Below are 72,089 nucleotides of genomic sequence, written 5' to 3' on the forward strand. Positions count from 1 at the left end.
ATGACCACTGTGTTCCAATAATGCTTGACATTCATATCGTCGAATGTAATTGGATTAGCTTATTTACGTCATACTTTATAGATGATTGCCAAGTTTAATTAAGTGTGTTTTGCTTTGATTTTGTATAATTATCTATTAGAAAAAAAATAGAAAATGTTGCCTAATCATATTTGTGCCGATTGTAGTTTTTTTAAGGTGCCCAATTCCCCACAACAACATGGCTTCCTACTTTTGACAGATATTTGTTAATGCTTGCACACGGCCTGTCTTCAAACCTAATTATAAACTTCCATTAAAAAGTTGGAATAATGCCACAAAAAATAATTTATAATAATGACCTATAAAGACAAAAAGGTGGTCTTCCTAAATCCCCCAGAATGCTTGCCTAGCCAGCCCTGTAGCTTTCTGCCAGTGAGTATATTACAGGAGATATGTTTGGCTTCTGCATACCAAATAACTGGCTGGAGGGGCAAATACATATGGGGGATTCTTAGAGGGACCCTGTGACAGGGCCAGTATGAGCCAGCTAGCCTGGCCCTGTCACAGACCCCTATGTAATTGTATGCATTGAAGTGCATATGATGGCTGGAGTACTCCTTTAAAATATTTGATCCCTCCTTTACCAAAGATATATTGTTCCCTAAAGCATGGATCCTTTTTGGCATCTACAGGTTTCTCACCTCAACATAAAATATTTTGGTGCAAATAATATTAAATAACATTTATCTACTATTTACCCGTATATGCCATACCAAATAAAAATGGAAGGTGTTTTTCCTGCATGCTACCTGGCTGGCTTACTATATAGATCAGCTGCCAATATCAAGGCACGCTAATTTTTAATACTGGTTTCATGATGGCGGTCCGCCGTATTAGGCTCCCTGCTCCACACACTGTCCATCATTTAGGAAGGGATCAGAACTTTTTTTACGCTGTCAGATTTTAAAAGTTCTCCACCCTTGACTTGTGGAAATGCGAGCCTTGTGTACTTAAAGGAAGTCGTGTGATTAAGTGTGCATGCAAAACTTTCTGTAACAACAAGGGGATCTGATGGTTCTTGCCTTCCTGCACACTATGTACCATGCTGTTGTAAAGGCATGAACGGGGTTAAATACCTAAGAAATTGAAAACTTAATCCGTACGCCAGCTCTTGCTTCCAAGGGACAAACCTTTCCAACCCGAATCAGCTGCTCTGTAAATGTAATATATGAACAGTATTGGGCCAAGAGAGAACGGTGATATTTATTGAGCCGATGTAGACAAAAAGATGCCATAATGCAAACTTGAGGACCTCAGAGGTCTCTTCTTCAGATCAAACCGCAATGTAACAGAATGTGTTGTATATTATACATGGGTGATCATTCCCATTTTTAGAAAAAAAATATACAATACAAAGAAAAAAGCGGTGGCCCGCACACAAAGCAATTTAGAGTTAATTTTAAGCCCTGGAATATGATTGCCATGTCCTACACAAGCTTGTAAACATGACTTCAGAGCTGGGTGGGGTTTTATTTCCACTGTATAGTCCCATGTCTAGCGTTTCAATGTTCCTCAAAAGGATCGCACTGAACTATTCTACTCTCTTTCTGCTTCGGAGGCCGCAAACACAAACTAAAAAGAATTAACAAGATACCCGACCCGCTAACTCGTTGCCATTACTATCGTGGCTCAGGGTGGCAGCGGCATGGATCATGGCTGTCAAACTGAACATAAAAAGGCAATGAAGGTCTGTTCTTCAGGCACATAAATAGTAACTCGAAATTGTCTCAAAAGCTTGCAATCTATTGTACTTCAGTTTGCCAATAAAAGTTATCACCTTTGGCAAATTGGCTTTTTTCTATCCAGGCTAACCTTACCAAACTGAACAGATTCTGCACAGGTTAAGCCGAGAATCCCCAAAAGTACCCACAACCAACACTGACAATCAAGACGGTAAGAGGCCAAACGTTTTATGCGTCACCATCTAGATGAACAACAACATGTCCCTAACTTAACAGCTTTAACCCCTTAATGACAAGACTGTTTCTTACTCGTAGTACACTTTGGGACAATGGCTCTTAACATTTTTCAGTGTCGCTGTTTAGCTGTAATTTTCTTCTTTCTCATTTTGTGTACCCACATATATTATATATTGGTTTTTTTCAGGACAAACAGGGCTTTCTTTAGATAGCGTTATTTTTATCATATCATTTAATTTACTATTAAAAAAAGGATAAAATATGGTGATTGTTAAAAAAAATTACTTTTTATCACTAATGAAAAAACCTGCTAAATAGATTCTACTATTTGTCCTGAGTTTAGAAATATCCAATGTTTTTATGTTTTTTTGGCTTTTTTTCTGCACGTTATGGGGCAATAAGTACCAGTAGCGTTTTGCTATTTCAAAACCATCTTTTCCCCCAACGCTGGTCATTCTGCCCCATGTGCTATTTCAGGTATCTTTGAAGCCGGCCAATGAAAAAACTAGACACCCCAAGGTATTTCAAATGCTGGTATTTTAACCATTTCTATGCACTAGTTCCAGGGGCGGGCTGGGCCGGGGGGGCCACCCTGAATCCGGGCCGGCAGGCTGGCCGGGTGGCCAGCAGACGACCATTCATGGCAGCCGCAAAGTTAAAAACTAAGCGGCTGCCACCGGGACTGGCCGGCGAAAACGATGCAATACTGAAGCCACGCCCACCATCTTCCGCACACCGGAAGGACAGGACACAGAAGAGGAAGAAGAAGAGGAAGAATGAAGAGGAGGAGGAAAAGTGACAGTGCCAGAGGAAAGGTAGGAAAATATTAGTAAGTGTGTGAGAGTGATGGGTGTTATGCTGTAGTTTATGATGAATGTTTGTGAATGAGGGTTTCAGATTGCATGGAAAGGTGGGGGGATAGCATGGCATAGGGAGGCTGTCTAGGCATGATAACAGTATTAATAGATATATATGGTTGCAAACAGCAATCACACGCCTATCATGCTAAGTCAGCCAGTACATGCTAGAACCTGGGCATGATAGGATTGTGATTGCTGTTCATTATATGTATATATATGTATATATTAATATTGTTATTGATTTTTTTTTGTCTAATTTTGGTGTGTTACTTTTAATAAAGTATTTTAAACGTTTTTTTTTTCGGTTTTGGCCAAATGAATTTTCAGTTTAGGTCCAGAATTTTCATTTCGGTGCATCCCTACTATATACTAAGCCAGTCACTGAAGTGGTAGGCCTACACCACATCAATGTTTGGCTTAGTATATAGTGATAGGGGTTGTACTGCAGTATTGTCAGTGTCTGGCTCAATGTATAGGCACACATTGACAGTGGTACAGCGTAATCCCTAAGTATATAATGATAACAGTTATGCTGTACCACTGTCAATGTGTGCCTCAGTATATAATGATAACAATTTTGCTGTACCCCTGTCAATGTTTGCCTAACCATAGAAACTATGCAGTTTTAAAGTGTGTGTGTGTGTGTGGGGGGGGTGCCACATACAGGATCTGCCACAGGTGCCAAATACTCTAGGTACGCCCCTGCATCATGCAGCAGTCAGACCCAATGGCCATTCCTCAGCTCTTCGTCCCACGTCTTAAAAGGGGTGGAATAAAGAGCTGAGGCACGGCGCGTGCACGCCGGCCGCTTTAATTTCATTAGGCGCCGGTGGAGTGACTGCTATCAATGTCGCTCGCAGCCGCTTTGGTGGCGCAATGGGCCACTTGACTAGACTTGCCCCCCAGGTCTTAGGCTGCCAGCCCTCCCCTGACTAGGTCTACCATCAGCTTTTGTCAAACTTTATGGTAGTAATTTTTTTTACACACGTTGTATTCCAGGTATGTATTTACCGCTCCTGGTATGTCACTGCCAAACAACACCCCAATATGGGATGCAATATGCAGCGATGCAGCTGTTTAATATCTCCTGAGCGCAGTGATACCCCACTGGGTTTGTTGGGTTATTTGGGAGGTAAAAGGTCACGTTTGTTAGGTGTGTATTTTTTTTTTTGCCATTTAGACATCTGGTCACTCTGTGCCCACGTCCCATATTTGGGACATCTTTGAAGCCGGCCAATTACCCCAACAAATTATACATTTTTTAAAACTAGGCACCCTGTGGGCATTTAAAATGTCAATACTTTAACTCTTTCCATGCAGGAATGTTTGTGAAGATATTAGCTTGAATTGTAGGACTCACTCATAAAATGCACTTTTTTCTTTTTTTTAGTGACAGTGGGTTATTATTTTTACATGTTACTATTTTTTTTTTTTACTAATCACACTGATTAGTGAGCTGGGCTCCATTGACCTTGCCTGGTTGAATGCAGTACCTGAATTCAACCTGCAAGAGGAGCTCGAGAGTTCTCAAGAGGGTCTGGATAGAACCTCTGTGAACTCATGAATTTTTCTTTTGTTGACGCCATCCTGTGAGTGGCGGTAACGTCATTTACATGATGGCACTTGTGGTTGCTCTTCGGAGCAATCACAAGGCTGTCGGGGGGGGTGTCTTGCTACATGCCTGCATGTTGCATGTCAGCAACACCGTTTATGCTTAGGAAGCGATTCCGATCGCTTCCTAAGCTGTTTTAGCCCGCCGCCCCGATCTTTGATGATCGGTGCGGCGGCGGCCATTTTTTTTGTGGGATAGGGCTTTCCTCCCCGGATCCACGGTCAGCCTCACTCGTGAGGCTTCCGTGGTTGCCGCAAAGCCGCCGATCGCGGCGAAAACGCCGCAATCGCGGCGATGCAGCTGTTTAACATTGCACTTGCACTGCAAGCCCGTACATGTACGGGCTTTGCCGCTAAGGGGTTAAAAAAAAAAAAGTATTGTTCAAACCTTTGAAAGAGCTGTTCTTGTTATCAGGCATACAAGGAGTTAAGCCGAAAGATAACATGTGACAGGGTGAGTTTTGCCCTCACCGCTGGGTAATCTGCCCCCTCCCCCTTCCATTTATAACCCTGCAAGCCCAGCCAGATGCAGCTCCCCTGTTATTACTGCATTACACGCACTGCAGGCCTTGTTTATATTTGTTACCCGATACCTGCCCACGAGGGAGTCACATCCTCCAATACGAGACGGGCACCGAACGGTCACACGGGGACGGCGGGGGGCATTTAAACGGTGGATGTGAAATTGCATCCGTTATTATTGGCCTTCCAGCACCAGCTCGTTTCTCATGATAGAGCCCCAATAAGCTAAACGTACTTAACCGCTAATACTGACGCGAACAAAGATTCGCGCAGCCGGGTCAGGAACGTTCTTAATTGTTTCCGGGGTAGCGGAGGCCTTTATAACGGCAGAACAATACGGTATTTACACATAGGAATCCGTTTCATGAGTCAACACAATTCCCCTTCAACCGCAGCACCCTCTCTCCTCGAGTGCCTTCTGACGACTGAGGAATAAAGGTGACGACGCCCGTTACAGAAGGGAAGCTCACGAGGGACTCTTCACGCATGCGCGCAATCAAGCACCTCCCCTCTCAACTCAGACGGGCTCGCAACCGCAAACCAGTCAAGCGCGCACTCTCATGAATATGCTAAAGCAGGAAAGGTTGCTTGCCAATGGGATGGGGGATTGCCGTCACATGGACTGGTTATGTTACGGACTGGGAGTCCTCAGGCCCCTCCTACCCTCCTTAAAAGCTGCGAAGGCGAAAGGATGCGCTCAGTAGAGGGAGACAGAGCTTGCTGTAGGGAGAAGTAGTGCTGAACTCATTCAAACTTCTGTCACATCCACGGGGGATATGAACAACCCGGTATAGTCAGTCCAGCGTCCCCTTTTAACCCAGAAACAGTATATTCAACGTAGAGGGGACGGATAGGGTCAAAACAGATAAAACGTTGTAACTCTTCATATAAATCAACACATCTCTAAGCAGATTCCTACTTAACGTGCAGCAGCTCATTGCCTGCGCCAAGCAGCAGCACTATGCCCATTTTACTTTTCCTGCTAGATACGTCCGCGTCAATGAATCAGCGCACCCACCTGGGCACTACCTACCTGGATATAGCTAAAGGCGCTGTAGAGACTTTCATGAAGGTATAGTACCCAGCCAGTGCCCCCTCCCTCACCCGCTGGGGTGTAAGTGGCTGAGCACCCGTTGCATGTGCGGGACTCCCACCTGCACCCCGAGGATGTGTGCACTGCCTGCTTGTGTCTGTGTGTGTGCTGATCCCAGTCTACCCCTCTCTGTTTCCCCAGCTCAGATCCCGGGATCCTGCCAGCAGAGGAGACAGGTACATGCTGGTCACACTGGAGGAGCCTCCTTATGGGATCAAGGTAAAAAAACAAACAAACCCCCAAACTGCTGCTGCCACCCGCCCCCTGTACGGTTATCGCGATGGCTGAGAGTGGCTGCCGTACCGCGACTGTGCCAGCTCCGGCACGCAGCCCCTCTCATGGCTACACACAACAAGGAGCTGACAGAAACATGGCCGACTTCCCCGCTCCCCCCTCCTAACCCAGATCAGCAGCAATGAACTGTGGGAGATGTGGATTCAAGTTAAAAGTGACATCCCCGTGGGGAGTATACACGGCGCGGTACACGGGCCCTGGAGTATGAGGGCTGCACTAGTGTGACACTTTGACTCCCCCGGTGACACCTTCAGATATTATTGCAGGCATTACTCTCACGGACACTTCTTAACCTCACCCAATTTTTATTTTTTTTAAACCCCTTAATGACTCGTAGTATATTGTGGGACAATGGCTTTTTTAACATTTTTCAGTGTTGCTGTTTAGCTGTATTTTTCTTCTTTATTATTCTTTAATTTTCGTCATTATTTTTATCATATCTAATTTACTTCCCAAAAAATTTTTTTGTTAAATTACTTTTTCTCACTTTTTAAAAAAAAAAAATCTTTTAATCTGTAAAAACTAATGAAAAAAACCTGCTAAATAGATTCTACTATTTGTCCTGAGTTTAGAAATACCCAATGTTTTTATGTTTTTTTGCTTTTTTTCTGCACGTTATGGGGCAATAAGTACAAGTAGCGTTTTGCTATTTCGAAACCATTTTTCCCGAAATCTGGTCATTCTGCCCCATGTGCTATTTCGGGTATCTTTGAAGCCGGCCAATGCAATTTACCTCATCAAACAATATATTTTTAAAAACTAGACATCCCAAGGTATTTGAAATGCTGGTATTTTAAACATTTCCATGCACTAATTCTACCATCAGCGTTTGTCAAACTTTATGGTAGTAAAAGACATTTTGTATTTTTTTCCACACACGTTGTATATATTTACCGCTCCTGGTACATGTCACTGCCAAAAACCACCCTAATATGGGATGCAATATGCGGCGATGCAGCTGTTTAACAGCAGCCCGTACATGTACGGGCTTTGTCGTTATTACATTGCACTGCAAGCCTGTACATGTACGGCTTTGTCGTTAAGAGGTTAATATATATGTATTTTTTTTTTTTAAATCGTAACTTTTAGTGTTCTTTAAATGTATGCATTTTAGTTTTATTTAGCCAGGTACAGGTTATGGATCATATTTGAATGCTTTAATGGTTTTTATACCAAAGTACTGCCAATATTCCCAAATATGCATTTCTTACTTAGAAGTTACATTATTATTTATAGATTTATATAGCGCCATCATATTATGCAGAGCTGTACATTTTTTTGCTACATTATTGAAAATAACCAAAGTTTTAGTGACATCCCATAAAATGTTCTATACTTTTTTTTTTTTTTTCTTTGGGGGGGTTAATCCCCACTTTACCTTATTAGGGCTAAATTAGGTTTTAAAGAACTGGTAATCAAGGTTTAGCATCACCATTTCTTTCGGTGTAAATAAAGCTTTGTTACGGCTGTGTTTCTGTAACCGAGTGACATTGGAATTTATCATCACCTTACGCGATATATCTGTTATCTTATGGGCCTTTAGTAACATGATGTCCACGTGTAGAGATCCGAATGACACATGCTCTTATCTTTATACTTTGCAGGCTGGATGGAAAGAAAATCACGCAACCTTTATGAATGAGCTGAAACATCTTCAGGCAGTAGGACTCACCACCCTCGGTCAATCCCTAAGGACAGCCTTTGATTTGTTAAATTTAAATAGATTAGTAACCGGCATAGACAACTATGGGCAGGTAGGTTGTACGGTGTTGAACATAAACATATTACACTTACACAATATACTGTATTTGCTCGATTATAAGACGACCCTGATTATAAGACGACCCCCCAAAATCTAAATATTAATTTAGGAAAAAACAAAAAGCCTGAATATAAGACTACCCTATAGGAAAAAAAGTTTTACTAGTAAATATTTATTCATGTAAACATTTTTTTCCTATTTAATTAAAGCTATGATTGAGAAAAATATATATTTTTTATTTCCTTTTATTTGCCAACCTGCCCCCCCAGTTATGCACATCTGCCCCCAGAAATGCCTTATACCCCCTATTTGCCAGTCTGTCCCATGATGTGCCTTTTAACCCCCTATATGCCAGACTGGCATATAGGGGGTTAAAAGGCATATCATGGGGCAGAGTGGCATATAGGGGGTTAAAATGCATTTCTGGAGATATATATATATATATATATATATATAACTGCTAACAGCAATCACACTCCTATCAAGCCAAGGTAGCCAGTACATGCTGGAACCTGGGGATGATAGTAGTGGGATTACAGCCTCCCTATGCCATGCTACCACCACCACCCCCCTTACACATCCATGCTATCACACACACACTCATTCACAAACATTTAAATACTCATTCATTCCATTAATCACACATACTTGCTCAAAAACCCTCCCCCCCACCCCCTTACCTGAACTGCAGATCTCCCACTCGGAGACTTCTGCAGGGGCCCGGCTGTGCGAGCAACTTCTCTGGCCCCGCCCCCAGAGGAAGGAGGGGGAGGTAGAGTTATGTGACACTCTTCTAGCTTCCTGTTCTCCTGCCGCTGATAGAAGAGAAGCTGCTCGCGACCAAAGCACCGGTAAGCAGCCTGGCCCCAGCGGAGGTCTGATAAGAAGACGACCTCGATTATAAGACGAGGGGTATTTTTCAGAAAAAACCTCGTCTTATAATCGAGCAAATACGGTATATCTATTTTGCTTTACGGTCTCAAGGTGAAAAGGGCTGCTTGAACTGTCTGTATTCGGATCCTGTATCTGCAAAAACACCAACCTTCCGTAATGTGTGAATGAGTTAAATACACGTGCCTTGTCTCGAACATGCTAGCATGCCCTAAAATGGGCAACATATTAAGCACGGTTAAATAAAATAAATATGACTTATCTTATGACACCAAGTGTAGACTTATACATGATGAATCCGAGCAGTGACGGGCATGTATGTCACTTGCTAACCTTATTGTGTTGAGTGGTTATAGTAGAAAAAAACCTAATTATAGTAACTTTGCGTTTACATATTTTACTGCCGGTTCACTTTAAATTCAGGATGGCAAGTGTCATCAGGCCTGGTCTGGCACATCGGGCAAATAGCCCGCTTGACTGCTGGGCAACAGATCAAGTGCTGCAGTGTGCCACTGGCCGCCAAGTCATCCCAAGTCTGTCTATGACCGTCATGGAAGAAGCTAAGTCAAGTAGCCTGTTAGTATTGGGTTGTTGGAATTAAAACACACTGCAAATCAGTGACGTGCCCAACATACCTACGGGGAGGTGACTTAGTAGTGAGATGTCAAGAGGTCTCTATCGTGACCAGGGAGTCTAACTCATAGGGGTTAAATTAGCGCCTCATTTGATTTTTAGATAAAAACTGCTTGTGGCTACCCTTCGTCCAAGCGGGTTACCCCAGGTGACACTCTACTTAACCCCTTAAAGACCAATTATGTGCTTGGCACATCATGTGGTTAAATGAGCTTAGAAAGCAGTCAACAAAGGCTTTTATTGTTTAGGTGGTGGTGTTACAATGCCTTGATATTGAGGCATTCAGCCAACACCAACATATATGTAGGGCTGGTGTGTGATTGTCTTCTCCTGGCAAAAGCTTCAGAAACAATCAATGATTGCTTCTGGCGCTCCGAGGGTGTTCCTGCATCAGCAACATGCAATCATCCTTAGCATGTTCATTGGCAAGGAATTAGTGCATGGAAAGTGTTAAAGTACCACCACTTGAACTACGCTGGGCTCTCTAGTTTTCAAATATATATGGTTTGATGGGGGTAAATTGAATTGGCCAGCTTCAAAGATGTCCCAAATAGGACATTGGCACCAGATGACCAGATTTGAGGGAAACCTTTTTGAAATAACAAAACTCTACTTGTACTTATTGCCCTATAACCTATTTGGGTGTTTAAGCCTATTCAGTAAGTCCATGTGCAAAAAAAACAAAACTCTTTTATACATTCAGTATTTCTAAACTCAGGACAAGTATTTGAATCTAACATTAGCTTTTGTAGATAAGTCGGAAAAAGGTTTTACATTTTTCACCATTTTTTCTTTTATAGTCAATTAGATGATATGATCAAAATAAGGGCATCTAAAGAAAGCTCTTCTTGTCCTAAAAAAAAAAATAAAAAAATAGCCAAACAATATAATATATTTGTGTGGAGACACTAAATGAGAAAAGAAAATTACGGCTTAACACAAACACCTCAAAAGTGTTAAATCTGCCTCGGTCACCAAGGGTGCAACCCCCCCGGCTCCTTTATTTTAAGTGCTTTTAGAGTACACCCTTTTGACCAGTGTGCCATTAAATGCTTGTACAGACACCAACATAGCCAGGCTTATGGAACAGAACATAATAAGTGTAAGTGTAAAAATTAGTAAAATAAGCAGTTTATGGAATTATCCAATCTGCAGGATGTCTCAGTAACTATTCTTTCAACATAGCAAAGTAAAAGCAAAACAAGAAGAATAACAAAGTATTCCCCCCCAAGCAGACATCACAGTGGTTAGGAACCCCCATTTGACTGTTGCTCAGACGCAGCTGTTTTATTTCATGTATCCTCCTATTGAAAATCCACTTTACTACCTGTATAACCCAGGGAATGTAATATGTCTATTCTTTTCCGTTTGGAACTGAATTGTCTGTTCTCTTATGTCTATTAGCGTTTCATGGTAGTAGCTGCCGCTGTTTGTTCAGTGAGTCCACATTATGGAAAGCTGGCGGTTTACCTGTCCTTGTAGGCTGAACCAAGCTGTGACAGAAGACACCATACAGAGGCATCATAATGTCACCATGTCTTCTGAAGGGTGGAAGTTGATCTGTAGGGAATATCAAAGGTTATATTCTGTCAGTGATAGGGGAAGAACGTTCTAAAGCGAGACCCGCGGTTCTCTATGATTCAGGAAGGAATGCCGAAAATCTCCTAAATTATAAATGTAAAATAAAACAGCCACTTAAGGATGAAAAAAACCTTGGGTGTTTATCTTCTCATCAATAACAGATTTTACATATAACCCTCTTTTTTTTTTTTTTTTTTTTTTTAATGTTTTAAGTACCCCATCTGCAGGTTTATAGAAGTAACCTAAATGTTACTAATCCAGCATGGTAGTGCAAGGGAAGGGGATTTATTTTCCATCCGGATGGCCCTAATAACCCAACTTCTATTTTTTATTTTTTTTTCCAATTTTCTTTTATTCTAAAACTAAACAGGTCACTTTCCTATATATATATTTTAACTACTTTGATAGAAATGCTCTTGTAGTTTTAGTTAGACGATTGTAATTTATTTTAAAAATAGATAATAGCATAAATATAAACCACAATAAATAATTTATATACAGGTATGCATATGCTGGTAACAGTTGACCCAACGTGTTTTGCCTTTGAGCTTCATCAGAGATATGGGTAATACAAATGTGTAATATCTCATTTCAGGTGCTTTTGTGTACAAAGTCTGAAGTTGCCAATGACCTACTTGGTGGGTGAAAGCACAGGGGTGAAGATTATTCCCTCAATAAGATTGAAACATTGTTTTTCTGAGGCCCTAATTCTTGGCCTAACACGTTGGGTCAACTGTTACCAGCATATGCATACCTATTTTAAAGAATTCTTTCTTTATTCCTTCTTTTACTCACTACATTTCTAATTTCTTAACTACTGTTAAAAAATAAAATAAAAAATAAATATAGATATATATAATTATTTTTTTTTAACAGTAGTTAAGAAATTAGAAGTGTGTGTGTGTGTGTATGTGTGTGTGTGTGTATATATATATATATATATATATTCCCCAATATGTTTTTAATCTCCTGTTAAGTTCTCCTTTGAGTGTAAGCCGTTACTTACGCACCTCATAGAGAACTAATAAATCACAAAATAGTTTGTGTCATCCAGATAAAGTGTAAGCTTTATGATCGTGTCATGAGGAGTATATAGCCTCATGAGTTTCACCTTAGCAGCCCTAATCATAGACAAACGAAATAAAAAAAATAAAAATAAAAAAAATACACCCCCATTTATAATAGCCCTTACACCTGGTGGAAGTCGGGTATCCACCTTCCTTCCATGTATGCTATCAACATTCAGATTACTGCGTGATTAACCCTTAGTGAGCACAAAAAAAAATATATAAAAAAAAATGGCAAAAGTAATTCATATGCAATCCTACTAACTATATAAATTTACTTGGATTTTTAAAAGTTGATCATAATGAGTTAGAAAAAAATATTATAAATCCATAATACACCAAGATGTTGTATAATTAATATTGAATAGAGATTACGAAGCAAATAAATTCATTCAACATAGCAACATAGCTCCTTTAACTGTAAGAACATGTTGAGAACATGTAGTAAAGGGGAGTATGTCCATAATTTCAGGTTTTGACGTTCTGTCTGCCTTCTTGCCGACAATCAGGTACTGAGAAAAGAGAAATTAAGAAACCTTTCTCTACAGTACACTTGGTACTTTCATTTATAAGTGAACCGGAAAACACGTGCAGTCATTTTAATTTACAATCAATGGGATTAATTTTGTAAATGCTAAATTAAAATCCCTGCAGGCAATAAACGAAAAGGAAATTGGAGAGGGAATGTATTCCTTTAAACATAATTCAGGAATCTAATTGATAAACCATTAACCTAATGAATTAGGTCACAAGTCAAGCTGTCTAAATATTAGGAAATATAGTACAGATCCCTGAAAGAATGAATATATATATTCATTGCATAGTAGAATAAATAGGACGCCGGTGGCCGTAGTATTCTTAGAAAACCATTCCTAGTAGAGCAATCTATTGTGTCCGTCACCAACATCGTTATTGGGGAGAAAGCAAGAGTTTAAGGTATGTTACTTATGACAATGATCTGCAACAATGTTGAACAATATAGTAAAAGAGTGAATAATTTCCTCTTATAACTTGAAGGAAAGACTAAAGAAGGGGATGTTGGCTTCATGCAAGCTGGTATCGGTGGCAGCCCGTGGCAGTGTGAGAGCTGAGGCTAATCCAGGCCTAACACTTAGCCAAGGGCCAAATAAGATTAAAGGGTTTACAGCCAGGCAGTGGTTGGGGATACTTGGGTAAAAATATTCCTACCTGCCTCCATGTTTTGATCTTGTGTCTGTTAGATTGTGTTCCCAATTTTTTAAAATCATGGTTCTTCATACGTCCCATTCCTCTGTTTATTTTAGTAGGTCTAAAAAAAATAGATAAACAAAGTTCTCTGTTTGTCCTCTGTGATGAACCATTTAGTAAATATGTCCAAATAAAAGGAGACACTTGCGACATTAGTGTTTTATTGTAGCCCTTGTCATTGTGATGGAGCAGGTATAGTTATTTTGCACGCTGGTGTTCTCTAATCCTTCCTGTTGACCGGTACTGGATCTATTAATGTGCATTACTAATTGGCAAACATTTTGTTAGCTGCATTCGCGTGGTGTGTAGGTTGCTAGTTGTTGCTACTTGATCGTAACCTTGTGTCCTTTTCCATATTCCAAAGAAGGCTCTTCGCGTTTTTTGCAGACAAAGGATTTTTTTTTCTAATTTTCATTCCTTTTTGGTTGTCTTGGAGTCAAACGCTCTGCAGATGTTTTGATTCTTTACATTTTGTACGATCGAGGTAATTCAACTTACAATGATTTTGATTTGTGAATTCCACACAGTGGTACGTGCAATAGAGCAATTAATTTAGCATTTATTTGAGTGATTAGTAAACTCAAGCAGGTCTAAGAAATGTTTTCGTGGACTAATATATATGAACACCCATAGTTGGGTTAATCCGTTCATATCAGCCTCCTTCATCCAATTATCACGATTACGTAAAGACTGTGTCATGTATCTCCCCAATTGTTGGCGTATTCAGGGAAATTACCCCCATCGCAGCACATCTGCCTCGCTTTGTGTATCTGGGTAGCTGACACTGAATCTAATGGATCTGGGAACCAGGGTGGATGTTTCTAGGGATAAAACAAAGAAAATGAAGGAGATAAAATATTTTTGATTATAGAGAAGTGCTGGAGAACCAGAACCTTTCCTCAACGCTTTGTGGAACTACTTACTCGGTGAACAGGAGACTGTAAAACGGGACCTCCTAAGACTGAGAGAATTCATCCTGAGATATATATATATGTTATATTATATTATAATCATTCATACACAAAAGAATGTTATATATTATATTATATTATATTATAATCATTCATACACAAAAGACCCAATGATGCTGCCGGATTCCCTTACTCTATCAGCCTCTACCACCCTTTCAGTAAAACATAACTAATTCAGCAGGGGTCGGTGAAGCAATGCTTTGCTGATTTCATTATGGGCACATACATTTAAACCAATATTAGGGAAGCTTCATAACGCTTGACTAGTTCTTTTGTACCGTGCTGTACGGGTTGTGCTTGGGCAGAGCTGCCCCCTTAAGAGAACTAAATACGATTCTGCTGTTAACTTCAGTCCTTTGGTGTATTGCTTGTAAACTAATTAATAAACTAATAAGTGTTGCCACAACAACTTTAGAAACAAAGTCAAATATCACTAAAACCAGGGCTCGACAAATCCCAGGCGCCAGGTCGCCATGGCGACTCAGAATTTTGTCCTGGCGCCTAGGAGTTTGTCAGCCTCTTACATCCAAAAAAAATGCCCCCGCGTCACCATGGGGGGCGCTGCTGCTGCTGTCTGCCCAGGAGTCTGGGCAGACAGCACAGCCACTCAGAGCCCGCCCCCGAGCCTCCCACGGAGTGATCCTGTAGGCTGAAACCGCGATTGCAGGAAAACCTGCAATAGCGTTTTCAGCTGTCACAGGCAGCTTCAGGAAAGGGGGTTCAGTGTTGATTGGGCCCCCACACAAGTGTGGGGACCTGACACAACATCCCCCTGCTGCCTGATCGCTCCATGAGAGCGACAGGGCAGCGTTAACCCCAGCAATTGTGTTCCAGCTGCCAGAGGCAGCTTCAGGGACAGGGGGAGAGGGTTCTTTGGTCTCCACATGAGTGTGGAGACCAGCCCCAACACCCCCCTGCTGCCTGATCGCTCCATGAGAGCGACAGTGCAGCGTTAACCCCATCAATTCCACAATTGTCTATAACGCATTTGTGGCATTGCAGGGGTTAACATATTTGTGGGGACTAAATATCAGTCAATGCTGTGCTCCAATGGAACATCAGCATTGAAAGCGTTAAAAAAATAAATAAATAAATATATATATATATAATATATAAAAAAACCATCACTGACCTAAAAGTCCGGGGTGCTTCCAGGTCAAATGCTGTGAGTTTAGTAAGTGGGCTGATGATGATCAGATCACTCCTAACCAACTGTTAGTGTAAAAAAAATTCCTGGCTCCTAACTTTTTTAGCTGGCGCCTAGATTCACAACAAATTTGTCAAGCCCTGACTAAAACGGTTACACAGCTACAAAAACCAAGAGCACACGCTAGAAGTAGATTGAATAGGTTTACTTATGCCAAGAACTGAAGGTTACCATTGCCCTTTAAGTAGATAAATCATACTTTAGGGAACTTTAGTCCACGCGTCATATCATTTGGCGCATCGTGCTGTATGTTGACTCTGGCTCCACCGTGTCATGGTGGAAATATTGCCAGAAGTTACTGTTTTACATGATATTGACCCAAACGTGAACACATCCCAAGAGAGGAGCACAGGATAGGCATCCGTTGCGTTCATGGTGCTCGCTCATTGCTGGCATTATCCAAAGTGTGTTCTCCAAATGTTTAAGTGTAATTAAGGATGGCAAATGTGCCCAGTGATGAAAGGTTTGTTTACCAAGGCGATCAGTCTTACCCTGATCAGCATGAATAATTTTAAAATGACCAGTTATGTATCTTGTATCCACAGGACTATAGCCACGCTATGACATCACATGTTAACAGATTGATACATTATGCATAAAGTAGCAAAATGTAACCAATGTTTTCATTGTGTATATGAAGAACCCAAAAGGTGTGTAGCACGTAGACTGTGCCGAGGCCTCCTGCATCGCGTACAGGTGGCTTAAATCCTTTTGAGGCAGGACTTACAAAGTGTTTTAATACAAATTCTTTATTTGTGAGGCTCCATGGGCCAGTAAGCTGTTCCTTTATTGGCTTGGGCAGTAGAGCACTCATGTTGTGTTCTGGTTAATGAAGCATTATAGTTGGACCCTCACAGGCATTACGTTGGAAAGATAGAATACCAACACATCTTACCAAACCACTAAGTATTTCAATTTTGTTTCATCCGCAGGGAAGAAACCCTTTCTTCTTGGAACCGGCTATAATTATTGTAATAACTGATGGAAGCAAACTGACAACGAGCAGTGGAGTCCAGGACGAAGTAAGAGCTGTTTCTACAATCGTAGCGGGTTCTGTTTCTAAACCCTTTAACCTAGAGCCGTAGCATTTGCATAGTAGTATATTCATATATTAGTAATTTGTACCCTGGTGCTTTTATCTTGCCACCACGTTTAGATTAGGTGTAGCTCTTTGGAGCATTTTAAGGAAGAACTTAAAGAAAAAAGTTATTAAAACCCATGTGAATTTTTTTCGATGTGACCCCCGACTTTTTGAGTTTTCACTTTTTTATAGTATACCCTACTCTGAGTATCTTACATTTAACTGGTATTCACCCATGCCTACTCTGTAGCTGACCCCAATTTCCTCCTGTATGGATCACAATAGCAGTGTAATTGATATATAAATACATTAGGCTGATAATGGATTTGTTACTTATGGTTATCTGGAAAAAAAATAAGAATTTCCAAAGTGCCTGTAGAGAAGGAACGGGTATCCGTTTCAGTATTTTATAATGGTCAATGTTCTGCGTTGCTGCTGTGGGTGTGGATTGATTGTGTCTCGTAATATGTGTGTTAAATGCACTCCCTCAGCTCCATTTACCACTAAACTCTCCATTGCCCGGGAGTGAGCTGACCAAGGAGCCATTTCGTTGGGACCAGAGACTCTTTGCGTTGGTCCTTCGTCTGCCTGGAGCAACCTCTGTAGAGCCGGAGCAGGCAATGGCCGTGTCGTTGGATGAATCGTGCATCACTCCAATGTGTGATGTAACGGGGGGTGAGTAAAGTCTGATTCATTTGGCTATTCTCTATAGCAGCTAAAACAACATAGAACTTCATGGCAGATAAGAACCATTTGGCGCATCTAGTCTTCTCATTATTCCTGTCCATTATTAAGATTTAAACCTTAATTGGTCCATGGTCTTTTCGTTAGTGTAGCGAAATGCTTATCACCATACCTGTTTAAATTCCTTCTGATAGGAGGCTGTTCCATTTATTGACTACCCTTCCATAAAGGAACACTTCTTTGTAACCTTCTAGTTTTAGACTATGACCTCTCGTCCTAACATTTCTCTTCATTTGAAATAAGCGTGTAGTAAACTCGTTTACTTCATTAAATCCCTCTTTTCTCCCCGAAGCTAAACATATTGAGATCGCTATGGCCTTTCCTGATATTTTCCATCCTGCAAATCATTTACCATTTTAGTAGAGTAAAAGATGGCGTCTCCAGAGCTGTACACAATACTAGGTGAGGTCCGAGCAGAGATCCGTCAAGATGGGCGCCACCTCCGTTATTCTACTTCTGGGCTGCACTTTGAATGGCGGAAGGAAATGGGTCTAACCAAAAATAAAATTTTAATGAATTAATCATGCATAGCGATATGAAAGTTATTCCACAATAATGAAAGCTGTGATTACGAGTAAGTGGCATAATGGATATGTTTCACAGTGGTGTAACAATATAGCAATGCCTATTGTCTAAAGTAATGCGTTTCAGTTGGAGGGACTAATGGTTACTAGTGCCATCAACGTCAAAAAATCAAGTTTTTTTTTTTTTTTGTGTGTGTGTGACTATTATTGTATTATTGAATGATATTGTTGCCAAGTGTGATTTATTATTACAACATTTCAGGGATCACTGCCACCTATGTAATGCCCTTGATTCAGGTGTACATCTTGTGCATTTGATATTAATCATAAATGCTACACTTGGGGAAATGATTGACAATGTACAATTTTAGGTTAGGACACATAGAACAAGATTAATAATAGTTTTTAAAAGCGTGGTCTTCGTTTTACTGGATGTTTAACGGATAGCATGACTCGCTTAAGATTAAAAATCTCCATCTCTACAATGAGCGGCAGAGCTGGTGGTCTCAGGTAGTAAGACCCCTGCATCAAAAAGCCTTTATTTAGGGTTGTTTTTCATGATCTCTTGAATACTAGAATTAAAAAGTGATGAGATGATGCTCTATGTCCCTCCTGCTTGTCTTGCTCCCCAGGTCGTTCATACTGTGTCTGCTCCCAGAGGATGCTCAACCAGTGTCTTGAATCTTTGGTGCAAAAGGTTCAAAGTGGAGTTGTAATCAATTTTGAGAAGTCCGGACCAGATCCTCCACTTCCAGATGGTAACGACAGTTTTTTTTAACTCATAAGTTTCACTTTTTTTTTTATACTCGTTATCCTTAACACTTTGTTTATTCTCAGACATGTATTAATTACAAGAGGAGTCTGTGTATTACTTGGCTAGCAAAGCAAAGACACTTATGCGTAATATGGACACAACGTGTGTGTCGAAATCATTGTTACGTGGGCCCCCTCATTCACGGGGTTAATTTGATCAGTACATAAATTCAAAGTAATCAATGTTATATTGTGGTGAACTGTCAGAGCATCCCCTTGTTTCTTGACAGCCATACTTTGTAGAATGTTTGTTAAGTGAACGTGTCCTGTTTAGGAGAGCAATGTCTTTAGAGATAGTATAATACCGTGTCTGAGTCATGTAGTGTTTCATTTTCTGTATCGCTACTAAAAAGAAAAATCTCAGACAGATGGGTGATTGGGATCGATAAACTGTCATGCCTTCTCGTATTCACTCATTTGAAACTTTTTACAGTTTGATGCGTATAATGGCTTTATGGTCCCTTTACATATGCATGAAAGGATTCTGTAAAATCACCCCCCCCCCCCCCCCCCCGATAACATTAACCCCTTCCACTCGCCACCCAGCTCTTTTCATGCAGGAGATTGGTTTAGCCAAAAACCAATCATCTCCAGCACTGGCTCTGGGAATGCTGGAGGGATCTGTTCAGACCCTTGTGTGCATGTGCAGCAAAGTGCTCTCATTGTTTTCTATGGGATCACTTTCCTGCCACGGACTGAATGCCTATTGTATTCTTCTTCAATTGGGCCGTCAAGGACATTAAACTATCCCTTTAAGATTAGATTAGAAAGTTCCCGTTTTTCCCTTTAGCTTGAGAATAAGCGCCTGCTGTATTGAGATCTGTTACACATGATCTTTAGACTCGGAAGCTGCGTACAGATTTGCTGCAGCGGTGCCTCCTTGCCAACTTTTCAAGTCGCCATGGAGATTGAACAGTCTTTATGCTTTACAAACTGATTTTCGTACCCTAATGTTAAGATTTATATAAAAAGTGTGAAACTTGGTTGGTGAGTGGCCTCTAGAACAAATTTCCCCTCTCTAGGATCTTCTCTTATAATGTATAAGGATTTAAAGCAGGGCATTTCTCTTGAAATTTGACCTTCATGTGCAGCGCATTCTTAAAGACAATTTTATATTTATTATAACATAAAGTTTGACTTCCTTGTAAAGGATTTTTTCTTAAGATTCTGTTAGAATTTTTTTTTTCTTTCTTCCTGGAAAATTCTCTTCTTGAGATCCACTGTTTTCTTTAGATGCAGCCTCACAGCTGGTCAGCCTGAGGCATATGCTTATGACCCTTGCTGATTTGGTGAGCAAACAATCTTCTCTCCCTGTATAAGCGGTAGCTGTTTGTTCCAAGTAGCGAATGAACGATTAGTTTCTATGCTTTAGTAAGAATACTTTACCTAGATGTGTAAGAGACTTTGAATGCTTGGTCTTGAAAATGTAGGGTTTTTCTGTACTCTCTTGGTTTAGCAGACGGCCTTCCAGACATGGTCAAATCTGTTGGACCGCAGGCTTGGCACAACTGTCGTAAGCTGATTTACGTTCGACCTAACCCTAAAACCGGAGTCCCGCTAGGTCACTGGCCAATTCCTGAATCGTTTTGGCCGGATCAGAATTCTCCAACATTGGTAAGTATTCCGGTTTAATTAATTCACGTTGCGTGCCCTCCTCTTTGTGTTCTGTGACGCACTAGAGATATGATGGATACTGAAAGTGAATAATTTTGCGTCTTCTCCCATGTGCAGCCACCTCGCACCTCTCACCCTGTTGTGAAGTTTTCATGCACAAATTCTGAACCCATGGTTATTGATAAGCTGCCGTTTGATAAATATGAGCTGGAGCCCTCGCCGCTGACACAGTACATCTTGGAGAGAAAATCCCCGCACACATGCTGGCCGGTAAGTTAGGCATATGGTCTTTCCCACGAGGTTATATTCTACTGTCTAATAGAACCTCTTGGCAAGGATCGCAGAAGAATTTCTTTACTTGGCAAGTGTTCGGCATCTTAATGGCACAGGTATCATCCAAATGCTAAATACGTTTTTACATACAAGTTCAGAGCCGGCAGTTATATTTCCATGAAAGAGTATATTTCTAATAAAAGTACCTATATTTTGATCTAACAATATATATGTTTTTGTTCTCAAGTTCTTTTCAAACGCTTTGTTTTATCATTTTATACGTATAAATAAATATTTTCTGTTTATTTCAAGGTCTTTGTGTCCAACAGTGCAAAGTATAGTGAACTTGGCCACCCTTTTGGCTACTTGAAGGCCAGCACAGCATTGAACTGTGTGAACCTGTTTGTGATGCCTTATAACTATCCTGTCCTCCTCCCATTATTAGGTAAGTAGCAGTCTTCTACTGCGGACAATCTAGCACCAATAACAGTAGTGAGGTGTGAATTGGCTGGAACATTATCTATAATTCTCACATTTTCCCTATTATATCAGAACACTTAAAAAAATGGGTACCTGTAATACACAACCAGAAAATACATAATGTGCATTAACTTTGCTTGCCGCTTTAGTTCTAAATTAAGACTCATGGAGACCACGTTCCTCCTGTGAACCTCATTATGGGGCAGGACTCCTCTTGTTCAACTTTCAGTGTTTAGCGATGGCAACTGAGCATCACCTGTCCACGTGTATGGATGGAGTTAAATTTTGAAATGCTGATATAGATCGGGTAATTTTATATGAAGTATAATATAGTGCATTGATTCATATTTTTATTGTTTGCCAGATGAATTATTTAAAGTGCACAAGGCTAAACCTTCTTTGAAATGGAGGCAAACATTTGAAACTTATTTGAAAACGATGCCACCTTACTACTTTGGGGTAAGTAGATCTGTACCGCTACAGTGTTATTCTTTATAGTGACAATGTATTATCCTGTTTTAATGTGAATGCCATATGTAATATCAGTGTCAATGAATCTTCCCTTTTATATCAAACATTATATCACCTGGGTATTACCTATGTGTGTGTGTGGGGGGGCAGTTGCTGGAAATCCTAGGACTGATCCCACTGATCGTATTTTGTAGACATTCTGCAGTATATCACATTTTAATAGCCATTTTCTTGTGTTTAAGCCTCTAAAGAAAGCCTTGCGGATGATGGGTGCCCCAAACCTTATCGCAGAAAACATGGAGTATGGTTTAAGTTACAGTGTTGTCTCCTACCTCAAGAAACTTAGTCAGCAGGTACAGTGTTGGATGAAACCTGGGCTTTTATTGTGACATATCTGTTCTGCTTGTTAATCGTAGAAGGATGCAATCTTGGCTTACGTTTTTTTTTATTTTTTTTTTTAACCTTTAGGCCAAAATCGAATCAGATAGAGTAATAGGCTTAATAGGGAAAAAATGCCCCCCCGAAACAGGCATCAAAGTGAGAAGTTGCTCGAACGCCCTGTCCCTGGCCAATAGGAAAGATTTCAAACAGCTTCTACAAGAAATCACCGGAGACGTGCCGCAGCGCCAGTTTGATCTGTCTGTGAAGGAGTTTGCTGGGTTCCAGGTTGCTCTCTTGAATAAGGTGTGTGTTGGTTGTATTAATGTTGTGCTTTCAAAGGTTTGAGGCAGGTGTGAGAAATCTTGTAAAGTAAGAGTGCTTAAAAAAAATAAAAAAATACAAATAATTTTAATAGTTTATCATTTAACAAAATACAAAGTGAGTGAACAGAACAAAAATCTAAATTTGGTGTGGCCACCCTTTGCCTTCAAAATTGCATCAATTATTCTAGGTACGCTTGCACAACCATCAGAGATTTTGTAGGCATATAGTTTGGTGTACTTGTTTAATCATACACCTAACAGGTGCTAATGATCATCAATGTAATATGTAAGTTGACACACAATCATTAAGACATAAACAGCTGTGTAGTAGGAAAAAACGGGGTGGGGGACAGCCATACTCGCTAACAAGGTGAGGTTTCTGAAGAAGTTTAATGTCAAAAGTTATACACCATGGCAAGACTGAGAACAGCGACAAGACACAAGGTCTCTTCAGACAGGGGTTTCCAGATGTTTCCAGAGCTCTTTGGAGGAAGCACCAAGAAACAGGCAATGTTTAGGACCGTAGAGGCAGTGGGCGGCCAAGGAAACCTGGTGTAGCAGATGAAAGAAAAAATACGCCTGCTTTCCTTCACATTCTGAAGATGTCCAGCAGTGCCTTCAGCTCAGTATTGACAGAAAACAGTAGGACTCTGGTACACCTATCTACTGTCTGGAGAAGTCTGGTCAGAAGTGGTCTTCATGGAAGACTTGCAGCCCAAAAGCCATACCGCCAGTGGCTAACTCTCCAAGATGTTTGGGTCAATATACTCGCTGAGTTCCTTTAAAAAAAAAAATAAAAAAAAAATTGTGCAAGTGTACCTAGAAGAATTGATGCCGTTTTGAAGGCTGATTTTAATTGGATTTTTCTTCTGCTCCCTCACTTTGCATTTTGTTAAATTATAAAATATATAAGTTATAAACTCATAACATTTTTGAAAGTATTCTTACTTTACAGTATTTTTTTACACATGCCTTGAACAATTAGACTTTAATTTTTTTAAATGTATTTTTTACTTCCCAGGATTTGAAACCACAGACTTTTAGAAATGCCTATGACATCCCAAGGAGAAATCTCTTGGATCATTTGACCAGAATGAGGGCAAATCTTATGAAGTCACGCAAGTCCCTTAGAGGGCAGGATGAAGGTAATGATTTGTTGGCAGTTAATGTGTGTAAAATATGTACACTCACTGGCCACTTTATTAGGTACACCTTGCTGGTACCGGGTTGAACCCCGTTTTGCCTTCAGAACTGCCTTCATTCTTCGTGGCATATTCTCTACAAGGTGCTGGAATCATTCCTCAGAGATTTTGGTCCATATGGACATGATGGCATCACGCAGTTGCAAGGCAAGATGGATCCATGTTTCAGGTTGTTTTATGTCTGTCTAACCCTGCCATCTGAATGTCCCAGCTGGAATTCAAGACTCACCAGACCAGGCAACGTTCTTCCAGTCTTTTATTGTCCAATTTTGGTGATCCTGTGCGAATTGTAGCCTCAGTTTCCTGTTCTTCGCTGACAGGAGTGGCACCCAGTGTGGTCTTCTGCTGCTGTAGCCCATCTGCTTCAAGGTTCGACGTGTTGTGCGTTCAGAGATGGTATTCTGCATACATTGATTGTAACAACCATGCTACGTTCAGTCACTTAAATCCCCTTTCTTCCCCAATCTGATGCTCGGTTTGAACTTCAGCAAGTTGTCTTGACCATGTCTACATGCCTAAATGCATTGAGTTGCTGCCATGTGATTGGCTGATTAGCTATTTGTGTTAACAAGCAATTGAACAGGTTACCTAATGAAGTGGCCAGTTAGTGTGTGTGTGTGTGTGTGTATGTATGTGTAAAAATAAAAAAAATATATGTATATGTAAAATTATTTTAATACCAGCTGTTATCTAAGTCCAGGAGCAATAAGCACTGATCAATACCATATTTAATGATCCTTTCCTATTTTACACTCGCATGCGCCGTCCACAAGGTGTATTTTTTACTATTCTACAATAACAAAGTAAAACGGCCTTGAAGCAGAAATAGTAGAAGCCAATATGGTGAAGGAATTTAAAAATGCATTGGATAGGCATAAAAGTGTTTTTCAAAGTATGAAAATAAAATGCAGAATAGACAGGTTGAGTGGTTCTTATTTACTGTCAGTGTTTGCTTTTATGTCCCATTCCCAGGATATTTAATGCTATGTATACCCCATGGTCCCTCGGACCTTTGCAACATTATAGTCAGATGGTTTATGCTGAAAAATAGAATATATATATATATATGTATATATATATTAAAAGTTATAAAGTCTTCAAAACATTGTTCTGGTGTTGACAATGTAATGTTAGTATAGTTAAGTGTATCAGGATAGATTCAATTAATAGAAAACAGTCATGTAAGACTGACTTTTTTTTTTTATATAAGCAGCTTTTTTTTCCCCTCTAAACTTTAATATTTGGATGTTTTGTGAAGTGACCATAATCAGAAATCATAAAATTGAAAAAGCAAAGTAAAAGGATGAGTCTTCCAAGATGTAATCTGAGGTCTTGTCTATAATTGAGTCATAGGGGTTTATTCACTAAAGGGATAGATGATGGGGGAGTTATGATTAAATCTCCCTCACTCCACTGTTCATTTATAACAGGGGTGGGCAATTAATTTTCCCATGGGGCCACATGAGAAATTGGAATGGTTTTAGAGGGCCAGACCTCTACAAACTACAAACTCCGAAGCCTTGTCCATTTTGTTAACTTATGTGCTGTTTAATAAAGTTATTCAAGCCTACGTCATTGGTAGAGGTGCTTGAATAAGTAAGGCCTGAATAACTATTAGCACAGCACAGAAGTGAACAAAATGAACAAGGCTTCGGAGTGCATACCGTATTTTTCGCTCTATAAGACGCACCTGCTGATAAGACGCACCTAGATTTTAGAGGAGAAAAAAAAAGGAAAAAATATTTTGAGCTAAAAAATGGGCTAAAATATTTATTACAATAACTGAATAAGCTATGAACACAGTAAGACACACGCAGTAAGACACACACAGACACAGTGAGACACACACAGACACAGTAAGACACACACAGACACAGTAAGACACACACAGACACAGTGAGACACAGTAAGACACACACAGACACAGTGAGACACACACAGACACAGTAAGACACACACAGACACAGTGAGACACACACAGACACAGTAAGATACACACACACACAGTAAGACCTCCCTCCCTAACCCCCCTTCTCAGTATCTCCCCTCTAACTCCCTAACCCCCCCTTCTCAGTATCTCCCCTCTAACTCCCTAACCCCCCCTTCTCAGGATCCCCCCCCCCCGCCCCGGTCACTTACCTTAAACTCCTGTGTTGGAAGCGTGAGGCGTTTGTCTCGGGTGCCGGCGCTTCACTGCTGATCGCCGGCGTCTGACGTCATATGCCGGCGCCCAGCGTAAAGCGCCGGCACCCGAGACAAACGCTTCCAACACAGGAGTTTAAGGTAAGTGACCGGGGCGGGGGGGGACACCGGACTCATTGGTGAGTCACCAGGACACACTTTGCGGGCCGGTCCGAGCTATTCAGCGGGCCGGATGTGGCCCGCGGGCCGTGCTTTGCCCAGGTCTGATTTATAAGGACCTGGCAGGTTTCTCCAGCAAGAAGGGCTGAGCTGGTCCTTCATAATGTATAAATTAAAGGAATCCTTGGTGATTTATACAGGGCCAGCCAAGTTCTTCTTGCAGAAGAAGCTCACCGGGATTGGCCCTTCTTATTGAATAGTGAAATGTAGGAGCTGAAACACAACTCTTGCAAACTCGGATTAGTTAATAAAACACCATTCTGTAAGTCTGAATCCCTGCAAGTTGGTTCAGGTAAAGCAAGGACTGGTGCTCTGGTACGGTTCAGTGTCTTTACATCAGATGAAATTTAATCTTGTTTCTTTAGATCTATTGCATAGCATCCCTATTGTTCAAATGGGCAATTACCAAGAATACTTGAGAACAATGCCTTCACCTTTGCGAGAGATCGATCCAGATCAACCACGAAGACTGCACACGTTTGGTAATCCCTTTAAATTGGACAAAAAGGTAATCAATGCGAGCGGTAGCATGCTATTGACGATATCGTGTTTATGGATCATTTAAGTGCAGCACTGAAGTATAGATGTTTTTACAAGCATCTCCAGTCTGAAGAGAATCTTTGGTCCTCCTAATGCGGACTGGGGCATTGTTTAGAATACACATGTGTATGGGTGTAATATCAGTAGTTTACCGCAAAAAGTATTAAAATTGGGATGTTATCGTAAAAATCTAATTTGCTTCCAGGGAATGATGATTGATGAAGCAGAGGAGTTTGTGTCAGGGCATCAGAATAAGCACAAACGTCCAGGGGATTCAATGCAAGGGATCCCGAAGAGAAGGCGATGCATGTCACCGTTATTACGATGCCGGCCGCACACTCCGCCTGTGATAAACAACCACATAATGGGAAAAGGTCCTCCAGCTAATTCACAGCTGCTGGCAGACCTGCCAAAGCCGGTGCCAATAGATAAAAGTAGGTATTCCACAAATGCTGCTCATACCACTCACTGTTGACCAGCCTTCATATATATTCTGTGTCCATCTAAAACATTTCGACAAATGATTTAACTATCCATTGCTTAGGCTTCCTGTAGACCTCAATGTTTTCTTTTTGTGTGTAGATTCTGGTTTGAGCAATGACGTACCGGCAAGTGACGCGACAGAAAATCACATTGAAGATCAACTTTCTACAGAGTTATTGAATGATCAACTGGAGCCGATGGAGGCCTTATCTAATGCTTCTGTGAACAGCATGGAGGCAGCGGAAGATGGAGAGTCTGGTTATGGGCTCAGTGACAGTGATCAGGACTTTCTTGGAACCCCTAGGCATTGTGATGATGTAGAAAGTGGGTATGAGAATAATGTGTCCGTATTTACGAACAAAGTGAAAAGCCTTAAGACGTGCCGGAGTTATGAAGAGGTCAACGTAGAGCTGAAAGCACAAATACTGAAAGAGATTAGGAAACCAGGGAGAAGTAAGTATAGGTGTAGGATAACTGATTCACGATTCTGCGTTGTTTGCAAGTTTTCCTTATATGTATGGTTTTTTTCTCTCTCTTTTAAGAATATGAAACTATTTTCTCATTGCTGAAAAACGTTCAGGGCAGTTTACAAACACAACTTCTGTTCTTGCAAAATGTCATCAAAGAAGCAGCAAGGTATGTGGCGGTCATAACGATGGGGGGTTTTCTTTATGCATAGGAGTTGTATCAATTTTATTCACATTTGTTTTAGAAGGCTGGATATGGACATATATTATTTACTGTGGTGTTCCAAGGAACAGAATTACTTTTTCTTGTATCAGACTGGCAGGCCTGTCTGGCAATTTATTTTTGTAGCAGTTTAATGGGGGCATCAAGGGGGCTGTTGCCATAGTGCCCAAAGTCCCCAAGGGCCCAGCAGCATTTCTGCAATGCTATCTCTTGAGATCGGTGTAAGGGAGCAGCGGGGTTTGTGATGTTGATGGCAGCAGTGAAGGGACTTGGTTGTCACATCGCATACTCACAAGCCTAGCCCTTTTTTTTTTTTTTATCCGGTTTCTATTAGACTTGTGCATTCGTCTTCAGGCGAACATGAAAACGAACACGAAGAGTGCGTTTTCGTGTTCGTTCCGAAGACACGCCGAAGAGAAGACAACGGCGGTAAAACGTAGACGAAGACACACAGCCACGAGGATCGTCTACTTCTACCATTCTCCCCCCTTCTAACTTAGCTTGTCATCGCTGCATCGCGGCAGTTCACGGAAGTGGAAATCTGCAGGTTCGCCGTCACGGGTTACATGGCAGTGCGAATGAGCCTATTGGTCGCCTACAGGGACCTCCTCTGGCATCAACCAATTGGTTGATGCCAGAGGAAGACCCTGCAGGTGACCAATAGGCTCACTCGCACGGCCTTTGTAAGTTGTAACCCATGACAGCGAACCTATTGATTTCTGCTCCCGTTAACCCCTTCGATGCTGCGTTAGATAACTAATGTCACCCATGGGCTAACAGTTTGTGTTGCAAAAGTGCTTGAAAAAATCACTAATCTTATTGATTTCAATGGCCATCCGGCTCTCAATGGGGGGGGGGGGGGAAAGCTTTACATGGACTTAGCGGGGTCTCTGTTGTGTTGGTCAGTATTTGCTTTAGTAAATAGTTTTTGTTTTTTCTTGTGTTAACATTCAGGACACATGTGGATGTTCTCTTGTTACAATGCAGAGATTAATGTAATTATACTATATAATGTAATTATTCTATACACTATATGTATATACGTGAACCCATCTACATATGTTTAATCTTCACATCGTATTCGAGGCTTGGCCAGTAACTTGTTTTTTCTTCCATGCAGGTTTAAGAAAAGGATGTTGATAGAGCAGTTAGAAGGGTTTTTGGAAGAAAATCACAAAAGGTCAAACCAAGGGAACCATTTAAGTAGCTGTTAAGCTATTCTTACGGATACGGAGGGACGTTCTCGCACCTCCGCTTCACGCTGGTATCGTTTGGGACTGAAGCAATCTGAGGCTACAAGACACAGAATCTCAACCGTACAGTTATGCCAAATTGGCAATACCATGCCTTTAACCCTTTGCGTGCCAGAGCCAAGAGCGCTGCATTATCTTGAAATCGAAGGAAAGACCGTTTTTAGACATTCTCAGTAGGCGACAGGCAGCCATGGGGCGATGGAAGGTTTTTGAAGTCTGTCATTGGGCAGTATGTGTCGGTTATCCTCAGGATTCCACCGTGTATTTTTTTTTTTTTTGTTGTCGTTGCGTCAATGCATCACTGGCTATGATGAGAAGTTTGCCAAAAAACTTAAGGGCTCGTTTAGAGACTGCTTCTAGACCGAAACGCTAGGGAATTTACAGGACCAGGAGCCCACACCCGCTGCAGTAATCCAAAACGTAGGCCTGACTAAGTAATTAAAACTCAACCGAGAAGAAGCACATGTTATTCAAGTTAGTATTTTGTACATAGTTATTTTGAATATATTGTAAGTTGTACAGAAGTATTTTGAAAACTATTTAAACTGAGGCACTTTTGCAATTCCAACAATAAAAAAGCTCTATTTTAGCATTGGTCACATTTAATGAATGCTTGTGCCTTTTAAATACCAGATGTAGGCTACTTGTCTGATTTATATTTAATTTATTCCACCCAACGTCCAGATTTTATCATGTGGTGTTTGCATTACAGCCATACCCCACATTAACATAACACAGGTCGTGTATATAAAATTAAAATGTACTTACAGTGAAGCACTACCTTTATTCACTAAGAAATGCATGTACTGCGCTGCAATTGTCGGGTTTCCACCACGAAACGCCCGTAAGGCGAACCGACGCGCTGGAGTCACGATGTCACCTGTCCGTTCTTGCAAGCGTGCGTAAACGGGAATGGTTGTGCTGCAACTTTATCCTTGCTCGTGAATGTCCTGAAAGCGGGTGATTGCCTGTATTTCATTTAGAGTTCCCGATACTTTATATTGGTAGACTCTACCTTCAAACATGAAACCTTTAAAAATGTGTCTTTAATACCTAGCAGCATTACTTTTATCAATTTTAGAACCAACAAATGCAGTGTAACTAAAGTGAAATGAAACAATATTTAAGTTCAGGTTAAACTCCTTTTTATGGGAGGAAGGAAGCCCCTGTTAGAAACAATTTACGTCTGAATATAAGATTTTATGAAAATGGTACATTTTTAATTCATAGCTTAGTGTGTGTGTGTGTGTGTGTATATAATGTATATGTATGCAATGTTATCTACTGATTAACATCTGTCTAATCACTAAACAGCAAGTGGTGGCTGTAGCAAGCTTGCATGTTCGTTAATGCGATCTCCTGTTTACACTCACCTGCGGGGCAGTCAAGCTGGGGAAAAAAACAAGCAACTTGCTTAGTCATTAGGTTTCCTAGCACGCCATATTAACCGGAATGCATGACAATTGTTTACATTTGCATGCTTCCCTTGGTTAATAGGGGTCCCCGGGAGATTGTTTCAATGTTTAATATTTATTCTTCATTCTTTATGTAATGGGGTTTATTGACATTCATCCTGCTTGCCCTTACATGGAAATCTCAAAGCGTAAAATTTTTTTGTTGAGGTTGGTGAAATTAAATGAGACAAATATTAATTATGCAAGTCAGTTCCAGCATGAATATGAGACGGTTTGCTCTCCAATACAAAGACCTAAGGCAGGGGTATCCAACCTGCGGCCCTCCAGCTGCTGCTGCAGGACTACATCTCCCATCCTCCTCTGCCAGGTCCTTAGCTGAAAGAGGATTATGGGAAATGTAGTCCTGTAGCAGCTGGAGGGCCACAGGTTGGACACCCTTGACCTAAGGGCTTAATAGTGTATCCGGTGGTCATTAAGTGGTTAACTTTCGTCCTCTGTAAGCAACAAAATTCCCTTACCATTGTCTTTCGCCTGTGGATTATTGAGGTTGCTGTCTATTATGATTCTATCCTGAGTTTCTGTTTAGTGTTGGTGAGCCTAGGAAGTCCAAGACATTGTCACACAAGGCTTTCAGTTACTCGTAGGAATAACGTCTTGAATCTTATTCTTCAGCTGCTTTAACCAAGACGCGAGTAAGTGGGAGTTCTCCAGAAAAGAGTGAATGCTTAGTCAAAGTCTCCCCCCCCCCCCCCCCCCCCCCCGTGTTGGCTATTTTGGTATGCTTCTTGCGAGATTGAAAATGCATTGGAGGAATAGGGTTCCTTGGGCTTATGTTCTGGATATGGATTCATTATTAACTTCAGTCCTTTCTTTAATGCTGCTGTCGATATGTTGGTATTGGTATTGTGCCAGTAAATTATTCCGGCATTTCACCATGCACTTAATTTCCTTGGGTGTGTGTTATTCTGGATTTTTGTTTTATTTTTAGGTCTTTACTAGTTTACCATGTAATTATGGAAGTCACTTCTGTGAATCACATAGAAGTTATTTTCTATTGATTTTATTCTAGCTTTTATCAGCAAAGTCCAGAATTGTTATTTGGGGATTAGTCACGGAGTTTAATTGCAAACCGTACATTTTCAACCACCTTTGTCACCAAATAAGTTTAGAAGATCTGTCAATCAAACCCCTGCCCATACTTATGTAGAATGTGTACTCAGTAGGTTATTTTGGGAATTAATATTTGTCATTACTTGATCTCAATTTAAAACAAGACTTAAAAACAAAATGTAACTTTGTACTTGAACAAATTCAGACTTCAAGCGATATAAAAAAGCGCCACTCATTTAATATGTAAAAAGTATTTCATTAACACATCTGTACAACAAAAGGCTTTGAAGAGGATGCATCATATACCCCTCTCCTTTGTAGTCCATACACGGGTTATAATAAATATACTTCTGTACTGATGATCATTCCAGGTCCCTACCAGGGGAATCGCTGCTAACATCGATTTAATCTAATGGATTGGTAACTCTTCCAATAAACAGTACAGAACCTGTAAAGTAAATAAAATAAATCAATAAATGGGAACAGAGAAATAAGTCGCTCATATTGATTGCTAAAGTCAGGGCTTGACTAATAAACATAAGTTAACACCCCCCCCCCCCCCCGCTTCACCACACCCACAGGAAAGCATAGGGTGCTGGATTCACAATTGCAGAAGATATAGGCAGCAGTGTGGCAGGTCTCTGAGTTGGGGGGGGGTGTTAGCAGTGGCGGAACTACCGGGGTCGCAGGGGTCGTGACTGCGACCGGGCCCGGGCGGCAGGGGGGCCCAAGCCAAGGGGCCGCCCGAAATCTTTTTTCCTTTTTTTAAATAAGGCAGGAGCGTCCAACATGCGGCCCGCGAGACCTCGAGGTGTGGCCCGCGTAAGATCGGCAGCCAGGGCAACCGATCTTACACGAGCCGCACCTCAAGCCCTGCTACTTACTTGTGGGAGGGTCTTCTGGACTGCACAGAGGAAGCGGAGTTCACGTGACATCCTACTTCCTCTGTGCTTTAGCAGAGAAGGCAGAGGGAGGCCGCGCCCCTTGCTGATGTCTGTGAGCGGCATCGAGGAGCTGCAGTGCAGGTAAGGGGGTGGGGGAGGGTGTTTGAATGAGTGTGTGTGATTGAGGGATTGAATCTGTGAATGAATGATTATATGAATAAATGTGTGTGTGTGTGTGTGTGTGATAGCATGGATGTGTAAGTGCTGGAACCTAGGCATGATGGGACTGTGATTGCTGTTAGCAATCACACTCCTATCATGCCAAGTCAGCCAGTACATGCTGAAACCTAGCTAGCGGCCCCCCTTGTGTAGTGATGCTGCCAGCAGTATGGGGTCTGCACATCACTTACAGCCACCCTGTACCAGCATGTACTGGCTGACTTGGCATGATAGGAGTGTGATTGTTAACGGCAATCACAGAGAGCACAGTCCCATCATGCCTAGGTACCAGCATTTACTGGTTGCCTGGGTATGATAGGAGTGTGATTGCTGTTAGCAATCACACTCCTATCATGCAAAGTCATATTGCTAATTTTGTCCAATTGTGTGTTACCTACTTTTATTAAACATGTGAGTTTTTATTTTTTAAAGGTGGGGGTCATTTTCGGTTTTGGCTAAGTGAACCCTGAATGTTTTGGTCCAGAATTTTCATTTTAGTTCATCCCTAGAATAAATCTAGGGAATCCTGAATTTGTAGTCGCAAAACTTTCAAGGCCCAGAAATCAGTGAGAGGAAGAGTAAAGGTTTTTATATTGCATATTTTATTAAAGGCCATATTTTCACACAGTGAAAAATGAGTGCGGCCCGCGCACGTATACAATTCTGATGAAGTGGCCCACTGCAGAAAAAACTTGGACTCCCCTGGATTATGCCCTTTGTACATGCACCCCTTTTTCTTTGATTTTTTTTACAGATATGATTCAATATGTAAATTGAATTTGTTGAAAAAAAATTGTTGGGTAAAAATCATGTTTTTTTGGAGGGGTGGGGGGGCCCTTAACAGATTCTCGCACCCGGGCCCTGAGGCGTCTAGTTACGCCCCTGGGTGTTAGTGTGTGTATGTATGGTGCTGAAGTTAATCTGAGTGTGTGTTTATACTGTTATGAGTCAGTGTGTATGAATGTATATGTATAGTGGGGGAGTTGGTCTGTGTGTAAATGTATAGTGCCAGAATCGGTAATGTCTAGTGTATTGTAGTGCCAGAATTAGTGTGTATGTAAGTGGGTAGTGTGTGCATCTGCATTAGCATGTATGGTGTTGTGTATGTTATAGTATTTCATTAGCATAGTGTGTATATTTGTGTATACACATGTGTTAGCATGTGTGTACATAAGTGTAGAATGTGTGTTGCTGTAAGGTGTTTGAGGATAAGGAGTTAGCATGTGTGTGTGTGAATGATTAAACACGCAAGATTGAGTCTTTATGGTGTAACCCCTTGTCATGAAGGGGTTAACTGCAGTACTGTACAATCTGGTGCAACACTGAAGAAAGGTGTGTTTTATGTTGTATTTCCCAATAAACATAACTGCAGACCAGGGAGTAATATATGAAAATAAAACCATGATTGGGAAGGGAAAAAAAAATAACTCCTAAATTATCAACACGATAAACTATAGTAAGAGAAATAGACAGTAACTCTCAGATATAAGACTCAAATTTTCAATATGGAGCTGTAATATATGGCTAATGTGTCTCACCACTAACTGTATTTAGTTTCTTCCCTCCTTCATTAATACCAAATTATAGACCCAGACAGTAAAATACCAGAGGTAAATGATATGCGTTCTTATTAAGTCTCCAATGTTAATTGAAGGCGTGTTGATACAGTACCTGAGCTGGCTTGTCTTAAGAAAAAGAAAAATGGCCTGTCTGCTTTAAACACGGGCATTCTGGATCGTTTCAGCAACACCATAGCTAGTAAAACAAGAACAAGAATGGCAGAAGCCGTCATGATTGTACAAATAAAAAGGTAACTTCAATATCAATATTAAAAGGATACTGCAAGTCAGAGGTTTTTGTCTAGGGTCTCTCCAACGGTTAATTACTGTAATTAAAACCACACGTGCTAGTGGTTGTATTAGAAAGTCTTTCGATTAATGGGCTATACCCGGGAACTCTTCAGGACTGGTCCCCTGAATGTTCTCTTCCTGCTCCTTGTGGTTCAAGTTAGACAGTAGTAGGGCTACCACCACCACCAATATACAGGAATTGAGGTTGGTGCTGGGCAGAGCAAAATGCAGATTCCCACCCACAGATGAAATGCTGCCCTAATGCCCTGTAATCGGTGGCAGGTCCTGGAGGTTCTTGCACACACCCTGAACGTTCTCAGGCATTGGGTGAGTAAAGTGCTCCTGAATACAAACAATGGTACAGCACATGCTACCACTTACCTGTGACACCTGATGCCCTCGTGCCCCCTTCTGCCACTTCAATCTCTGCTTTATGGATTGCTTGGGATATGTACAGACTGTCTTGTTCTAAAAGATAAGTTGCAAGCTCTCATGCAATTTACTGGTTATCGTGGCAATTACCAATAAATATCTAAAAGTGAATGTGAAAATCAATTACCTGAAATTCCGTTAAAATTAGCTTTTGCTGGATCAAACAGGTCAGAGACTCCAAGGGATGGCAAAACCATCCTTAAGTCACTGTAGCTTTTTAGTTTGAACCTGAAAGCCAAGGTAAGGTTAAGCCATTGACATTTATTGCTTAAATATATATATATATATAGCAGCATATTCTGCGGCGCTGTACAATGGATAAACAGGACATAAGTCATGCATAACAAGAAACATAAGGTAAGGAGGGCCCTGCTGAAAGAGCTTACACTCTTTTTAAATGTTGCAGCTGCTGTGGACTCCCATAAGTCAGGCATGAACTGCCATAGGAGTCAGCATGTACAACCGAACTAGTTTCCTTGACCAGAATTATGGTGCCCTTATTTTGATCACTTGCAGCACGTCTCATGGCCACTTATGCAATTCCTGTTTTCTGTTACCCTGATCCAGGGTACAATATATTTCTTAAAATATATATATATATTCTACATTATATTACAGTAAACATGATTTATCTCTGCAGACTGAGAAAATGTAAAAAAAAATGTTCATTTGATTAGTCAAACTATTTTCAACGGTAACATAAAAAATAATCCCTACATGCTGGCAGCTGATCGATTGTAAGATCAGGTTTCCAGCATGTCAAAAGAATAAAACGAATGCATGATCGATCACTGTGACTATTGAGCAGCCATTTCTCTGTCCATTTGGCATCTGAGAGGATGCCTTGTTTGGTCACCCAAATGACATCTGATACCTGCCAATCTGAGAGTTTACCTGGGCAAGAAGATGTCCATTTTGATCCGCTTCATGCTGCTAGTCCACAACGCAATACTTTTTGACGTCAGGTTTGATTCAATGCACGACAATTGTGTATTTTTATCGGTCGGACGCACAACAAACATGCTGACTGTGTTCCCAAGGTAAGGCAGTTCAACAACTGTAAACCTCTCCGAGGACGGGGTGTAAAACTGACCTTAAAACACATACAAGAATGGTGTATTTTTAAAAACATTAACGAATATGGGGATTATGGATTAAAGGTGACCGCTTATAAAGTGGCCATATCTCCATAGCAACCAATGAAATGCTCTTGCGCCCTTAGCCTCAGTTATAATGGGTATAATCTGTATTTACTAACATCGAGAATCTCAACCGGGGATATAACTCATGCCTCTGCAGCCCCAGGCCCCTAAAGGCTTCTTTTGGCAGAAGTAGATCTTTTGATGGCCATGTACAGTATCTCACAAAAGTGAGTACACCCCTCACATTTTTGTAAAAATGTTATATCTTTTTATGTGACGACACCTAAGAAATTACACTCTGCTACAATGTAAATTAGTGAGTGTACAGCCTGTATACCAGTGTAAACGTGCTGCCCCCTCAAAATAACTCAACTCACAGCCACTGTGTGTCTAAACCTTGGCAACAAAAGTGTCGGGCAGCAGTGGAGGTTGCCTACGTGAACCTCACCTGGTTGCCGCCACACACACTTGACACCATCTGAACCAAATAAGTTTATCTTGGTCTCATCATGGTTCCAGTAATCCATGTCCATAGTCTGCTGGTCTTCACCAAACTGTTTGCGGCCTTTCTTGTGCATCATCTTTAGCAGAGGCTTCCTTCTGGGACGGCAGCCATGCATGCCAATTTGATGCAGTATGCGGTGTATGGTCTGAGCCCTGACAGGCTGACCTCTCACCCCTTCAACCTCTGCAGCAATGTTGGCAGCACTCATACGTCTATTTCCCAAAGCAACCTCTGGATATGATGCTGAGCACGTGCACTCAAGTTCTTTGGTCGTCAGTGGCGAGGCCTGTTCTGAGTGGAACCTGTCCTGTGAAACCGCTGTATGGTTTTGCCCACCGTGCTGCAGCTCAGTTTCAGGGTCTTGGCAATCTTGTTATAGCCTAGGCCATCTTTATGTAGAGCAACAATTCTTTTTTCAGATCCTTAGAGAGTTCTTTGCCGTGAGGTGCCATGTTGAACTTCCAGTGACCAGTATGAGAGAGTGTGACAGAGATAACACCAAATTTAACACACCTGCTCCCCATTTACACCTGAGACCTTGTAACACTAACGAGTCACATGACACCAGGGAGGGAAAATGGCTAATTGAGCCCAATTTGGACATTTCCACTTAGGGGTGTACTCACTTTTGTTGCCAAGGTTTAGACATTAATGGTTGTGTGTTGAGTTATTTTGAGGGGACAGCAAATTTACACTGTTATACAGGCTGTACACTCCCTACTTTACATTGTAGCAGAGTGTCATTTCTGCAGTGTTGTCACATGAAAAAATATAATAAAATATTTACAAAAATGTGAATACTCACTGTATATTACATCTTACAACCATAATTTTTTTTTGTGAACAGTATAAAAGCAACAGGGGCAATAAAACTAAAATATAATATGTAAATACCTAAAAGCTGGGATGTAACAGAGCCTGAGCTGAGTGGGGCAGGTCTTGGGGTGTTCCAAAAGATTCGTTGAGCAGATAATGGCCCTTTGCCCTAATCTAAAGACATCAGAAATGTTTTGTTACCAAGCATACACATGATGTTTCTTACATACCATTGGCGATTATTTTGTGCAAAATGTACACATTAGTCAGAACTTAATATATTTTTTTAAAGAAACATGCATTTAGATCCAAAACAGGATAAATACATGGAGATGAGATTTGCAACAAAGCTTGCAGGGGAATCTCAGGATTTTGCTATGCCACTGATCCTAAACACACATCCACATTGAGAAGCACTGAGAGGCCTCTGCTAACACTCGGCTTCTGTCTGCTTCTGTCTGCTCCTGTTTGACCAGGAAGGGGAAATATACAGTGCTGTGGAAAAGTAGTTGCCCCTTCCTGATTTCTTCTGTTTTGCTTATTTGTTACATTTAATTGTTTCAGATCATTCAACTAAGTTTAATATAAGACAAAGATAATGTATGTTTTAAATGGTCATTTGATTTATTGAAGATCAAGAGTTAATCAAACTGCCTATTTAAGGTCATGCCACACCATCTCTATCGGATTCAAGTCAGAACTTTGACTAGGCCACTTAAGAGGTGGACTTTCTTGCGCGCTGTAGTTCTTTACATTTCAGATCTTGGAGTAATTTGGTAGGCCGTCTAGTCCTGTGAAGATTTACTACTGTTCCAAGTTTTGTCTGTTTGTAGATAATGGCTCTCCCTGGAGTTCACTGGAGTCCGAGAGCCTTAGACATGGCTTTGTCACCCTTTCCAGACTGATACATGTCAAGGACTTTGTTTCTCATCTGTTCTTGAATTTCCTTAGATTACGACCATGAGCTGATTTTTGAGACCTTTTAGCCTACTTCACTTTGCAAGACAGGTTCTATGAACAGGATGTTTAGATTCAACAGGACTGTCAGTAATCATGCCTGGGTGCTCTAGTGAAATTAAACTGAATTTTCAATTACATTTGGTTAAATTGTTAATTTAGTAACTAAAGGGGGATTACTTTTTCACATAGGGCTCTGTAGGGTTGGATAGCTATTTTTTCCTTTTATATATGCAATTATCATTTAAAAAAAGCATTTTGTGTTAATTTGGGTTATCATTGTCTAATATTAAAATTAGATGATCTGAAACATTTAAGTATGACAAATTTGCAAAAAATAGAAGAAATCTAGAAGGGAAGGTGTGTTCTTTTTGTCAGTTTTAGGGTAGTAGTTTAGGTGACAGCACTTAGTTTTATAAGGTAAGTTTTTCAGGAAAATGGTCTCCAGATACCCTCGCCTCTAAACTGTATAATCTGCCTGTGGAGGCTTTTCTGCGTGCTTGTCTTTCTCAGCTATATGTCTTCATAAAAATACTTTCTTTGTACTCATTCTGTTGATCTGTGTCTTTGCTTCTCTTTATACCCTCAAGTTTAGTCCTTAAAATGCTGAAATATTTGTTAAAAGTCTTACCATAGTTGACATCAGCAGTTTGATGCATCATGGGAACTTTAACCACAGATCCATCGTTGCTGATGAATGGCAAGGTCTGTGTGTCCGTGAAGGAGAATTTTGTTTTCCACGTACTTTTGAAGTACATGGTGCTGACCAGAGCAATCTGCGTAAGTCCAGGTCCAAAAGCTTCAGTTGGCACCAGGGTATGTGTCCCACCTTTGGAAGGGAATAGATTTATATACAACAGTATCCAAAATATATAGGTGGTTCCCATTAGCTGTAAACATGTCTTTATTACAAAGAATCATTATAGGACAATGATGTTATTTGGAAATCTATTTATATAACTCACATTTATTATTATCTTCACTGGGAAATTAGTGGAAAAAAACTGTTCAATGAAAAACACCGAATTTTACTTGTTTGGTCCCTGTGCAAGTCTAAAATAAGTAGCAGTAAGTTTTCCAAACGGTAATTATGGGCTTTTTTTTAATTAAAATTAGTTCTAGAATTTAATGAACAATTTTAAACTCCTTCAAAATAAATTCCCAATTTAAAAGCCAGAAATATAACCATTAACAGAATTTTTAACAAACAAATGCTAAGATTACAGAAGGTAACCTAGAATTATTTTCCATGATTTACCAATCAGTTACCAGACTGTTAAGATTGAGAGAGTAAAATTTATTTTTGATAGCTCGAAGTAGATTCCAATTACAATATACAGTGGCAAAAAAACCCAACCTTTTTTTCCCATCAATTGTTCAGAAAATGTGATCTGATCTACATCTAAGTCACAAGTATAGACAAACACGATGTGCTTTAACAAGTAATACACAAACAATGATAAACGTTCATGTATTTATTGAACATACCCGTTAAACATTGAGTGCTGGTGGAAAAAGTAAGTAAATTTAATTGGATTTAATAACTGGCCAAACCTCTTTTGGCAGCAATAACCTCAAACAAGTAGCTGCGGATGAGCCCTGCACCGCATTCAGAAGGGATTTTAGACCATTCTTGCTTACAAACCTGCTTAAGCTCAAGCATATTCTTAGGATGTCTGGCGTGAAAGTTTCTCTTGAGGTCCTTCCACAACATCTCTAATGGGTTGAGGTCTGGGCCACTCCAAAAGGTGGCTTTTCTTTTTTTAAAGACCGTTCTGGAGTAGATTTACTTTGATGTGCTGCATCACCCAACTTCTACTGAACTTCAGCTAGTAGACATCCATCCTGACTCCAATTAGCTTTTGTTGAAGTGATTAACTTTAAGAGTTCACATACTTTTTCCAAACCAAACTGTCAATGTTTGAATGATGTATTTGTAGTCAATATGGGCAAGAACAATAAAACAGTTTGTGGTATTAGTTAAACAGATTGCATTTGTTCATTATTGTAACTTAGATAAAGATCATACAAATTTATGTATGTTATTCCAAAGGGTTCCCTTTAAAAAAAAATGAAAATTGACAATTTTTTACAACTGATTTATACTTAAGAAGAGTGAGCTTTCTGCTCCTCCAGACCATGTGCAATTTGGTTTATTCAATTTAGGCCAGCTGGCAACCTGTCCCTTCTCATAATCTCAAGATTTAAATTTCTTCTACTGTAAATGGGTCATAATTATTCTGCAGGGACTAATGTGTGCCGTATTCTTGTTTATATTACATAGCACTTGGCAACGTAAGTATTCAGTTTTTGTCCAAAAGGTAAAATATACACATTAGGAAAATTAAAATATATGTATCATTTGTTGAACACATTTCTAAAGCTTCAATGCCATTGTAAATAGATTTGAATGTACAAATCCTGCCTGTAAATAATAATTTAATCTTGTCACATAAAACAGAATTAATTTTCTCTGGGTAAGCTTAATTATCTGTAAACACATGACACAAAATCTTGAACGTAAAGAGTGTAAAATAAAAGCACACAAACGGAAGGCGTCCAGAGGCTAAAATTCGTCGTTGCCATAGGAACATAAAAATCTTCTTAGTTTTTGGGATTTTTGTTTGTGGTTAAATATTCCAAGGAAAGAATAACACCAGGCCTATTGAAGTTCCTTTTGCTTTATAAATAATAATAATTATTATTATTATAATGGGCTATTTATTTTAGCGATACTTTAAAACAAGTAACTTTATCATTGGTGGATTACTTACCCCCTGTCTTGCTGGTAACCCATTGATTTATCTGCATCACAGTTCTGTTATGTTCTCTGAAGTTTGCCAGTTGGATTCCACTGTTTGCCCACTGAGCAGCATATTCAAGAAAACGGGGTGAAAGTGGGGTTCCTGTTTGCACAAACAGGGCATATGCCAAGTGAATCACTGTATCGTGGCTCGAGTTGGTCAGCTCCGTATGTATGTCCTGCATGAAATTCTGCACATTTTCATCTGGGGAGGGACACAAAATCAAAGTATATGAAATCTCAATGTATTGCTAATGAGATGTTCTGCAAGAACCAGTGAGAGATCACTAAGAGGCCACCAGGAACTTCTTGGTGCACAAGTGGACCCTTTGATGTTGGCCATAATGACTTCTGCTGCTAATGAATATTGTAATTACCAGCCATGCAGGTATTCATTTTAATCACTAGTTAAAATGGTATATTCACTTGGTGCTGGGTGCATTTTATATTCTTAGGTAATGTCTTTGGGTTTATTGAATAAATCAGTGCCATTGAGTAGTAATCCTGGGTTAGGGTTACAGCAGTACAATTATTGATTATTGCTTATATTGATTCAGTTGTTGTAACCACTAATTCAAATTTATTGGGGTGATGTGTAGGAATTTAAGTAATATCCCCATATGACTATAAAATATTTGTTTTGTGTGCAATTTTGAAGTGTGTTTGGGGGGGGGGGGGTCAGGCATTGCAAACCCTAGGGCTTCATTAGCACCAAAACTCTGCAGCTGTTTCCACAGCCAAAGAGATCACTAAAACAATTTAATAACCATGCAGTTATATGGCTCATTGGTTGGATAAGCAAAGTAGCCACCCAGCAGAAGAAACGGAGACTAATATAAGACAAGGTCAACCACCAAGCAGGAAGTGGAAGACTAGACGGACTACATATCTGTAGACATGTTGGACATCCAGTAAGCAGGGACATTGTTGTCACTCACTTATGTTAATTTAGAGCGACGTCATATGAGTTTTTGTTTCTGTGTTTCCTGTGTAAACCCATCCTAGTAACTGAAAGATGGTATATTGCACTCATAGCTATATGGTATAGACAGCCTTGACAAGTGATAGCTTTTGATGACCAATAATAACTGTGTGAAAACAATACCACAATTCTAAGCATGTATTGTTACCATGGACATCGTATCCCAGGGCATTTTCCATCTGAGTAAATGTATTCCCTTGTGCCCCAAACTGTAGTAGCCCAAGAGAGCTGGCGACGCTGCTTGGGGAGACAACCAAGTTAGTCCTGTTCTTGGTCTCCACTAGCTTCTGGTACAATCTGATGGCAAACTCAGTGTTCAGTTCTCTTAGTTTATCATACGTATTGCAGCATCCTTTGCCGAGGCAGCAGGAACCCACAAGGAACAGGATTAAACATACAGGAGGCATGGTGAATGCAGCAATGATCCGACCTACAGAAGCAAGAATTGTAGAATTACAGGGCAGACATTTGTCTTGTCCTATATTTCAGAATTTATTATTTTGTAACTTCCTTTTTGTATTTAAAAATATGTTTAATGTTATATTATTTCACTTAAATGTATCTCTTGTATAGATTATTATCTATATTTCATTATCATATTTATTTTTTGTTTTTCACTTGGATTATTGTGTGTTTTTCTTTCGATCTAAATATGATACATGAATGATTATAGAACAAAGATATATCTTTTTTGTGTAATTCATCAATATATCAGTGTTATTTATATTTCCAGATCAGCTATTGTATTGTCTACTGCTTTAAACTTGAAAATATTATCTCCCAAAAAGCCCCATCCACACGACGGTGTGAAATTATCAGTCGGCAAGAAAAGACGAGCAAAGTACTGTATCTGTTGTGTCGACACTCTTCTTACAATAACAAATAGGCTCAATAAAATAACGTGATTAACATACACAGGTTATAACTAGAGGCTACCAAATATTATGTTCTCTCTATATATTCTCTATTATATATATATATATATATATATATACTGTGATATATTGTCTATTTTATATGTTATATACTCATGTTATTTTCAACAGAGTCTATATAACGAAAGTATTTTATATCAAGTTTTCAATTACGTAGTTTTTACCGAAAGAAACAGAATGTGAAAGCAGGTAGGAGCCATTTGGCTCAAGTACTATTTGTTTAATGGCCTTCTTCGTATAGTCAGGATGCCCATTCTATGTGTGTTTACTGTAGTTACATCTACTACTTCTGCTAGTAGGCTATCCCACCTATCCACCACCCTCTCTGTAAAGTATAACTGTTTACGTTATTTTACATTTGGAATTGGCTTAGCATGGCATTGCCAGCTGTCTGCAAATAGCATGTACAACTCCTATTTTTGCCCAATTGCTTATGTCTTACACGCCAAAACGTAAAAAAAATATTTTTGCACTCATAAGTTTGATGCACTTTAAAATCTGGTATTTTCTGCTAGGGGTACAAGTTTTGTCTGGCAGTGATGCAGTTAAAGTAAAATGCAGTAACCTTTTAATGCATACAGTACATCTTAATAAAAAATGACATTTTCGGGTGGCACTTTGTATTTATTAAACACTATCAGGACGAGGTGGCTGTAGGGCATGTACATAGAGACACAGAATTTGATGGCAGGTAAGACCCATTTGGCACATCAAGTCAGCCCATTTCTCCTGATGTAAGGACTCAGACATTAATCAGTCCTTGGTCTTGTCTAAGACTGAGGATAGATTTATGCCTGTCCCACGTATGTTTAAATTCCCTCACTGAATTAGCCTCTAGGGATTCAGCTGGAAGGATGTTCCATTTATCTACTCCTCCTCACCGTAAAGTAAAACTTCCTTACATTACATTTAATTTATGTATCTATTTGCAGGAGATTAGGTTACCCCAAACAGAGCTACTCACGGTTGGAGGTCTGCGATGCTTGTATCTCCCCGTATATGTCTTTCTTTGCTGTATAGTTGATTAGATCTATGTCACGAGACTGCATAGAAAGTCATCGAGCCTCAGTCTCTGCTGGCACAATCTGTACCACTCTGTTCATTCCTGTGGACTCTATATAGAGCGGGGCTGGGAGGCAGGTCACCAACTAGCAAATCCACTGCTGGGAACCAAAAACTTACACCGAGTGATGCAGGCGCAGCTCCATTCATTCACTTATTATTGCCCTGTGTGATCGGATTGCACATGACTAGATTCAAAATACATTTCTATAAATAGAAACGACTTAAACCACTCTATTTACTAATACTTACCCAATAGCGTATTCATTGCATTAACTACAATCTGGTAATATCAGTTATTCCTATCCATTACTTCTACCTCTGTGTCCACAGGCAAGGGAAAGGGACGGTACGGGGAACAGTGCCGGGTAATCATTTGGGGGCAATTTGAATATGTTGGAAAACTACCAGGGGCATTTGTAATGATGGCGTTCACGGTGAGCTTAAATAAAAGACTAAATAATTCAGGGAGATAATGGATTGAAATTAAAGGGGGCATTAAAAAGACTGTAAAGGCATCAATTAAACCATGTATCTCCCCAATAAAATTGTTATTTAAATTGACTCTTCAGTACATAGTTTTAAAACTTTTCTTTCAAAATTTGGGCCGCCTCCAGATCTGCCAATAAAAGATGTTTATTGAGCCAAAAGGGGCATAAAACCAAGAAGAATCATCTGTTTTAGTTAATTTAATTGATAAACATGTGTTCTTTTTGTATATACTTTGGGGGGTCTATTCACTAAAGGGAGAGTTTGTAGGAGAGCTAAACAATTAATTTCCTTGATATCTCTATGCAATATTAAAGGCCAACCCCAGCGAGCTTCTCGTTAAAGATGGCTGAACTGATATAGTATAATGCATAGCTAAATAAGCGAGTTGAGTTTCAAGAAATGTTAACTATGCCTTACGTAGCGCCAACTCAGCCTTTCTTCCAGGAGAAACTCACTGAGGTCAGCCCTTCATAATGTATAGTGATATAAAGCAGTTAAAATGTTCAAAGCGCCTACAAACTTCAGCGAAAAGACCCCACTGTTGTAGAAGTGTAGAAGATCCACCAAACATCCTGAAAAGATGGACAGAGGGATTCGAGTCCCAGAGAGAGAATGACCCCTCCTAGAGAGAGACCCTTGTGGAAGCATATTGAGAACATCAGTTTCATCTTAAAAAAACACTGTGTTTATTTGTTGGAGAAATGGGGCCAATACTGCTACTCCTTTAATGTCACCCTTACCAAAAAAAACAGCTGGTGATTATCTGACAATTAAACTATTCCTTATGTGTTGATTTCTCATCTTTGAACAGTGGTAGAAGATCATCTGGCACCAGGTCTGAAGTAGGAGCGCCTTACCCTAATCATAATCCTGATCACCCTTAGTGCATTTTATGTACAATACTACAAATACGAGAGAAGACTGGATTCATCTTAGAAATACCCATTAATGTGTTCTTATTCCTAAAGATTAACATTTCTTGCAATGACTTAATAACATGATATATATGAATTTAGGGAATAGCATTGTTTAAAAAATATTTGTCACAAACACATATTTTATATGAATTTTATTTTTTCAGGGGTAAACTGCCACTTGTGCCACACAATGCACTGCATTGATCAATTGCAACTTGAAAGGTAAATGTTATGCAAACTTTTCCGTAAACATTCCATATTAATTATTTCTCATTTTTCCAGGTCTTGGACTTTATTCTGGAACAATACGCAACACACAAGATGTACCCATGTGAAACGTAGGTTTTTGTTGTTGCTCATCACGCTGCCAATCAGTTTATGGTATTTGCTGGTTCTTACATTCCAGGGTGAACCTCCAGTACTGAAATATGTTGAATTCTATTCAGAGCTTCAATTTAGCAGCAATTAATATAGTTGTGGAATTCAGCTAAATACCTGGCTTTGTTTCCTGGGAAAGATTGCATGGGAAACAGATTGGCATTTTACAGTTGAGACCGTAATGCCAACTAGAATTTATCTTTAATGCAACGTACGTCGAAAAATTAGGAAATATTATTTGGAAATATCCCAAGTCTTGAAGGAAAAGGGTAAAAATACCAAAAACATTATACCTTTAAAGTTCATATTATTACTAGTATTATTACTATTATTATTATTATGTATTTCTAGCTATTGAAGGGACACTGTAGCCATAATTCCATGTAACTTTAATATTAATACAGTTCATTTTAATTATTTAAACTCCTTTCTTACCACTTTAAACTATTTCTAAAGTATTAGTTGGGATGCTCATTTGAGTTTTGTAGTGAATATGCGCTAACATGATTTCCGAAGGTAATTAGTAGAAAGTCCTAGTTTTCTTTTCTTTACTTTCGGCTGACGCGCCTATCGGTTGTAGCAGTAATTTATAAAATACTCGTAATTGCAGAATTTCGTTAATTTCTAATGGTTGATGTTACGCAAGCAGGTCCATAAGATACTTAATACTTCGTAACCCCCAATGCCCTATTTACACAGAGAGAGACTGTCAGCATGGATTAAACTGATCCTAATTAAGAGAGTTGCTCATATTCGGAGTTTGCGTAGTAATGAACTGCCAGGTACGCAGAGGTAAACTGATCTGGATTAGCTGTCAATATGAATTTGTCCATTTCTCGACAATACCTATCCACAATTAATTAAAAGGCTTGTTTTTTATTTAATACCCATTTACAAATTGGTGTTGTTTTAAGAATTAAAAATAAATGATAAGCTTTTCTGAACAGAAGATTTCATTGTGCTGGTTACAAAATCTAAAGGAGAATTTAATCAGGACAGGTAAGACTTGACTATATTTATTAAGGAAGAATTGAGAAAATTATGTTGAGGAAATAATTCTCTTCCAAACGGATTGCAGTTTTCCCTAAAATCCCTCCATGTTTACATCAATAAGCCAGTGGCAATGTCTAAATAAGTAGGGGGCTGAATATGATGTCATACTTCTAGAGTGTAAGCTAGAGTGTGTGTATATATATATATATATATATAGATATATATTTATTCACTAATGTGTGAAGATGGCAGGTGACTTTTCAGGCAAGAAAAAAATCTATTTGAGGGCAGGTAAGAACACTAAGACCCATCTTGTTTGCCCACTTTTTCTCTCCTTGGTCTTGTTTTATATTCAAGATGCCCTTATGACTATCCCATCAATGTTTACATATAATAAGATATTTATTACATGAAAGGAATCTGAAGAGGTTTGGACCTCTCAGGCACCTTAAAAATGAAGGATTTCATTCATTCTCTCGCAGTACAGGTCGGACATAGAATGTTACCGTTTTCACATTATCGTGAGTTTCCGACCCTTTATTTCTAAGTCGAATTTACTTATTTCCCCAAAATGTGCAGTAACCCTGATCCTTTAAGTGCAACCTTGTTTTAAAAGTCACAGGTATTATTTTTCAGATTAATTTTAAAAACCCTATATAAACGATTAAGCATGCTTCTGAGATATGATTACTTTAAACAGCTATTGAAGAAACCGTAGTGCAATTACATTTGTGTTGCTTTCAAGAACAATTCTTTTTCTGTGCCCAGGAACTGCTTGGTGCAGCATCACCCCCAGCTTAGAATCATATTCTACTTCAAGCTTTTAATCTGGTGTTTGGTGGCTGGCACCGAAGTGTTAAGATGTTCCAATTTTTTCCCTTTCATGTTTTTTATCCCTACCCTGCTCCAAAGGGAAATCTTAATGCCTAATAAGTTAAGATCTCACAGCATGGTCCCGTTTGTTATGAATGAACATGACAAAGGCTCGGCAGAGCCAAGTGTAAATGCTTAGACATTGCAGCATGAGAAGTGACAGTTTCTATTCTTCTGTGAAATGGAACGCTAAATAATATTTATTAGAATACACAATGAATGTCGTTTTGGCTGACGACTCTACGCTGTTGTTATAAAACCTGATTTAAATTGAATTTTGATCTTGTTCATGAGTGGGCACTCAAGGGGGACACCAAGTTGTCAATGTACAAATGTAGACACGATATGGTGAATAGGGAAATCAGTTGTGCGATGTATATATATATATAGATATATATATATATTTCGCCTTTAATTAATTTGACCCTAAAATCAGTGCCCTGGTGGTTTTCAGGAAACAAACATCCCGACTGCTTATCAAGCAACTCTAAGCAAATCTGTCAATTAAAACTAAGGAGTATTCCATTAAGGTTGTTTTTGTAAATTGTTTCACATGTTCGTGGTATTTTATCCTTCCAGTTCATCTTAGTCATCCCATGAAGATGCAACCTGAATGTAGGATCCTGTAATACTGATATGGCCTGTACTCTTTTTAACAGTAAATGTATTATGTCTCCAGAAGACCCTTTAGGCAATATGGTTGCCAGATAAATAACTAGTTTTTTTTTAAGCCCTGTGGTCAGTGGTTCAGCTGTGAAAAAACCAATACCAGGACCCAAATCGTGCTGGAACGCCCGCAGGAGGGCCAGATCTTTGTCCTTCCTCTCAAGGGAAGGGCCCACTGAAATCTTCAATAGAGGAGGTCGGTCCACTTAAGGGTGCTACTTATCACCGCTCCTCACCAGAAAAGCAAGGACCTTTTCAGAGCCCTGGCTCCACCATGTTTTTTTTGTTGTCTCCATCAAAGTGATAATCTGTGCCCAAAAATCTGTGTCACATGAAATTTTGTAATAAATATAACTAGTAGGCACATGTGGTACCTGTAACATACAACGTCTGGGTGAAAAACTACCAATCTCTGTACCACTTGACTAAATTTAAAAAAAATGCAAATAAGACGAAGGGTGGTGTGGATCAATTGCCTGGGGGCAATGTTTCTGTCCTTGGTCTGGTCTGGGTCATCGCTCATTACATTTATTTATAAAGCGCCAGCAGATTCCGCGGTGCTGTTACAGTCAGTAGGCCAATTGCACATACAAAAACACATACAATAACAAACTGGTACAAAAGGAGAAGAGGGCCCTGCTCTTGTGAGCTTACAATCTAGTCGGTGGTTGAGGGGGAAGTGAGACAATAGGAGAGGACTGCTTGGATGGGGATGAGTTGATCTGGTTCCGATGATGTGTTGTAGCCGCTTTCTGCAGTGGTACCTGGTATGTCATTTCTCTCCAGTTTAACTCCGGTGTAACTCTTTAATATCCACTTATAAGGAGGCCACTGGGGAAGAGGCCACCGCAGCTACATTTCCAAGCAAGCTTGTTTCCAAGTGAGGCCTGGGAATTTATAGGGCTATCTCACAAGTGGTCAGATAAGGTGATTGCATACAGGAGGCAGATGTTTCACACCTTGGCTTACAATTGCAATAAAGCTAGACTGGAGGGCACCAAAATTAACCCTTTGAGAGCAGCAGGGTATGGAGACAGGCAGGATACAGACATACCAAGTGGAAAACAGGGGTTACAGCAGGAGATGAGGGGTTCAGACGAAATATGGGATATTCATACCGGGTGGAAAACAGGGGTAACAGCAGGAGATGAGGGGTTCAGGTGAAAGGTGTGAGTCATTCCTTAAGAGGAGATATGGCAGACATTAGTGATTGCCAGAGGAGTAGTTGGATGAAAGCATGAAGACCAGGGATGGATGTCTGGATGGTCCAGTGTAACTCTTAAATAGCCACTTATGATGAGGCCACTTGGGGAGAGGCCACAGCAGCTACATTTCCAAGCATTATCGTTCAATGACACTCACATAAATCAAGGATTGCTGTATTTCTTTCTTCTACAACAACAACAAAAAAATTAATGTTGTTGATGCCATTTTTTCTTGATAATTTAATATTCTTGGTTCTTTATTGGGTGTATCTATGCTATCAAACATGTTTCCAGAGTTTGATTCTACCTGGTAATGCTGAGTTTCTAATCTTTCTTTTACATTCTGAACACATCATGTGCATTGTCAGGTTTGCCGATGGCCGTAAACTGAATTATTTTATTTCAGAGCCCTCTGGATGTAGTAAGCAGCAGTTGGTTGTTTTCAGCCGTAATCTTCTTTTCCAAATTCTGAAAGCAAATCTCGTATTTGTGTTACCATTCTTGTATTAATATTGCCCTTTGCTTCTGACTTAAGGAAAACACAGGATTCATGTTTCCAATAATAATTCCATTTGTTGTGTATAGTTTTGTCATTTGATGCACCCAACAAGTCTCCTAGATTTCACTGGATAGCCTCAAAGTCTGTCTAGTTGTTCTAACCCCCTGCTGGCCATGATTTGGATATTCCAGGTCTTTCCACAAAAGGTTGTAGAATGATACACATCTCCTTGTGTTTAAAGGGTTAATAGGCTATATGCTCTCTGTGAAATGTGGTTAATGAGACTTTGGATGCATAAATAACATGGGATTTTAATATTTTATTTTTTCGCCCAAGGCTGTGGTTACTGCGACAAAAATTAAAAGTTGCCACGTGTCGCTAACTTGCTAATACAATTGTATTTAGCATTAAAATTAGTTGTAAGCAGTGACATATTTACCTCTGGTGCTGAAGCCAAGGCCAGTTAGGTCTCATCTCCGTTCCCACCACACGCTCTCGTATGATTCGCAACATATTATAACTACCGAACCTCACATTTCTCCCCTTCAACTCTTAGCACCCAACAACACCCAGCAATACCACAGTTTTGCACCCTTATGCCGAGCAGGGAGAGCTGATCACCTTCACAACTGTGATCATAATCCACCAATCACACCATGACTGGACCTCTGCATTAAGCCCCTCCCGGTGGACCCAGCATTAGGCCCCTCCCATGCCCACTGTGACATGATATAATATATATATATATATATATATACACACATATACATACACACAGAGAGATGATAATACACTTAATCTGACAAGTTAGTCTGATTTAACAGATAGGATGTCCTACGGAAGATAATTATTCTTTGACCAATAAATAGAATGTCATATACAGTAATGTAGTTTTGGAAAATTAGGTATTAGGTATATTATTTTGTTTTAATATCTGGATACCTGTGGTTTGCCTATATAAATCAATAATAATTAATAATAATAATTGTAGGCAGTAATGATACTCAGAGACACACACACTAAAATACCCTCTCACAAACATACCCAGACATACAATTTCACTAACATCCCCAGAAAACATGCTAATATGCCCAAAGACACACGATCACACACAAACATATCCAGACACACACTAACATACTCACACACGTTTACACACTAACATACATGCCCAAAAACACATATTCACACACTGATTTATCCCCCCACACATACCAACACATCCAGACACACACACATACATACATATATAGACAAACACGCAACATACCTTGCAAAGCCTCACCCTGTTTTTCATGAAGCTCGCCCTGGGTATATAATATGGCTTCATAAGAAAACCCTGTTAATCCTTTAAAAACAGTATATCATTTGTTTGTACACAGTAAAATGAGAATTGGGAAAATTGTGATTAAACAATATGAAAAGCAACAGTCGTGTGGAGTTTGGTCCTGAAGGGGTTAAACAATTATTTTGTTTAACGCAAGGCAGTGTGAATCAGGGCTAAGCTCACAGTTCGTGCATGCACTGAGTGCATATAAAAGCGATGGATTAAAAGTCCGCCAAAAAATCAATCAAAGGGGGGGTCCCGTGTGATCCTTCTGACGTCTCCGAGCGCGACCGCATTGAAGACGTCAGAGAATGCGACGGGACACACATACGAGGGATATAAAAGAACAGCGATACCGAACACGGATGAATACCGACCAAAAATTCTTCTCTTGAGGAAGCCTATACGGCGAAACGCGTCAGAAGGATCACACGGGACCCCCCCTTTGATTGATTTTTTGGCGGACTTTTAATCCATCGCTTTTATATGCACTCAGTGCATGCACGAACTGTAAGTGCATTCTGAATAGCAATAATTGTTTTATTGACGATACTGCACCATGTTCAGTTTTTTCTTTTAGATTCTGTATGAAGATGTATTAAAGATTCTTTTCAACATTATTTGAAGGGCCTGAAGCATCTTATCCGTTTGTGAGTGTAACCACAATTATACTCATTTTCCAGTATTTATACTTTTTACACTATATATTTATTTTCTTCTCTTACATGTACCTGCGCCCCAACCATTTGCTTACGTAAAATTTAGACAAAAAAAATATTTTTGTATTTGTTTTTAATGTGATACCAGTAATAAAAATGATCGAGATCATGATCTCTACTGCCTGAAAACGATTGAAAATTGGGAACGTATGGAAAATAATGTATTCCAGGTTTACTAACATACGTATAATATATTAACATAATATATAAACATTATTTATGCTCTGTTGTCTATCATAGCAGAAACGTTAATGATGAATGCTCTTTAACTCTGACATAATGACAATGACTACACAATAAGGCACTGGCTTTTGATATCACACTTTTCTTTATCCGCATTCCTTCAAACGCATTAGCAACGTATAATGTGTACATTAAATTATTAAAGTTATTCTAAACATATTTATGTTACTGGGAAAGTAAATGTATTTTTAATGATGGAAATATGACTAAAGCACAGATATTCCCATTTGCTAACTTTCCTATGTTATGTACTCAAGCAACGAGTGGGTTTGAGGGCAAAGCAGTCAGTAAAAATGCTGCAAATGTATGATTTTATAACTGATGTTCTGAATGTGTCTTCAAATATATATCAATGTGTTGGTGAGAACAACTGAGAGATCAGATGTAGAATTCTTCCTCTTCTGTGTTCAGAGAGTCTGCCAAATGCTTGGTTATTTTCACAGTATTTTGATAATGGCTGAAATGATCTTTCCGAGACTCTGTCTGTGAGTTTGAGGTGCATGTAGTGGGGCGTACTAATGACATGAAAGAGCTGGAAGACCTTTCAGAAATGGAAGATAATGACTCATAAGAAAGCTCATGGAGCTTATTCCTTGCAGGTACTGCATTGTCTTGGGAGGGAGTTTCTTGGTCAGAAGGAAGGGAAGCTTCTAAATCTCTAGACAAGCCATTTAGTGGTGAATAGGCTGACACAACAGACAAATCTGACGTGGAAAGCTTCATTCCTGTGTCAACATCTGTCTCCTGAGCCCCCTCAAGGTCATCAATGTTAAACTTGGGACTGTTCTTCCAGATGGCTGTGCAAAAAACGTCCGCTTCTTCTCGACAGGACTGTGCTGGTTCACTGAATGGGAAGGATGCACACGATGGGAAGGATTGGAGTGATGGCAAACATATCAAAGACTTGCTTCGCTGAAATAACTGTGCTGCACTACTAGCGTCTTCTGAACTTTGTAAAAGGTTTCCTTGGTTTCTTGTGAAGGCATTCATAGACACGCCAAAACATGGAGCTTGTCTGTTGCCGATATGGGCCTTGTGTTTGTAAGACTTTGGCTTGTGACCCTGATGGGAACCGATGCTGATGAGCGGCATTGCCGTGAAATTTCTCTGATGCTTCCAAATAGTTTTTCTGGTCAAACGGGTCACCTGCTGGAAAATAAAATAAAGATATTTCATAATGCAACACACTGAATTATTGAGTATATATACATAAAAGATAGAAAAATCATATATTTTATGATTATTGGTGGTATTTTGGGGCTATACTTCAAGTGTTTGCAGCATTATTTATAACTTTCACACAATATTGTATGATATTTAGCGCCTGATCATTACTATAATTATTATGAGTATATATACATACATATGCATATCCAGGGAATATTTTGCCTTGTTTGGATTTGTTTGTATAACACATATGAAAATGAATAAGGTGTTCTATTTTTCAGTGTGTGAACTAAAGAATGCAAGCCATAGTACAGTTGATTTTATTTCATTTGAAGCTAAACAGTATACAAAGAGTGCCAGACTCCACGCTTTCCACGGGTTACAATATACCATGTAATGACTAACTGTTGGCATAAAAAATGTAAATAAATAGGGACCTTTGTTAAAATGTCTATAACGATGCCACTGAAAGGGCTATTGCAAGACAGTAGATTGTCCAGTAGATGGCGCTATCACTGTGTACAAACTGTGCCAGACCTGAATAAAGCTTAGAGCAGGTGAGAATCAGACTGGCAAGCGTGTCTAAATGTATAATGTTACTCTCTTTAATAATGCATTCCTCGAGCTCTTAAATCAAAACTGCAAAACACAAAAACCCTCACTCCTCATCCTACGTAACAGTAATAAACGCAGCCTCCGCAAGCAGCAGAGATGATGTCATTCATGTTTGCTAAATCTATAGACATTCTTCCATAGAAGGTATTATTTTATCCCCAATAAACCGCAACAATGGTGTTATATATATATATATATATATATATATTTGATAGATAAATGGATGAATAGACAGATAGAATGATTGATCACTTTAGGAAATTGATTCCAACAGTATGAATTTAGAAAAAAATTGTGGTAGAAAAAAATGCAATTAGCACACAGGTACACAGATTGGTGATTTCCAACTCATCTTCTCTAGGAATAACTAAACTTCGGTTTCAAACCCTTAAGGATGTACTAAAGTGTACTTTAGTGTACCTGGATTCAACTTAAATCAACTAAAATAAAATATTAATAACTAGTCAGCATAGGCCATAATTATTATTATTTATTGTTTTTTTTTATATTCATATTCTGCAGCGCTGTTTTCTGGGTAAACAGAACATAAAAGTAGTATAAAACAGACAGGCAAGGTACGAAACAACAGGCAAGGTACGATCTAGCGAATTCACTGCTACTAATAAACTTCTAAACTTCTAAAGGTAGACAGATAAAGGAACAGTTACTTGCAGGATAAACAACTTTACAATCATGATTTCTATACTTGTATTGAATCTTTTTGTAGAATTACTATTTGCTAGGCACACAAGGGATGTAATTTACTGAACAGACAGGAATAATATATATTTTTTTCTAGGAAGTGACCTGTCAATATAGTTAACACATTGTTGATGTCCCTTTACGCAGGAGATTGATTTATATACAAGCTACTTTAACATAAGAATATTTATGGCAGAACCATTTCTTGGCTATACGTCTACCAGGTGGATTAATCATTTATTGCAAAGCCCATTCCAAAAACACTGATCTAAGGGATAAATACTGGGCATTCCATCACACTATATGGCCATATATCGCTTTGCCTGCCATGTTATAGTACCACAAAGTTTTTGGCGAGTCCTTTCTAATAGATTACATATGACTTTTTTGAATGGATTGGTATTCACTTGGTATGCGCTGAATTCTTGCTTTGTTTACTTACTGGTTATTATTCTAGCAGCAACCCCGGAATCTGAATGTGTATGCCTTTTACGCTTTTTTAGGTTGTGCGCTCCCCTAGTTTGTATTTTTTGTGTTGTATTTATAGCAAAGGACATGTTGTATATGAAAAAATATATATATATCAAATATGAATCAAAGTTTTTATTGAGTTTTGGTGTAAGTTTATCAACAGAGGAGGGAACAAAAATAGGGGCGGGGACATATACACAAGAGGGAGTCCTGACACAGCAGGGCAAGATGTGGTACACAGAACACAAAAATAAAATCAAATAAGAAGTAATAACAATACAGTAGACGACGCAAATTAATAACAAGAAAGAAAGAAATATACAGAGACCCGTACAGAAAAAAAAAAAGGGGGGGGGTACATGGCTTGGCAAACCCCATAACACTATCCAGGACCCAGCGGCTACTCTACACGTCAGCCAGACGCACCCTTACAGAGGGGCCCTCCACAAAACGGGACCAATAGAACCACTTCCTCCCATGACGCCCCCCCTGCCCCGCCTGCCCAGCCACCAACTCCTCAAGAACTCGTACATTCTCCACCCGCAATATCCACTCACGGACAGAAGGCGGAGACACCTTATTCCAGTGCAGGGGGATAAAGGCCTTAGCCTCATCGAGTAAGTGCCTCAGAATAGACTTCTTGTAAGAGGCAATTGAAATAGGAGTATGGTGCAACAAGTAAGACAGAGGTTGGAAGGGAGGCGGGGAATCAGTGAAAAGACCGAGAGTATCACGAATCTCCCTCCAGAAGGGGACAATAATGGGGCACTCCCACCATATATGCAGAACCGAGCCCCCCGGGTTACCACAGCGCCAACACACATCGGGATAGTCAGGAAATATGGAATGCAAGCGTGCTGGGGTACGATACCACATCGTAAGGAATTTGTAAGAAAGCTCCTGAGTCTTAGCACTAATGGAACAAACATGAGTCAACTGAAAGATTTTTTCCCATTCTGGCCGGGACAGCGAAACCCCCAAGACACTCTCCCACTTCCCAGCAAAGGCAGGCAGAGGGTAAAAAAAAGGTATAAAAGAGAAATCCCGTCCGCCGGGAGAGCATCCCGCCTGTGCAGCCCCTCAAAGAGAGTAACCTCCCGTATAAGATTGTGTTTTTGCGGGATGGAGTTAAAGAAGTTACGCAATTGCAAGTATTGGAGGGAGTGCAGGGCAGAGGAGGCCACCCCTCGAAACAGATCAGAGAAGGAACGAAGCACACGTCCGCACATATAGGCACTCAATGGCAATGAGTCCTCAGACCGCAGCAATAGAAAGGTCCCGCCACCCAAGCCGGGGGGGGGAAATCTGGATTATGGCGAACAGGGGTCAAGGGCGAGGGGTAAATCGTCAGATTATGTTTACGGTGCGCGACGTGCAAAACAGCAAGGGTAGCCAGTACAAACGGATTACCCCCAGCTGCCCGCCGAGCCGCCCCAGGGACCAACCACGGCAGGACACGAAGAGGGACAGAGGCAGTAAAAGCCTCCAGAGCGATCCACAATTTGTGGGACGGATGGCAACTCCATTCCAACGTCCGTAGTAAATGACAAGCAAGATAGTAGGAGTGGAGGCACGGCAAACCGAGACCACCCTTCGGCCTTTACAACAAAGAGAGCGCCATCGAATCGAGGAGAAAAAGGCTCGAGGCACCCTAATAGGCAACGCCTGTAACAAATACAATACCCTAGGGAGCACATTCATTTTAAGTGCATTAATCCTCCCGACCCACGAAATATAGAGCGAACCCCACGACAAAACATCCTTCCGGATCGCCTCAAGAAGGGGGGGGGGGGGCTTAAGACTATACAAAAGGGAAACATCAGCAGCCAACCACACACCCAAGTGCCGCATCCGCTGAGAGCACCACCTAAAAGGAAACGCAGAGGACAGGGAGTCCACCACAACCCGGGGGAGGGACACATTTAACAACTCAGATTTAGAGAAATTGATCTTCAGATTCGACAGGCGACCATATTTATGAAATTCATCCATGAGCAAGGAGACCCGGGGAGAGGTAAGGGCAAAGAGCAGATCATGTGCAAAGGCCACAACCTTGTGATGAACATCGCCGCACCGAACACCCCGAATATCAGGATGAAGCCGGACAGCCTCTAAAAAGGGTTCCAAGGAGAGGACGAAGAGCATAGGGGACAAGGGGCAGCCCTGCCTAGTACCATTAGTAATGGGAAAGGAGGCGGAGAGCGCCCCATTAATCCAAACTCTTGCCGAAGGGTTAGAGTAGAGGGAAGCAACCCATTGAAACATGTGAGGGCCAAAGCCTAAACCGCGCAAAACAGCAAGCAAGAGTTCTGCTTGGCTTTTGCAGTTGCATTTAGCTTGGACACACAAGCGAATCCTGAGCTGGGGCGAATCTCCTAAGTGACATCTCTAAGTGAGGAGTTACAAGCAAAGAAGGAGTTAAAAAGCAAAAAGGAGTTAAAAAGCAAGAAGGAGGGTAAAGTATAAATCCTTGTGATTGCATATAATATATTTATATATATTTTGCGCCTTACTGTCTGTTTTTGCCAGTTATTGGAGCTATCCCCATTGCCAAGATGTCCTCCATGTTTGACAATGCGGTCAGGTGTACATCTTGCTCAATGTATGCAATCCTTGAGCAGCGCTTCGAGGGTGCATATTGCTGTGCGAGATGTGTGCGGGTTGCTCATTTGGAAGCACAAATCCTGAGTCTAGAGGAGCAACTGGCAACACTGAGATCTATTGACAACTTGGAGAGGAGTCTGCTGCTCACTGAGCAAGCTCTCTCGCAGGTAGAGGTGGGGGAGGATAGTGGGATGGAGGTACAGGACAGTCAGGCAGCTAGCTGGGTTACAGTTAGAAGGCGGGGTAGGGGGAAAAGCGCCAGGGAGGCTAGTCCTGATCTAGCACACCCCAACAAGTTTGCCCGGTTGGCAGATGAGGGGGATGTTAGTTCAGAGTTAGCAGTACTGCAGCAAGTCACTGCCTCTGACCACCAGAGGGGTGTCTGCTCCAGTAAGGAGGGAAGGAGGAGCGCAGGGCAGGCCAGACAGGTGCTGGTAGTGGGGGACTCAATTATTAGGGGGACAGACAGGGCGATCTGTCACAAAGACCGGGATCGCCGAACAGTGTGTTGTCTGCCTGGCGCTCGAGTTCGGCACATCGCGGATCGGGTTGACAGATTACTGGGAGGGGCTGGAGAAGACCCAGCAGTCATGGTGCACATTGGCACCAATGACAAAGTGAGAGGGAGGCGGAGTGTCCTTAAAAATGATTTCAGGGACTTAGGTAGCAAGCTTAAGGCAAGGACCTCCAAGGTAGTATTTTCTGAAATATTACCTGTACCACGTGCCACACCAGAGAGGCAGCGGGAGATTAGGGAGCTAAACAAGTGGCTCAGAAGCTGGTGTAGGAAGGAGGGGTTTGGGTTCATGGAGAACTGGGCCGACTTCTCTGTCGGATACAGGCTCTACGGTAGGGACGGGCTGCACCTCAATGGGGAGGGTGCAGCTGTGCTTGGGGAGAAGATGGTCAGAAGGGTGGAGGAGTGTTTAAACTAGGGAAAGGGGGGAGGGAAACTACAATATAGAAGGGGAAGATAGTGTAGATAGAGAGCTGGGGCTTATAAATGTACCTGGGGGTGGAGCAGAGGGAGGGGTTAGAATAGTTAATAGGGATAGGCTTCATAGGGAAAAAAACCATACACCTCTAAATTGTATGCTTACTAATGCCAGAAGTCTGACCAATAAAACTGACGAACTGGAGTTAATAATGTCTGAAGAAAATTATGACATAGTGGGTATAACAGAGACATGGTTGGATGATAGCTATGACTGGGCGGTTAACATACAGGGGTATAGTCTATTCAGGAAGGATCGGAAAAAACGAAAAGGGGGAGGAGTTTGCCTTTATGTAAAGTCCAGCCTAAAGGCCACACTGCGGGAGAATATATGTGAGGGAAATGATAATGTGGAGTCATTATGGGTAGAAATATATGGAAAGAAAAATAATAAAATACTGATCGGGGTTTGCTATAAGCCACCAAATATAATGGAAGCAGCAGAAGATCAATTATTAAAGCAAATAAACAAGGCAGCTAATCACAATGAGGTGGTTATTATGGGGGACTTTAACTATCCCGACATAAACTGGGAAACCGAGACCTGTGAATCTCATAAAGGAAACCGGTTTCTGACTATAAGTAAGGATAATTATCTGTCCCAAATGGTACAGGACCCGACCAGAGGGGGCGCCCTACTGGACTTAATATTAACCAACAGACCTGACAGAGTAACTAATGTGCAGGTCAGGGGACATCTAGGAAATAGTGATCACAATATGATGCATTATAACTTGTCCTTCAATAAGGGAACTCTTAGAGGAGCCACAAGAACTATGCACTTTAGGAGGGCAAAGTTTGATCAACTAAGAGAAGCCCTTAACACTGTAAATTGGGAAAATGTCCTCAAAAACAAGAGTACAGACGCTCAATGGGAGATTTTTAAGAATATCTTAAATTCTCACTGTGAAAGGTACATACCGTATGGGAATAAAAGAGTCAGGAACAAGAGAAAACCAATGTGGATAAATAAAAATGTAAAGGGGGCAATAAATGGCAAAAAAAAGGCATTTAAGCTACTAAAACAGGAAGGCAGTGAGGAAGCACTAAAAAGCTATCGGGAAAAAAATAAAATATGTAAAAATCAGATAAAAGCAGCAAAATTGGAGACAGAAAGACTCATTGCCAAAGAGAGTAAAACAAACCCCAAAATGTTCCTTAACTATATAAATAGTAAAAAGGTTAACAATGAAAGCGTTGGCCCCTTAAAAAGTAATGAGGGAGAAGTTATAGACGGGGATCAGGAAAAAGCTAATCTATTAAATATATTCTTCTCTGCTGTATTCACAGAGGAAAATGAAATGCCAGGTAATATACAGCAGGATGAGATAAATGCCCCAGTACATGTCGCCTGTCTAACCCAGGAAGAAGTGCAGTGCCGCCTAAAAAAAATCAAAATAGACAAATCACCAGGTCCAGATGGCATTCACCCCCGCGTTCTAAGGGAGTTAAGTAATGTAATAGACAGACCCCTATTTCTAATATTCAAGGACTCTATAGTGACAGGGTCTGTTCCCCAGGACTGGCGCATAGCAAATGTTGTGCCAATATTCAAAAAGGGGACAAAAAGTGACCCGGGGAATTATAGGCCTGTTAGTTTAACTTCTGTTGTGTGTAAACTGTTTGAGGGTTTCCTAAGAGATGCTATTTTGGAGTATCTCAATGAAAATAAGTGTATGACTCCATATCAGCATGGGTTTACAAGGGATCGGTCCTGTCAAACTAACCTGATCAGCTTTTATGAGGAGGTGAGCTCAAGACTGGATCGGGGTGAATCGCTGGATGTCGTATATCTTGATTTTTCCAAAGCATTTGATACGGTGCCACATAAAAGGCTCGTACATAAAATGAGAATGCTTGGGCTGGGGGAGAATGTGTGTATGTGGGTAAGTAACTGGCTCAGTGATAGGAAACAGAGGGTGGTTATTAATGGTACATACTCTGAGTGGGTGACTGTTGCTAGTGGGGTACCACAGGGGTCAGTTTTGGGTCCTATTCTTTTTAATATATTTATTAATGACCTTGTAGAGGGATTGCATAGTAAAGTATCAATCTTTGCAGACGATACTAAGCTCTGTAACGTGGTTAACACAATAGAGGACAGCGCACGATTACAAATGGATCTGCATAGGTTGGAGGCTTGGGCTGGGATGTGGCAGATGAGGTTCAACACAGATAAATGTAAGGTTATGCACATGGGGAAGAAAAATCCAGGCTGGGAATATGTATTAAATGGGAAAACACTGGGGACGACTGACATGGAAAAGGACTTAGGAGTTTTAGTTAACAGTAAATTTACCTGTAGCGACCAGTGTCAGGCAGCTGCTGCTAAGGCAAATAAAATCATGGGGTGCATCAAAAGGGGCATAGATGCCCACTACAAGGAAATAATTCTACCCCTGTACAAGTCACTAGTCAGACCACACATGGAATACTGTGTACAGTACTGGGCACCAGTGTACAAGAAAGATATAGTGGAGCTGGAGAGGGTTCAAAGACGGGCAACCAGAGTAATAAGGGGAATGGGAGGACTACAGTACCCAGAAAGATTATCAGAATTGGGGTTATTTAGTTTGGAAAAAAGACGGCTTAGGGGGGACTTAATAACTATGTATAAATATATAAGGGGACAGTACAGAGATCACTCCCAGGACCTATTTATACCCAGGACTGTATCTATAACAAGGGGACATCCTCTACGGCTGGAGGAAAGAAGGTTTCTACACCAGCACAGACGGGGGTTCTTTACAGTAAGAGCGGTGAGATTATGGAACTCTCTGCCAGAGGAAGTGGTGATGGTAAACTCAATAAAAGAGTTCAAAAGGAGCCTGGACGTGTTTCTTGAAAGCAATAATATTACAAGTTATGGATATTAGATTAATAGGGACAGAACGTTGATCCAGGGATTTATTCTGATTGCCATATTTGGAGTCGGGAAGGAATTTTCCCCCTGGTATGGGGCAATTGGCATCTGCTTCATAAGGGTTTTTTGCCTTCCTCTGGATCAACACAGTAGGGACACAATATGTATATAGGTTGAACTTGATGGACTTTGGTCTTTTTTCAACCTTATGAACTATAAATGACCAGTCAAGGCGGTCAAACGCCTTTTCCGTGTCTGTAGAGAGAAGCACAGCTTCAGAGCCCAAGTAATGAATCAAATGAATCAGATTCAGAGCCCGAATAGTCCCATCTCTACACTCCCTGCTGGGGACAAAGCCAGATTGATCCGGATGTATCAATGCCAGCAGAAACCGACCAACCCGTAAAGCCAAAATCTTAGCAAACAATTTAAGATCAACATTTAAGAGGGATATGGGCCTATAACTACCGCACACCTCGGCATCCTTCCCCTCCTTAGGGATCACCGATATCGTGGCCGCAAGGGTATGCGCATGAAAAGCGGCACCCCCCAAGATAGAACTGTAGACGTCCAGCAAACGAGCACCCAAAGGAACAAAAAACTTTTTATAGTAGGCCAAAGACAACCCATCCGGCCCCGGACATCTTCCCGTTTTAGAGAGCTTAAGAGCTGCCTCCAGCTCCTGAAGGGACATTGGGGACTCCAACGACTCGGAAGCCTCCAGGGACAACTTACGGGTTAAATTCTGGGACAGGTAGCTAGCCAAAGCAGAACGTCGAGCATCGGCACCCTCAGGACACGCCTGCGCGGGGGAACGGTTATAAAGATTGGAGTAGTAAGAAACAAACGTAGCGGCAATATCAGAGGGAAGATGAAGAGCGACCCCATTAGACCTACGAATCACGGGGATATACGTCTGACGACGCCTTGCTCGTAAAGCCCTAGCCAAAAACTTCCCTGGCTAATTACCATGCTCATGATAGAGAGCCTTAAGTTTAGTGTAATGTTTCCGAGCCTGAGCATTAAGGAGGGAGGCAAGCTCCCGGCGGAGAACCAACAACTTGGTGAAGACATCATCCTGCAACGTGTCCTTATGGTCCCTTTCCAATTGCCCTATCTGAAGGTAGAGGTCACTCAACTGACGAGCAGCGACTCGCTTCCTTTCGGAACCCAGCCTAATCAGGTGTCCCCGGATTACGCATTTATGCGCCTCCCAGACCGTAGGAAGGGGCATGTCAGGTGTCAAATTCGTATCAAAATAATCCCAGAGGACAGAGTCAATAGAGTCGCAGTAAGGACTCATTCAAACGCCAGGCAAGCTGAGTAGGTCTATGTAATGCAGATCGAAGGGACACAACGAGAGGGGCATGATCCGACCAAGTGATCGAGCCATAACAAGCCTTCGTCAGGGAGGACAGATGGTAGTGCGGAAGGAACAGACAATCTATACGGGATATATATCAAATATGATACATATCAATTATGACAATCTATCTATGCTAAAGTAAAACTTAACTAGGGCTGCAACAACGAATCGATAAAATCGATAATAATCGATTATGAAAATCGTTGTCAACGATTTTCATAATCGATTAGTTGAATCGATTTTTATCGATTTATAAAATTATGTTTTTCAGAGCAAACGCTCTGAAAAACTCCCGTCCTTCTATAATCCGATCTCAAACAGAGATCGGATTATAACTGTAGAATCCAGACCCCCCGCAAAGCTGCAGGAGACCTGGATCCTCTCTGCCACCCGGTGAGGGTCTGTGCAAAACACACCGCTTCTCCCCTTCCGCTTCTCCCCTCCACTTCCGCCGGGGCTTCTATTACTGAACCCGGCGTCATGTGAAGCCCATCATGGAAGCCCCAACGGAAGCGGAGGGGAGAAGCGGCTGTCTGCGCGCATCACACAGACCCCTACCGGCTGCCGGAGAGGATCCAGGTCCCGCTGCAGCGCCTGCAGGGGATTTGGATTTAAGTGGGCGATGTATATCAACAGAAGAAAAACAGGACAAGTAAGCAGCACTGGGTAAGTATTATCTTTATTTTTATGCTCATTCGCCCTGTGTTTCTTCTGTTGATATATTAACCCCTGGTGGGGCAGGTAGAATTTTTGCGGGATCTATTAATTATGTGCATTTGTGGTTTTTTTTTATGTCTATAATATTTGATTTATTGTCCATATATTTATATATATTTATATTGTATTGTGTATTTTTTTTGTCTATATTTAATAAATATAAATATAAAAAACAATTTTAGTGATGTCGGGGGGGCATAAGACATATCAGGGGGCACAGTGGCATAAAGGGGCTATAAGGCATATCAGGGGGGACAGTGGCATAAAGGGGCTATAAGGTGTATCAGGGGGGACAGTGGCATGAAGGCGCTATAAGGTGTATCAGGGGGGACAGTGGCATAAAGGGGCTATAAGGCATATCAGGGGGGACAGTGGCATAAAGGGGCTATAAGGCATATCAGGGGGGACAGTGGCATCTCAGTGGCATATAGGGGTAAAAGGCATATCGGGGCATGGTGGCATATCAAGGGTAAAGGTATATAGGGGGCTATAAGGCATATCAGGAGGGCACAGTGGCATATCGGGGCACTGTGGCATATATGGGGCTATAAGGCATATCAGGGGGCACAGTGGCATATTAGGGGACAAAGTGGCATATCAGTGGCATATAGGGGGCTATAAGGCATATCAGGAGGGGTATAATGCATATCAGGGGACAGAGTGGCATATAGGAGGTATCCCCTTATACCTCCTATATGCCACTCTGTCCCCTGATATGCCTTATACCCCTCCTGATATGCATTTCTGGGACAGAGAGGCAAGCTGGGGGTGAGATGTGCATAACTGGGCAAAAATAGTTTACATGAATATTTACTAGTAAAGCTTTTTTGGTATTTTTTGAGTTCTTGTTAAAATATAGCTTTAATTATTATGTCAGTAAAATAAGAAGGCGAATCGTGAAATGCCATTGTAAATTATACGTTTTTATTTAAAATAAACGAAAAATTTGCATATTTTTTTTTTACCCGATTAATCGATTAATCGAAAAAATAATCGGCCAACTAATCGATTATGAAAATAATCGTTAGTTGCAGCCCTAAACTTAACCCATGTCTTTTCTGGCTATTTCTGTTTCTACCTTTAGATTCTGGAATGTAAAAGCCTGGCTGAGTTAAAGCAAAATTGAAAGGTTTCAAGCTGTCTAAGCTTATATTAAATAAGAGATTGTTGAAGAACATCACGCATATACAGTATGTGTATATATCGAGATGGAATACATCATTTAGAACAGAAATGAGTCTGAACAGTGCTGATTTCTGCTCCCTAACAAATCCTCTGGTTGTTCTGGGGTTTCTCCATTCACAACTTGCTCAAAGACCATGGCAAAATCTGCAAAACCAATCAATTGCAAGCAAACATACAATCTTCAGCCTAGAGACTTTGGATTTAATGGGGCTCAACTAAGTGTTCAGATCTTCTAGCCATACTTCCTCCGAGTAATGTTCCCTTAACTCTGATTCTGATTGAGGGCTTGAGACGCCTTTTAGTTTGACCTTCATATTGCATTGTTAATGTGATTTTTCATCTTACTCCACCTCACTGTTTGGTGAATGAGACTATTAAAAGCAAAGAGATAATTCTCTACTACTCGTTTGTGGCTGAAAGGTGCAATGATCAATAAACAAATATATTCAATTTTCTAGGACCATGGCAATTATGTTCTACAACCTATTTACTCCAACAAGTATGGACAGTATATATATATATATATATATATATATATATATATATATATATATATATATATATATATATATGGGTATAGGATCAGGGGTCAACAAATTTGGTCTGGATCTAGGAGCCACCAACAAATGTTTGAGCCAGTTTTTCCCAATCACGTTTTTATTTACATGTATTTCAAATTTTGGTCATACTGCCGCTCTCTTTTCCCGCTCCTAAGGTAATGCCCCACCACCATATGTTCTCTTAACCCCCGTAATGACAAAGCCCGTACATGTACGGGCTCAAAATGCATTGTTTTCAATGGGTTTAGGGACCGCCCATTGTCCTTAAGGGGTTAATATATATATATATGTCATCTACCGCTGGCCCGATGTCCTCCAATCTGTCTCAAGGGGGGCAATTGCCTCGTTTCCCCCTGGATCCGCCAATGTACCAGGGATACCTCCCAGCTGCCAGGAAGTGATTTCTAGTTCCAGCCCTGGTATATATATATATATATATATATATATATATATACACATATACACATACACATACATGACTTTTTTCACTTATAAAGTATCATTGCATGCATGATGAAAAATAATTACCTGTAAAAGTATTTTATTCCCATCGTGATCTTCAGTCTGCCACCTTCCTTCACTTATGGGACTGCATTGGTTGGGCAACAGTGGAACAAGCTGTCCGAAGTCTTTTACTCTAAACTCTAGCAATGAAGACTCGAGAGGAGTTGGGCTTTGTCCTTTAAGGAGCCTCTTCAGAGAAAATTCAATGTCTATGTCCATATTTGAATAAATTGGAAAAACACAAAAATCTGCCTTTTTCTTCCACACAGACCTTTTTAGTATAAGTTCATACATTTTCATCATATCTGCAAAGTTTTCATAGCTACAGTAGATGGTAAATCTGATAATTTCTTTCCCATAGTGCACCTGCCTAATGGCCCATAAGGGCATTCCATTAGCTAGAGTAAAGAAGTCTTGGTTACATGGCATGTAAGGAAGAAACTTGCCATGTACACGCTCAGTGTGATGAAACTTCCAAGGTGGTTTCTGAAAGCAATCATGGAGATGTAATATCTGTTCTTCTCCATATTCTTCTTGTACAAACAGAATGACGGCAAGGGCAGGTTGTGATGCAAATCCCTTACATGGCTTCCTTTTCTTTGAAATTCTTCTTTCTGAAACACGGAACAGCTGGAGATCTGGGTGTATCCAAGCCAACAGCTTGTCAACAGCGTCTTGTAGGCATCTGGATTCTCCAGGGTCGGTGATAATATGAATGCTGACTAGGAATGGATCCTGGGCATCTTCTACGGAGAGCTCACCTATTAAAACCAACACAGAAAAACACGGTTTTGTAGGTGCAACTAACAGACTTCTAATGAGCTCAGCTCTAAATACGTAAAGGATCCCATGTGCTTTGTTACAGTCCCCAATAAACTTAGCCATGTTTCTAACATGCCTGTGCAAAAAGTCACCATCATGAGGGTACAGCTCAGTATTTCTCCAAACATGTAGTATCTATCACCGACGTGTAAATAATCTCAAGCAGGACTTTTGATTAGTTAAAGAACATGTGAAACAAATTTATATTAATAAAAAATGAGAATAGATCCCTATAAGACATTACTTTAAATGTTTTTTGCAGTTACCGCAGACAATTAAGATATTCCATGATTTCATAAATGTTTCTCATTCATAAAATATAATAATAATAATATTCCACTATAATTCTAATCATTTTGTCTACTCCAAACCAGCTCACTACTACCACAGATATCATTTAGTAAATTGACATTCGAGTATCTAAGTTTTAGATATTACAAGAAGTCAAGTAACGACCCATTCATACTGTTCAAAATTTAGTTCTGTTATCCCTTATTCTTCTCCCTTATATCTCTTTAATAAAACATCTTGATAGAAAAAATATACCACATTTAGCTCTGTTACATTTTAAATGTCCATAACTTACTAATTTAAAGGAACAGCTATGTCAAAACGATTCACATAGTTATTTTATCTTAGATCAGTCAATCCTCCCCGGTCCGTTTGCTCTGCAAAATGTTTCTGTTTTCAGCTTGATGGAATGCTAGCTTGGCTAGAAGTATAGCATGCCATCAAGTCTATAACTTTCCTAAAACATTATATCTCCCCCCACCACGGGACACAAGCCTTTAGACCAACAATATCTGGTTCTCTTGGAAGGGTCCATGCCGATGTCCAAAGGAACTGTTAGCCAGCTGAGTGGGTGAAAGAAGTAGGCATATGCAGAAGTTAACTTTTACACATAAAACTGTGGAAGAGGGTCTTTCAATTTGTTTTGGCATTTATACTGGCGGACATTGGCATTTAGTGAAGAATCTTTCTCAACGTATTCATTGGTAGTACGAAACATGGGCATTCTATGGGTATGGTCATGGCCGTATTGCACTATAGATTTTTCTTCTTCTTTTGTATATGCACCATTGTAAGCGGCTTTCATCACTTTGCAACTCATAGGAGGCTTTTTAAAGGCTATTAATATCAGCTTCAAGCCTATATAATTCTAGTCATCCTTTTTTAGAACTACATGTTTCTCTCCTTATTTTACCCCACATGTTATTTGTCTACCAGTTGGGCTTGCCAAGAGATAAACTTCTTTTATAGTATAAAGTTTGTAGAATCTGTGTGACGACACAGGAGAAAAGGTACATAACGACAATAAAAGATTTTCCTAATTCTTTTCTTTGGCAAAGAGCGATCCTATGTGGAATCCAAACTCAAATGTCTCCAGCAACCTCAGAGGGGATTGAGATGTGAAACACAGAGGCATCTCTCATAATGCAGGCTCTGTGCTTGTTAGAAAGGTATTCTTACTCCGTCACTTCACTCTCTTGTCTCTCAGCATGATCTGTGCTCTAATGAATGCTCTGAATGATGATAAAAAGCAAAGCTTTGTGAGATCCATCACCATGAATTAGTATTCAGAGGGAGGCAGCAAATGTGTCATTTGGGCTAAGATGGTAAAACAAACAGCTTCAGAGGACCACCAGAAAACTGTACAAAGCCATCATTGCGAGCTAGAGTTACATACACAGAAGAGAAAATCTGCTTTTGTTGAGCTTGGCAAATGTGAAGGCTAAGCCAAAAAAAAGAACAAAAAATGGCTTAGCTATTTAGCTTGAAGTGTACTGTCCGCTTCAGAAAATCACAGAACCTTCTCTTGTGTTTTTGGCTTTACACCTGCAATGCAGCGACTCCCTGAAATATAATCACATTAAGACTTCTTGACCATGTGAAATGTGACGGAAAGATAAAAGAAGTGGCTGTGTCCGGGCAGCTGTCAACTTTCAGGAATCCTTCCAAAGATCTCTGACTTCTAACGGGTGAATTGAAATCTGCAGGTATGAAAGGATCCCACGCCCTCTAAAGGCCGAAGATTAGCACTTCATTGATAGTGACGTAAAATAATCATTATTTAAGTTATTGTCCATTAAAGGTGCATTACATTAACCCTTTCAGTGTAAGAGGGCCGAGCACTGAAATGGTTATAATAATGTTGATGGGCTTTGTGAAACCTCATCTGGCTGCCAATTAATGGTTTGAGTCAAACTCCCAGTAAGTGTTTCATTGAGCTGCACCATGTGCCTCATTACACAGCAGTGACAGGGTGACTGGACATGCTTCCTTTCCTGCTTCCTGCTGCTTTAGGCATCCTTCTGACACTACAAGAATAGCAGATTTATAGCTCTATTTTGAGAAACATGTCACTCAATATTAAAGAGGTACTGCGCCAGCTTTCAGCATAACTAATTTACTTTTTTACCCAAAGGGCAGCAGGACCAGCTTTATCTAATCAATTTCCTCCGCCTTTTCCCCAAATCACTTGTGCAAAGGCTGCTTAAATCAATCAACAGCATTCAGTAGCTTCACAATGGGAAGAGATAACTTCATGGGAAGTATATTAATACAGATCCAGTGAACAGAAAGTTAGTGTTGTTGCTCTCTTGGTATACATTTTAGTTGGCTTCTTTTTTTCTTACAAAATGTTAATATTTTAATATGTAGTTCTCATTGCATTTATTTATTTAGATCTGTAAAATGTAAGACTTAGGAAAAAAAATCACAGATCTGTTGGCACATGCTATAATGCCCTTAAAACAACCTTATGATGTAATACTAGTTTCTCATGACAGGCTGGATGTTTCCATGTCCGCAGGAGCCAGCATCACTGGCTCTGTAGAGATCAATCAAATGTAGTGGTGCTCTGTTACACTCAACAGTGGTTGAATGCCTAAACTCCTGTTCAGGCATTCCCTTCCAGCAGTGTCGGGAGAAGTGACCTGCTGGGACCTCTGGTGACCCCCTGCTGGTTGACTGCACACACTACAATCAGCAATGCAGGGCTATACATTAAACTGCTAAAATTATAGTCTTCCCATCTGAATCCATCTAAGGAAGAAACCATTGAGGTTCCGAAAGTTTATGTAATTTTACACCTTTTTCTATGTTGTCCCAAAAAAAAAGATATACATTTTGTCTGAAGACTCAATTTTCTTTCTAATAATGCTATAGGGATTGTCCTCAGCAACATTAACATTGCTGGGAATGTTGTGAATTAAACAGTTAAGTACAACTTTCAGATATGAATTTGACATCATCTTTTAGGACAAACTTAACAGGACAATGTGTTTCCTCTTTCACAGCTTTCACAGAACTTTCATACCCAATTTTAAAGAGTCACCCCACCCTCATCTTCCAAAGGAAATGACCATCTGTTGTCATGAGCCTTCAATAGATGACCAGAAAAGCTGATTTCTTCCTTAAGATGGTAAATTAAAGTAAAACTTAAATTAAAAATTAAAGGAAGACTATGAACATAGCCAGAAGCTGCTTTTTAGTACTGGTGATTTCAATGTACATGTGTTTTATTACTTTCCACTCTGTGTCATACTTTCAGTTTTACCCTAAATATGCAAAATAGTACACGTGGGAATAGTGTTTGTAGGATACATACAGAAATGCGTTTCTGTCCTGCTTTTTGCATCCAAGGTTCATAATGATGGAAAGTCTTGAACGAGAACAGATTACTGGCAATTTCTTGAACAATGTTCTCATATCATACGCAGGTGCAAGAGGAAATGCAAAGTGTTTTTGTTTTATGTGCAGAACATTTATGCTCTGGGTATTCAGGAATCCCTCTTGTGTTTGCTTAGAAATCCGTGTGGGATAGGTGGCAGTCTGTGCCAGAGCCAGCATTATTTAATGAATATCCTATCCTAAGGTTTTGTCTCTTCTCATTCCCCATTACAAACATAGGGTAGCCCCAAAAAACAAACAGTGGTTGTGATTTTCTCGTGTATTTAAGTAGAACCAATCATATCTGCTTTGTGCCTCAGGGAGACGAACTTTTAAAATAAATCTTGATTTTCCATCTAGTTGTGTAATCATGTATGCCAGCACTTTTATCTTGCCTTTTAGTTTTTTTTTTAAATTTCATTTTTTTGCATAGTTACATTTGGCTTGCACGACCCTTAGTAAATCCGGAAATGTGGTGTGACATCATTACATCCCCTACGTGTCAATGGCAGCCGCCAGATATTTTCTTGTGCACCAATAACAGGTATTATCCCTTACCTTTACCCCTGATAAAGGCGTCTATGGCGAAAAACAGGTACATCCTGTTCATATTATATATCTTACCTGAGATTGCGATATATGAATATTCATATATTCACACTGTAATATATTACTTATTATGTACTATGGCCTTTGAATTACAAATCTATATAGCATTATTGGTGTGTTGCCTTTGTTTGACTTTTTAATGTATTATTGGGAGGACAATCCCTTAAGGTTATAGAACCTCTCTCCCCTGGCCTTGCGTTCTTGCTTGTGCTTTGACTCCTGAATCTCTTTATATTGGACATAGAATAGATAAAATCGAACAATAATAAGACAGTAGAGAAGACGAGAGCAGGGACGGACTGGCTATCTGGCTCACTGGGGCCACAGCCCCACATCGTTCCATCCTCACTCAATCCACTGCTCCAGTAGCAGAACAGGTCCTGTAGTGTGGGGCCACCGGGCGCTTATGTTTGGCTGCCGGTCATATCCACCCGTCAACTGTGCTTATGCCATTAGGCGGACATTGGCCTTGAAGTGTCATGGCTGACTCATTATCCCCAGCCTAGCCCTGCCCTAACATTAATTTTAAAATAGCACTCTGTCCAGTAACCAGCCATCCAATAAAACCCTGCGTGTAAATATGCTTTGGGCTGTATTTCACACTGTTAATAATGAGCTGCCAGGATTTATCAAGGTTTCCTAGTTGTCTACTTCTGCCAAAAGCAAGTAGCTGCCTCGAATAGCATGCAAGTATAACATCTGGCTTAGCATCATGAGATTTGCAGTTTCATTTATTATTATTATTATTATCCTTTATTTATATAGCGCCAACAGTTTACGCAGCGCTTAATACAATACATAAATTCAAGGGATATGACAAGACAAGAATTGACAGACTAAGACAAACCGATACATTTGGTGGAGAGAGCCCTGCTCGCAAGCTTACAATCTAGATTTCAATAGG

General features: G+C 40.4%; 2 protein-coding genes across 2 annotated transcripts; one reads left to right on the forward strand and one right to left on the reverse strand.

The window, feature by feature from the left end:
- The first annotated feature begins 5,912 nt into the window (after nucleotides 1-5,912).
- On the forward strand, nucleotides 5,913-28,871 carry LOC149286498 (integrator complex subunit 6-A-like). The gene is made up of 18 exons (XM_089493980.1): nucleotides 5,913-6,023; nucleotides 6,186-6,263; nucleotides 7,943-8,092; nucleotides 16,610-16,699; nucleotides 17,250-17,433; nucleotides 18,659-18,784; nucleotides 20,299-20,453; nucleotides 20,571-20,723; nucleotides 21,039-21,171; nucleotides 21,571-21,665; nucleotides 21,920-22,030; nucleotides 22,146-22,361; nucleotides 23,403-23,526; nucleotides 26,310-26,452; nucleotides 26,690-26,918; nucleotides 27,067-27,420; nucleotides 27,510-27,603; nucleotides 28,778-28,871. The coding sequence occupies exons 1-18, from the start codon at nucleotides 5,913-5,915 to the stop codon at nucleotides 28,869-28,871; spliced, it is 2,640 nt and encodes an 879-aa protein (XP_089350106.1).
- Nucleotides 28,872-31,839: 2,968 nt separating this feature from the next.
- On the reverse strand, nucleotides 31,840-44,009 carry SERPINE3 (serpin family E member 3). Its single transcript, XM_089493922.1, has 9 exons — nucleotides 43,925-44,009; nucleotides 42,174-42,455; nucleotides 41,015-41,248; nucleotides 38,872-39,069; nucleotides 35,715-35,913; nucleotides 34,948-35,048; nucleotides 34,770-34,856; nucleotides 34,210-34,293; nucleotides 31,840-31,883 (listed from the first exon to the last, which is right to left on the reverse strand). The coding sequence occupies exons 1-9, from the start codon at nucleotides 44,007-44,009 to the stop codon at nucleotides 31,840-31,842; spliced, it is 1,314 nt and encodes a 437-aa protein (XP_089350048.1).
- Nucleotides 44,010-72,089: the final 28,080 nt, after the last annotated feature.

The sequence above is a fragment of the Sceloporus occidentalis genome, unplaced genomic scaffold (genome assembly GCF_023333645.1).
Source record: "Sceloporus occidentalis isolate IW3139 unplaced genomic scaffold, rSceOcc1.0.p SCAF_68, whole genome shotgun sequence".
NCBI classification, from domain to species: domain Eukaryota; kingdom Metazoa; phylum Chordata; class Lepidosauria; order Squamata; family Phrynosomatidae; genus Sceloporus; species Sceloporus occidentalis.

Coding starts and splice junctions, on each gene's coding strand:
- LOC149286498 (XM_089493980.1), top strand. CDS start 5,913: ATGCCCATTTTACTTTTCCTGCTAGATACGTCCGCGTCAATGAATCAG. Junction 6,024..6,185: donor CTGTAGAGACTTTCATGAAG/GTATAGTACCCA, acceptor CTGTTTCCCCAG/CTCAGATCCCGGGATCCTGC. Junction 27,604..28,777: donor GTCATCAAAGAAGCAGCAAG/GTATGTGGCGGT, acceptor TCTTCCATGCAG/GTTTAAGAAAAGGATGTTGA.
- SERPINE3 (XM_089493922.1), bottom strand. CDS start 44,009: ATGCAGTCTCGTGACATAGATCTAATCAACTATACAGCAAAGAAAGAC. Junction 42,456..43,924: donor AGCATCGCAGACCTCCAACC/GTGAGTAGCTCT, acceptor TTGCTTCTGTAG/GTCGGATCATTGCTGCATTC. Junction 35,914..38,871: donor AACTGCTGATGTCAACTATG/GTAAGACTTTTA, acceptor ATGTGTTTTAAG/GTCAGTTTTACACCCCGTCC.